Source organism: Talaromyces proteolyticus (genome assembly GCF_021365285.1).
Source record: "Talaromyces proteolyticus strain PMI_201 chromosome Unknown BGW36scaffold_7, whole genome shotgun sequence".
Taxonomy (NCBI): domain Eukaryota; kingdom Fungi; phylum Ascomycota; class Eurotiomycetes; order Eurotiales; family Trichocomaceae; genus Talaromyces; species Talaromyces proteolyticus.
Window position 1 is genome coordinate 1,708,603 of NW_025764283.1, and position 60,948 is coordinate 1,769,550.

A 60,948-nucleotide genomic window follows, 5' to 3' on the forward strand; every position below is an offset into this window, starting at 1 on the left:
AGCGACCCGTCTTCTTCGTCCAGGAGGCCTTATCATTGCTGATAATGTCCTCCGATGCGGCTTTGCGGCCGACGATAGTGAGGACAACCCATGGCGAAACTATGACTTTGGGCCGCATAGAAAGGAGTATTGGAAGTCTGCAGACGTGCAGTCTGTCAAGGCATACAATCAAACGATTCTAGAAAGCCAACGAGTGGAGAGCTGGCTGTGTCCTCTTTGGGACGGGGTTAATATGAGTCGATTACTGGACTGATAGCGCTAAGAGATGCCGAGGCATTCATTATGTATTATCTTTATAATGAAACCTCGGTGCGTGGATCAATATTGTGTTATTGTTGTTGTGGGTTCGGCTAACGAACGCCAGAAACTAATCAATCTACTACGGCGGTTACACCGTTGAGGCCTGAGGCACGAAACATACCTCCTCTCAGACGCAGACGCAGATGCAGACACAGCAAGGAAACTCCATGGATTACCTGATTAGGAAGTTAGGATACATATCATGTTGTTGAAAAATCACAAATCCTTCACTTGTATGACTATCATTTTTAGGAGTTCTTTGAATCTCGAAAATTCGACCTTGTCAAGCACTTTAGTAAAGCCGTCGGCCGGATTATCGTCAGTAGAGATGCGTTTGAGAGTAATATTGCCTTGGTCATCCTGATGCTTCACAACATGATATCTTGTACTCAACCACCATGTAGCGGTAACGAGGCCGTTCTCTTGAACTTCTTTCATACTGTTATTGGAGTTAGTAAAGATCATAATTGAGTCAGATTCCTTGACTAGGTTGAACGCAGTTAGTAAAAGACTGGCGTACAAGGCCGATTTTGTAATATCGCTTAGGTATATATATTCGGGGGCAGCACTAGATGGCGCCACGACAGATTGCTTGGATGAGCCCCAAATTATTAGAGTTCCGGCATAAAATATGATCCAGCACTATGTAGATTTACCGTCAAGGTGATCTCCAAGCACTGCGTCGATGAATGCTTGAAGTCCTCTCTCCGGATCTTGATTCAATGTCAATCCATGGTTTTTAGTACCTTCGAGATATCTCAACACCTCTTTGGCGGCCATGTAGTCGGCCTTTGTAGACGTAGATTGCTTGTGTTGGAGACGCCTGACTGAGAACGTGACATCTAGTCTTGTCTTGTATTCCAATCAATTGAGGCATCTAGTAATGTTGACATGGTTATTTTGCAAATCGTCATTGTTCGGATCAATTGGCGAATCCAATTTATATCCCGAAGCTAAAGGTGTTTGGCGAACGTTAGTGGCTTCAAGATTGAAGCGATTGAGATCCTCATTGACGTACTCTTCCTGGCTTAGAGAGATCGTTTTCTTATTGAGATCACGGTATATTGAAGATCCAAGAAACTTCTTCTGAATGCCGATGCGCTTGCATCATCCTCCAAACTATGCATCTAGAACGTTAATAAGTTGGTCAATTGAAGCCATATCATTTGCTGCAATGAGTGTGTCATCGACGTAGAGAAGCATTATGGTTCCGTAAGAATATCTTGTATAGATGCAAGGTTCTTCCTTCGAAGAGTTGAAACCTAACTCGATAAGTTTGTTATCAAAAACGCCGGTACAAAAATTGGTGGATTCTCTGGGGTCATATAACGCTTTGCGCAATAAACAAACCAAATCTTTGCCTTTCGATAGGTCGGTTGGTTAGGCGACGAGTATTCTCCGGTGTTGCAACAATGCATGCAGATAGGCGCCAATAGTATCGTCATGATACATAACAAGTCCGTTTTTAGCGCAGTAAGTGAGAAGATTTGAGGCCTATTTCTCCTACCACGGGAGACCAGGTGTCCTCTCCAGATTTAACTTGAAAATTTCCACAAGCAACCCATCTGGCGCGGAATTCGGCGACCGTGCCCTCCGAATGAGATTTGAGGTTATAGACCCATTTTCCGGGTAATATTTGTGAACCATCTTTGGATGAGAAATCAAGGTCCAGGTGTCTTTTATTTTCTAACTTCTCATACTGACTTTCCATGGCTTTGAACCATAAATCGCTTTGCGGTGATTTCATGGCTTTGTCGAGGGTTAGTAGGGATATGGATCTCCCGCTTTGTGTATTGTTTGTCAGGTAAAGCCGCTAAAGCTGTTCTAATAAAGATTTCGCTGGAATCAGGGGCAGATGGGGTTGACGATTGAGATGTTGATTCGTCAATTTAACTTGCTTCAGGTGCCGATAGATATTCGGATTCGTGATCGGATTCAAGAAGGCGTTCGCGCTCCGGTGTTGGGGATAGCGTTTGGACACAGTCAACAGCGAGTTCGTTTGTATCGAAGTCATATTCCCAGATGGTATTCTCCAGGTCGTTAATAACTTCAGAAATCGATTGCAAATTATCTGTATTAGTCAGTAGTTGACGTGGCTTCTTCTTCTTCTTACTTCCGTCAGAATTTTGACACATAATGCTTCTCCAACTTGGGGTCTTGGGATAGCCTGTATCTTATTACCGCCCGCTAGGGAGTGTAGAGGCATCTTCGCCGTCCCAAAAGGTAAACATCGCGAGATATTGCGATCGTCCCTGTGTTAAGGTGCCAAATTTTGAAGGCATGCCCATAATCGCCAACATAACCGATTAATCTGCCAATTTTGCACGTGGCTCCATTTTCAACACTTTTTGGCGGTCTTCCTTTGGGGTACGAACGTATATACGACATCCCCAAACCCTTATGTGATGTAACGAGGGGACCGGATTTGGCACCTTCAAGGCTTCTCGATATTTCTGGATGGATGGCGAATCAGCGCCTTGCTGGTTCAAACGCGACATAATATAGACTGCACATTCCACAGCAAAGGGTCACAAATAGTGAGACGTCCAGGTCGGACGAGAGCTGCATCCAATTGTTCAATGTGATTGGTAGTCATTATCAACACCCGATCTTCCGGTAGAGAGACTCTGTCTATAGCATTCAATAATCTAGAGAGAGTCAATCAATGATAGGTTTCTGCCAGCCAGCGTAGCCTTGCGGTCAGTCTTGCCAGCGCTGAAACACCTCAGTCAATTGGTTGCAACACCTCAGAAACTGTTTCATCGTGGGCCAAGTTCCTGTCAGTCCCCACTCTCATCGAATAGTTCTGTTTCTAGTTGCGTGCCCAGGTATAAAAACAACCCATCGCATTCTCTTACATAATTTTATTACCATTAGCAATGCAATATTTTGTCTTCCTTGCTGTACTATTGTGCGAAATGATTGGTTCATACAGTCCACGATAGCCTTGCACTCGGCCTTTGCACTCAGCCTTGCACTCAGCCTAGCCTCGCGACTGCCGCCTCCCTAAGGACGACTTGGGTCTGAAATTCTTCTCATCTACCGGATGACTGAGAATTTAACTTTTACATAATACTGGAAAACTGGTACTAGAGCTTCAGTATATCGTTTGTTATGTCACATTACAATGGCACCTCCAACGCGTCGCACGATGAGTGTACCGTGGCATGGATCTGCGCGTTGCCGTTGGAAATGGCCGCTGCAAAGGCAATGTTGGACGACATTCACGGTCGTCTTCCACAGCCGTCAACCGATCACAACGCACACACACTGGGTAAGGTGCATGGGCACAATGTCGTGATTGCCTACTTGTCGTCAGGCATTTACGGGACCATGTCGGCCACCACGGCGATTAGCCTGATGGTTGGTATCGGAGGCGGAGTACCTCAGAAAACCGACGTTCATCTTTGAGACGTGGTAGTCAGCAAGCCATACATATAGTTGCGACTCCATACGTCATTACCAGCGTGTTTCTAGAATGATAGGTTATTGAGAGCAAGGCTATTGTAAGTGCTCATCCTTGCTAAGTGTTAGATCATGGCTATCCGCTTGGTCGACACTTGCGCGGCGGAGTTGGTATAACCTCGTCCATATAATTACGAATATAAGCTTTCTAGAGGCATTTGTTTTCATTTGTAGGCTATCGTGAGGCTGAAGCGACTATTGGCGTGGCATGCATGAACGATTTCAGTAAAATACGATCGGATGGTCAGCTTTTGCATATCTCATACATCCAACAAGTGGTAGCTTATTGATCAAAGGTTTTGGCGATTGGTAAGTTGCTGATGAAAAAAAGTGGAAGTTTCTCGCACAAATGCCTTCTCTAGTCTATAGAGTAGATTGGTATTGATACAAAGAAGAATGTTCTGGAAGAATACATTTCTTGAGTTACGTTTGAACCAGCTGAGAGATTATTGAGGCTCAATAATAGCAAGTAAGGACAAAAGAATGGATAGAGAACCTACTAGTCAGTAGAACGAATACGGAGGCAGCAAAGCAAGCCATGTCGGGTATCCATGCATCCATGCGAACACGTAATAGTCGGGTGATTAATCCCCGCATGATCAGTGTAACAGAAAAAGATAAGCGCAATGACTGCTAGTTTCTATTTTGATGAGGATATCAAAATATTTGACAGAATCGCAAATTTCATTCTATTTGCTCCACTAGAAAATATGTATAGTGCAGTTTGTCCTTGTCCTAGATTCATGATTTATTTTATCTGAATTGACTAGTTATCAGCCTTGTTCGGACATTGGAAATAAATAGGTACATGTAAGACTAATGCTCAACAGCAGTCTTAGCGTAGAAAAAACGCACCTAATTAAGAAAGTGAAATGCATAGCCTTCTCCTCAAAAAAGGTCCTTCTAAGGCTAATCGGGATTTATCCAAGGACTAGAAAAAGAAAACAGAAAGAGGAGAAATGGAGTTATTTTACGATATGAATAAATACTGTGGAGGAACAATCAAAATTAAGTGCGAAGGATACTAACCGCATTATTACCATACTTGAATTTTTTTCCTACCATGGAAGTAGTAGGAGCCGTTTCTGCTCTGGCGAGCTTGTCTGGCCAAATGACCAAATGTGGAAAGGAATTGAATACGTTTTGTTACAACCTCCGGTACGCCAGACGAGAGATCGGAATGTTGAAAAATGAGGTTAACACCTGTCGGAGCCTCACTTTGATGTTTGATGATACCACTGAACAGATAAAAGGCAAAGTCATGGAAATGGCTCTTCAACACGGAGTAGACAAGATGATTCGAGAGCAGGCTAGTATGGCTTTCAAACAGATCGATCGCCTACTAGATCGACTCACACCATTACATGAAGGAAGCAATTCAAGACCTATAGAGCAGCTTGTGGCCAAGGTGAAGTGGCATTTTGGAAAAGACTCCATCCAACTTCCAATAACGACGTTGATGAGTGTCAAAATCAGTCTTATTTTACTGGCTGCCATCTTGACACTGGAGAAGAATGTCGCTGAAGTGTTGAGGAACACCGCGCTGAGTGATGGTGAAAGGGCGAATCTTCTTCGAAAAATGTATGGATAAGCGCCTAGACTTCATACCTATTACATATTACAGTATCTATACTAATAACCTAAAAATCACTAGAAAAAAGCTGCGAAAAGAAATTCGGCGAAATCAGAACGAGTTTCAATCTGTTACTAAAAAGCTCGCACAGCAGCTTGACAAAAAAGACATATTTTATCATACTTGTATGGTGAATATGAAGGAAATTACCGAGATGATTCAACAGATTAAACAGGCACCAGTTGCAGAGGCAAAGTTGCTGATATCTAGCCTTCCATCGCCTACATCCACATCAAGACATACAACGAATGGATCGTTTGAACAATCCCAGGGACAGAACTCACATACGTCGAATTCGATCATTACACCAATGTCGTCTAGGTCGAGCCATGGACGTGGGCCGCATGACACCGGACACAACCACGTTAGGCGTGTACGACCGTCTACTCGGGGAAAGCTCCCGATTATTGAGCGACCATGTCCAGAATCACCGAGTACCGTGACTGTTCAATCTCAGATGTTAGTACTACGAGGTCGGCCAAAAACTCAGGAGAAATGCTCTTCGCTATTTGACTCTGAAATACTCGAAGAAAGCCACGATACAACAGGCAATCAGTTGCAGGATCTTCGACAAATTTCTTTATCTCGTCATCAAAATGAGCTCCAGGTGGCCGATACCCAAAATTCAGGTTCGGGGTACGTCGTCTACCATGATTATGGGGATGGTATCCGAGAAGAGTATGTACTAGAACGCGATCTAGGTCCGCGGGAAGTAGAGGAGAATGAGGATGAACCAAATTCTGCATCAAACGAAAGGTTTATTTCACCACAGAGATATGCCCCTATGCCACCCTTTGACAATAGCGACTTTGACAAAATTAGGAGAAGGAGAAGAAGAAGGAAAGGCACGGGTAATAAGTAGATATGAAGTGTTCAGATTACGACATCAAGAAGGTCACCTCAACGCACCCAAAATATGTTTAAACGGATCTCCGATACTTCTTTAACCATCAACGTTCGTCCATGAGTGTCCGGTATGGAAAATACTACCAGAACCCAGCATAGAAAAAGCACCACATAATGAAGATAGCACAAATGGCTATCCAGAAATCAGCTTCAAAATATGACTGACAGAGAGCAGAAAAGACAATGCTTTGGCCCCATCAAGAACGATTTCCATTCATCTTCATTATTATGGGATTGAACTCAAGAGTTGACCTCTTCAGGTCCTATCGTATATTTTTCGCGCGGACCCTCCAATGCCAATTCATCCTCTAGGCCGACCTCGACCATATCGAGCCCATTGCTGTGGAGGTAACGAGGCCAGTCATATCGTTCCCATTGTGTCTTCTTAGCCAGCATCGACTTATCGGCGTTCTTGCTGGCGAACCATTTAGAAGCGACCTTGCGATATCGTACAGCGCCTAATCTGTCGCCCTGAGCCATGAATAACCTCTGTTGATGGTCTGAATATCCGGCGGTACCGGCCAAGCCCGGGTCCACTAGGCTGGCGAGTGGTACGACTATCCATAGACACCCACAAATCCCTTAATTGTTGGAGCGTAATGATAAGCGATTTGCAGCGAAAAGCTGACTTGCTCATAAGTTATCATTTCTCTGCTGCGGTCAATCCTGCGGATACTGGCATCACTAGCTTCCCACCCAACACGACCTGTACTCCTCCGCGTGCTTCCACATGAGCGTCTGTTATCGTACGATAGCCAATCACGAAGTAAATATCATCATCTCCTTTCACTTTTCGCTCAATCCACCTCCTCATGTCCTCCGATTGTACGGCGTTCCGAAAGCATTCCCGTTATTGTCAAGATAATAGGTCTTGACTTAGTTCGTGGTGATCCGAATTAAGGTTTTGTGACGCTTCGAGAAGGGTGAAGACAGCAAGGTGGTTAAGTCAGAGGCAAAGCTTTGATGAGCTGCTCCCGCGTCGAGGCCGCTGTATTAGGTTTCTACCTTCTCAACGACCTTGAAGTTTGAGCCGATATCTGGATCGCGGTAATCTTGGTAAGGTTCGTCGACATTAGTGACGAAACGCCCAATTTTAATGCCTAATGAAAGTAATATTCTTGCTACATAGATTTTGCTAACATTTTCAGAGTTTGCCGCGTACTCGTGCGTGCTTATTTGATCTCGATGGCCTGCTTCTCAACACTGACGACAACTACGCGAGAAGTATTGACATATTCTTGAAAGAATATGGCAAGCCAAAGTTACCATCCTCGATTAAAGCTAGAATGCGAGGTCGCCCCGGCGATGTAGCCAACAGCATCCTGTACGAATGGGTTCAGCTTCCTATACCTGACGACAATTTTGCCAAGCTTTCAGCTTTACAGCACAAGCTCCTGCCTACAGCAGAGCCACTTCCGGGCGCCTGACAGCTCCTCAAGCATCTGCAGCATTATGGCTTACATCTTGCGTGGGTATTGACCAGCCAAGAAAAGACTTTCAGACTCGAGACTAATCACTTTTCCCAACTGATCTCTTTCTTCCCTGAAGAGAATCGCGTTCTTGGAGATGATAGTCGTCTTGGCCCGAACAGGGGACAGCCTTTACCAAACATATTCTTACCAGCACTACAGTCAATTAACAGCGCTTTAACCCCAAGTGAAAAATTCAAGTCAATTCAGCCTGAAGAGTGCCTCGTTTTCGAAGACTCTCTTGCTGGCGTAGAGGCGGCTCATCGAGAAGGAATGTGAGTTATATACTGTCGTCATTTCCAGTTGAATAAGGCGTTCGAAGGACGTAAAGCAGAAGTTCCTGCTGGTCGGACAGGGGAGGCGAGTGACATAGATATGCATCAATTAGGCCAATTGGGTGATGGTTGGGGTGAATGTCTCCCCACGCTGGAGAGCTTTCTGTATGAAAAGTATAGTTTTGTGATATCAAACATAACTCATCAAGCACTCTAACTCTGAATGCATTTTCATATTGTTCATTACTAAAGCCCAGATCAACTCCTTCTGATATGCAGCTTTGACGACGTTTTTATACCTACTTTGAAAACATCTTAGCAATGCTTTTCATAATATAGATTCTGACTTATTCACAACTTTAGTTTCATCCCGAACATGATGAAGTGCGAGCTAAATAGGTTGGGGCGAGTAGGAATTGAACAGGCTGTACTCTCTGTAGATAATCATTGACTGACTAAAAACCTTGAACTATTCTAGGAGCTTTGTAATAGCACGATAATCTATCTTACCAAATGGGGATACCGGCATCACTTCGAGAAAGCGAATCAGTTTCGGGACACTCTGTGGCGGTAGTACAGTTTCTGCTGCTGCTTTTACTTGCTCTTCGCTCAAATTGTGCCCATCCGATATTGCGCAAGCTAAAGCATCCCCAACTACGACAACAGCAACGCGAACCTTTGGCGAAATGGCATTCTCTAGTCTTGCTTGTACATCGTTGAGATCAATACGAAACCCAACAAGCTTTACCTGTCTGTCCGTTCGGCCTATAAATGCCACTTGACCATCAAGTGTCCAGTAGCCCCAATCACCAGTTCTGTACATGCGTCCGTCGTCAGTGGGCCAAATAGTATCCAGAATGAACCGCTGCTTTGTTTCTTCGTCAAGACCGATATAGCCTTGGGACACTTGCACTCCCGCAATGTGGATTTCGCCGGCGACTAGAGGAGGTGATAATGCCCCCTGCTTATCGAGTATGTAAATGCGCGTTGACAAGAACGGTGTCCCAATGGTGACAAATTGTCCTGGCTTGACTTTTTGAGCAGAAGACACCATGTGGCATTCGGTTGGTCCGTAGATGTTGTACGTGTTGGCCTGTCCGGCTGACCATCTATCCGCAGTGTGTTGTGGCAGAACTTCAGAGCATAGGTATATATACTTGAGGTTGGGATAGTCCTCTGGATTCAATTCCGCAGCGAGCGAGGGAGTGGTGAGTAGTGAGTCTGCCACTCGCAAATGTTCAAAAGGCTCCGTAGGATCTTTTAAAATCAGCATGCCGCCATAACAGAGAGCGGAAAACACCTCTAGTAAAGCGCCGTCGAAAGCGGGCGCTAGTGTTTGAGCTACGCGGTGGCCTGGCCCAACATGTAGACGAGCAACAGGGTCCCTAAGAACACTAACGACACCTGAATGAGTGCATTGTATGGCCTTTGGTTTACCAGTCGATCCAGATGAAAAACATATATAGGCTGCCGATAGCGGTTTCGGCTGTCTTATAGCCGGTTCATGATGCCCACTCTGTTGTGGCTCCTTAGCCTCTCGCAGAATTGTTTCGACGCATAACTTTAACTTGCAACCATTGGGGGCTAACATATCAGTATCTTCTTGAGGAACTAAAAACGCTTGAGCCTCAACTATTGCGTAATGATGCGATCGAAGCTGATGTGGTAAGCTAACGCCTTGAGGCGAGAAGATGCAATTTGCCCAGAGAACCGCAAACATAGCAATGACCCAGTTGACAGATCCATCTGCATGGATCAGAACAACGCTCCTAGGCTCCAACATTTTCCGAAGTCGTTGCCCTACAGCTTGAACCATTTCTTTCACTTTATTATAACTGATTTTCTGGTTAGCAAGTTGTAAAGCTACTTCAACGCCTCTATCTAGAGCTTGTTTCTGGAATAACGATGTAATGTCGTCATCTATGCTTTCCAACGATGTTTGGTTTGAGAAGCAGTTTCCCCAATTGAGAATGCACAATTTTTGAGAATTGGGAAGCATGCTTCTAAGACATTCTCCGACGCGTAATGTTCCCGACGCAAGGCTGACCAATGCCCTCTTGAAGAGATCTGTCATGACATGCATTTCGGATGGGGAGCGCCATTCGCTATTGTAGGTAAATCGTAGCCTGCCGGTTGGTGATACATAGAGAGTTGGCAATGTCTCTTTGGGGGCCATGACTTCAGTTTGGTGGCCACCAGCGTACCAAGGGCAGTGCGGTTGGAGATCACTGGATACCACGACAAGTCCACCTAATGAGAATCCGTCCGAAGGATCAGAGTAGGACATGTCGTCCAATTCAAGCACCTTTTCGAATACTTGCTCCAAGAAGCCATGAGCAGTATCATTTTCATTAACGTCCATGGTAAGGATCATGGATGTTGCAATACAGCCGACTGCATGTTCGATCCCCTTGATTGGTAGTGATCGTCGAGAATTGACTGACATGAGAGAAACTGTTGATGTGCTTTGGAGTTTTGAGAGGACCAGTCCCAGCGCCACTCGGACGAGAATCTCAAAGGTGAATCCCGTACGCGATGAAAACACCTTCAAGTCTTCAGGATAAAATACATCGATAGACCTCATTCGCACTTGAGACGATGATCTATCCCCTAAAGCGTGCAGCAGCGGATGAGTTCTTGCTCCTCTATGTACTTCGCGTGTTGCCCAGAAAGCCTTGGCGGCAGCTTCGCGTGGTCCGTGATAGTCCTTTAAGCCTCGTATCACATCGAAAATGGCGTCATTGACCTCCACACATAAAGATGGGTTACTCAAAAACGCGTCAACTTGCTGCAGCAATATATCCAATGACCTGCCATCCAATAAGGAGTGATGATAGAACCAATGCACAACACTCAGCTTCCGTTCGCCTAATGCCTTGCAAGGTGTCACAACTCGAAATACAGGCTCGGTAGATGCCTCTAAACTCCACACGCGGAACGATTCCTCGAGGTCTGCTTCTTCCAGAGACTCGACTTGTTGTTCTGTCCAGTTCAACTTGAATGTTTCCTTTAGCGTTGCTTTAACCAACAATGGGCTGGTCTCCACCTCATACTTGAGTCTAAAAACCCGGTATTGTGACATTGCTTTTTCAAAGGCGCTCTTGAGCTGGGGCAGAGCATCAGTATAGCAGTATTGAGTTACATGCTGAACAGCTGCGCCCGGAACATGATGCGTATAGACAGCAACTCCAGCTTGAATAAAGGTGAGAGGGAGGCCAGTGGTTGGGATCGTCGTTGGTATACGCTGAATAGGATCAAGCGTTTTGTCATCATGATGATTCTGATTTGAGGCGGTCAATAGAAGGCTGTCACTTTGTGATGGCTTGAAAGAATGCCCGGTAGCCAGCTTTCTCAGCTGAGTTTTGTCGAGGAGGCTGCAAAGATTCTTCGCCCGTAAAATAGTGCCAGCGCCAACGCGAACATGCTCTGAAACTTGAATCAAATTGCTAAATTTGATGGCAAGCAAAGAGTCACCACCATTGCGAATGAAGGTCTCGTTTAACTTGATGTGCTTTGGTTCAAGATGCAGCAATGAGCACAGGCGCTCGAGTAGACACTCATCTATCTCCAGCTGTTGTTCCATAGTTGCATTACTTTAATCTGGTGTTTGAGAAATGAATTTCATAGACGACAAAGGAATAGAATGCCTTCGATATAATTTTTTTTTTTTGGAAAAACCAATGAAAAAAAGAAATTTATACTTAAAGGATGTTGTAAATTCGTAGTATACCACCCGGCTAATTGATGGCTTATCAAATGTGGAGACAATGAAATGATTTGTTTGCTTGTACGGTCCCACCCTGACGCCGGGAGCCTTCCGGGCAAACGAAATCCTGCCCCGGTGTGTGATTAAAATACATGCATCCATTGCACGCTGACACTATTGTCAGCCATAGTGCTGGCGATATTCTCATTGCCAGCTTTTCTGGCTAGCCCCATAGAGCTAGCAAATGAAATCCCATGACGTTGTATTCAAAAGGAAGTCTGCCTCCCGCCGAACATGCGGTCAACGCAGACCCCAAGCGAGAGCAAAAGTGCCAGCGACATTCGTGGCGGAAGACGGATCTATCATTTCCGGCTTTTCTTGCTAGCCTCATAGAGCTGGTAAATGGAATCCCATGACGTCGTATTCAACAGGAATTGTGCCACCCGCCGAACATTCGGTCAACGCAGCCCATGCGAGAGCAAAGAACGCTTCACAAGACCTTTCTATCAGTTTTCCGATTGCCTCATATCTTACATTGCCTGTTGATAAATGGTGCAGACCGGCATGTATAATTCAGAGTAAACATTTTCGGAAATCGCTAATGAATCTTGCTTACAAGGCTGACAACTTCATTAAGCAAGCGGGCTAGATACGTAAATAGCGAAAAAGGTTTAGCCTATGATAATTCCAATCCTTAGAATCTTGTTGGATTGGCAATGAGGGTAATCTTGCCCAATTGGTGTAGACTACACACTAAATGTATATGGCAGTCCAAAAAATTTTCAATTCTCTCTCTCTATATCCTTATTACCCCGCTCAGTTCAGTGCTTTTATGCTGTCGGAATATTTGGCACTAAGCAAATTGGGAAAAGATTCGAAACGCCAAAACAACAGCCAAAAATTCCACATTTCTCAATTTTCAATACCTAACCCAGATGACAAATATTAGTGTAAACTCGCATATAAATACGTCTAGGTAGATGAGTCCTTTGTAACTCAGGTTTGTATCTCAATCCAATCGAATTTACCACTAAACCCAATTTGTTCTAACGCGTAAAAAGTCCGAAACTCGCTGCTCGAAAGCCCCTCTGACCTTACGGCCCTGGCCACATGGTCAGCTCAGACAACTGACAACCAACGGGTATCACTACGGGCCAGGCCATTCAGCCGCATAAGACCTGGCTCCGCGCCAGCGTGAATGTGCTGGTCAAGATCATTCATGACGATTAGATTTTTCGGCTTCATTAAAATGAGGCTGCGAGCTTCATATAGTTTGGCTACGTCTAGCATGCACTATTTTTGGCAGACGCGTCATCCGGCAGTAGTCTAAAGCGAACCCTTGTAGCCAGTCAATGCAATAGACTAAACACCCCCCATTTGGTTATAATTCTGAGGACGAAATAGGACCTCGTGCAAATAAACTGTTAAATGCAGATACACTGGCATACTTGACAATGTTACAGTACTGACTAGAAATAGGAAGCCAGATCACATCTCATTACAAACCATGATGAAAATTACTTGTTGCTTCAAAAATGTTAGATTTTCTCTATTGTACAGATTATGACGATCGCCCTGGATTCGCGAATAGCATATTAGCGACATCGGATTTTTCTGATCATATCGCCAATGGATTGGCCAAAAAGCAAGAAGAGGGATTACCAGAGGAGGGAGCTGATAGCCAAATGAATTCACCGGATACTCTTCAATCGTAATGGAAGCGTTCGCAAATCAATCCCCAAGTCTACGTCATCGCTGATAAATATAGAATTAGTGAACTGAAGAAATCTCTAAGAATCAGAGTTATCTGGAATTGTATTAGGCTTCGCCACCCATCACCTATCTACCCTCAAACAATTTCAAAAATCTTCAATCTCATAAAATTGCACATCTATATGGCAAGGCCATATCACAATCATTTTCGGTTCCCGTATGCAACTATCCTCCAAATGGATTGCCTTTCCAGGTAGCTTGTGTCCGTATGTAATGTTCTATGCATAGCGATTAGTTCCATTTGGGGATTTCCAGGTAGAAGAATGTCTGGCACCGAAGATTGACCAATCATATATAGCAAAAAGTATTACAAACTGTAGATTTACATTTTCTTAAGCTTCTGATAATTCATCCCTTATAATGTGAAAGCCTTCGCATTCGCGATGAAATATGGGGAAACCTGTTCTAGACAGGGGAAACCCCATATCAAGGCAAGGATAAAAAAATAATATACATCTCCCAGACATACTCGCATGGACTGAGAGCGACAAATATAATTACCCCACTCAAATTCATATTCGCAGCCGTCAAATACCATGCAAGTTGATGGAAGTTACTAGTAGGTTTTGTCGGTACTATATCGTCAGAATCACTGCTTTCAGAGCAGAAACGGCCATAACTTACCCCTATTCATCACCATCACTGTCAGTACTATGTAAGGGGCACAAGTAATACTCAACTACCGCAGGCAAAAGCAACTGGGAGCCCATGAACAAAGTGAATTCGCTAAAGAACTAAACTATGGACTGACAGACGGACTATAATAACTAGCTTGGGAATTCCACACATAACAGCTACGCGTCACAGGTGTAGCGCGTGTTGCGTGCTCAGCCCGTAACAACTATCATCATAGTCACTGCTTTTAGAACATAGAAGACGGCTATTGCACAAGTTCTCTCTTTTTCTAATTGCAGCATACAGGACATACCCTGATTGCCATTGAGAGTGTGGTTACCATTAAAAGTATATTATTTTGATTAGTTGCCCTAAACCATCATCATTCTTATGAGTAAATAATGTCAAAAGCTTGGCTTCTTATGATGATTTCCAATTATTCATTTAATTGTTTCAATTCCTCTGTCATCCGGATTTTAACGATTTCTGTTTCTGTCTTAAAGGCGTGTTGCTCTACTTTCATCTTTTTAATCTCGACTCTAAGATTTTCAATGATATTGCTCTACTGCGTTATGATCGCCTTTAGGTTTGCGATAAGCAACGCGGCTTCATCCAGAGTGGTGCCTCGTCCTTCGCCTCCGCCAGAGAATTCGATGCCAGGAGTGCCCAATAGTTCCATTGAAAGTGGTTGTGTCAGCTTGTTGCTTCTTGCTTGGCCGTGTGACTCTTTTGTATGGTGATGACGACGTCGGTATTGCGTCGTCAAAGACATCTCCTATTGACGCGTTTTCGCGCGTTGCCATCCAAGCCAGATTTTACGCTTCAACTCCGAGTTTCAGAAAAATAATTGCAAATAGAATGAAGAATCTAACAATCCCAGTGATTCTATGTTCTCCCAACCATATTGATATACAGTGCTCAGGTACGACAGGTATACACATTAGCGTACATTTCGGATAATACAATATTACCAATACATTTAAAATCCCGTTCGTAGTTTGGTATAGCGTCTCGTCCAAATAACTGTCAGATTTGGTTCGGTAATTTTACCACAAAATTACGATTTGAATTTGTTGAACAAATTGGCATAAATCTCAATATAACTAGTGATTTCTTGTAGTAGACAAACTTGCTCTCAAATTACTAGGGGGAATGTCCTCAGATCTGAAGATATCAAGCCCCCATTTATGGGATGTGTTTTTGTCTAATTGGTCAAATCTTCACCCCGTCGACTCGGCACCTCAAAAATCGCCCATATTTTCTAAGAATAACTAGTATCTCGTCCTAATAACAATTCCCTTCGGATAAGACGAAAGCAATTAAAGGACCACAAAATGGAATTTTCAGCGATGCTCTGCTTTCAAATTTGGGATTGCAAATGAATCAACGACATACCCGTTCGTGGATCTATGGTCGCCAGACTTTTTGAGGTCTAATATCAGTGTTGTTTGTGCCCAGACCCTGAAATTGGAGGATCGTTCACCCAGAAACTCAAGCTTTAGGGGTACGTCTTCGCTACCGGCAAAAAGAAAGTAGTGATTCTCTGTGTCCCTGACTTTTCTCCTGGGAATATACAGGCTACCACTAGTTTAGCTATGCCTACCTGGCTATGTAAATATATATTTAATTTAAATAATTATCCAATTTAAATATCCAGTTATAAAGGGATATACTTCTATGGGATCTCTTATGCAATATTCTCCATATATATATTTACAGCCATTTCAATGCACATGGTGATATGCAAAACCACCCTGCTCTACACAAACCTTCTAGCACTCCTCCCAATTCTTCGCTTGCATGGCGATATCTCCAAGTCTACATATGACTTCCTTATTCCCACTATAGAATGTAAAGACAGTATATGGGATCTGTACGTCCTCGCAAAACCTTTTCACAAGCTTCTGCGTTTTGCGGAGGTTGTGGCGAGGAATGCGTGGGTATAAGTGATGAATTGCCTGGAACTGAAGACCACCATGGAAAAAGTCAAACCAGGCCGGGCAGTTCACGTCCATTGTCGTTCGTAACATTTTTTGTGGGAAGCATTCATGCGGCCCAAGATCAGCGGTGGACATAGCGTAGTGAGAAAGCGTGATTTGGACATGAAGGGGCGCAGTGACCATATGAGAGACGAGGACAAATAATATACGATTCCACCAGCCAGGAATACTAAGATAGCAGACGCCATAGCCGAACCAGACCCAAAAGAATACTTGGCCGGCCAATTCAAACCACCGGTGCCACCACCCAGCCCCATGTCTTGGACCGAGGCCGAGATAAATATGTTCCCAGCTTAGGAAATAGAGGTTGAAGCGACCAAAGAGTAGAATCGGGTAGTACGTGTAGTGCTGGTATTTGACTGTAAATCTGGCCACGGCATCATACGCCATGACCCTATCATAGTATGTACTCCGAAGGTTTCCAAAAAAGCGGTGCGACAAGGCAAAAAATGGCATCAGCTCGATATCAGGGTCGTGCTCTGGAGCGTTGGTGACGATATGATGGACATTATGGCTTCGCTTCCACCAGCCCAAACTAAGGCCTCCTAGATAGTCTGCAACGATCATGCCAATAACCGTGTCAGTTTGGAAGTCGTGTGTGATACCCATATGACCTGCATCATGGGCGGTAAAGACAAGTTGATGCCAAAAGCAGCCGAGGAAGATGGCTGCTAAACAGAAGTAAGACCGGTTCAAAAAGAAGATGAAGAGGCCGAAAAGGACAGAGTATCGAAATGCCTCGGTTGCATATGCAAAATAGTTGCAATTGTATAGCCCCGCAGCATGAATGCGCTCATTGAGGGCACGGTATTTCTGGACGATATTGTCTTGGTGTTTCGCATCAAGAGGAGGATATTTGGTCTGATCCAAAACAATCTCCTCCTGAGTTCTGGCATCGATAACATACGCTCGTGGTTTAGTTCCTACTATCAGATGGCTGGCACTGACAGATATGGCCATCGTGGAAGTTTTTCTCCTCCATTTCAAGCCAAATAAATCTTCATCGGATTCAAAAAGGGGAGATGGCGGGTGTGAACTCTCGCCGCTGGATATTTCAAGGTCTGACTGGTTCTCACCATCCGTGCTATCTTCATTGCATGGACGGAAATGACCACCCTGAATGGGAGGAAGGAAGTTTATCCATCTTTCCCGGATGAGGCCTATCTGGAATGCATTCATACGCTGACGTGCTTCGTGCGAGTGAAGTCTTTCGACTATGTCAGTAAACGTCGGGATTCTTAGAAACATATGAGGAAGGAACGGACTTACGCGGTCACTTCATCCGTCGCATCTTTTCCCACCATATGCTTGATGACCTTGTCCCCTCCCGGATGGAACTTGATCCAGGCATCAAGCCTTAGCACTTTGTGGTCGAGAATTATGATGTGGTTGTTGTCAGCAATCATGCCCTCAATCTCTCTCCTTGACAGGATATTGTCTTGGCCTTGAGATGGTTGGTCATATTTCATCATTGAAAGCTCAAAATATGCAAAAATTACATTTATGCAAAGATTTCAGGAAAAGCAGAACGACAAGGCACGGAGATAAATACATTATGAGCACGCTAGGCACGCTGGGACAGCTCATCAACGGGAGTATATCTATTCTGCTACCTAGAATTAGCGTAATCCATTCTATTAATTTTAATCCAGGAACGAGAGGTCAGTGGGTAAAACACGCTATCACAGGGGCGCAGCCTCCATGAGTACAGTGGCGAGAGACTTGTGTGGAGCAAGCCGAATAGGGCGTTGTTACAGTAGCGGGGCACGGATTACGCGCGTATCCAAAGCCAGTAAAGCTAATCGAAATTCGAGAGAGAGGTAATGATAAAGATAATAATATTGTGAAGAACACGAAGGTCACTGCCAATTCAAATTTACAATTAATTTTAACTCCTTTTTTCTTACCAAAATGCTGCCATTTCTTTGCGAATCTATATATTCTTTCATCTTTACTATGTCATTCCTAAGCAATTGGATTTCTCCTTGAAGGTTCCGTGTGCATGCAAGAGCATCTGCCGAAGATTTCTGAGACATTGGGCTTGGTGAAGTCTTTATTTTCGTTGTTGATTGCATGCTGAGTCTAGAATCTAATGTAGAAGTGGATTTCTCTATAACATGACCTAGTACATCGGAACTAGTTTTTCCAATATTTCAGCTTTTGCAGCGTTTTAATCCGTCAGTTGCATGAGTAGTTGAGAAGGGGTGATAACAGGTTAATGAATTTGATGACTGAGGGTCGCATTCTGTCAATTAAATGGAAAATGTAAGCAAAATGAATTTATTTGTCTATAATTGGGCTATTTATCTACCGGGTGTAGGGACAGGCAAACATACCCGCCGTTTATAGTTAATTTATATCAGAAATATGCTCAGGAACATCTTTTCGAAGAATTATATATGCTTCTAGATACAACTATGCGCTCCTGATACGTTAAATCTTCGAGTATACATATTACATACATGGTCTTCTACAAGTATATCGCAGGGTTAAAAATCAAGGTATTGCATGAGAGTGCCTGGCTCTAGGAGGTTATGTTATAAATCAGCAGAGTCCAAGAAACTCGATTTCTGAGTAGGTAAGGAGGACGTTTCGGAAAGTTCTCATTCTAGTCAGCCTGCGACAATCTCAATTAGGTCTTCAGTCCAATGCAGAGCACTACAAGCTTTCTCTGTGAATCTACGGTAAATTTTATAGATTCGAATGACTTAGTATCGTAGATTTGAGAGATTGTGGGAGCGATTCAATATCACCGAGTGTGTAATGGACTTAAGCTTCAATCACAAAAAATATCATCCTTTTTTTCTCACCTCTAAAAATATACCGTGGTGAAGTTTTATTTTAGTTAAAGTTCTTCTTTGCATGCTGATCTATGTCGTGCAAGCTACTGACTAACGAGCTGCAACATCTCTGCCTGCAACAGAAGAAGGGGTGTTTCTCGAGCAAACACAGACATTCTATTCAATACTGGTTCCACTATCTCCATCACTTCGATACTAATTTAACGATGAAAGACTAAATAGAATGTTAGACATTTCCAAATCTTTTGATTTGGCTAATGCTTTGGTTAATCACATTCTCATTGGTGGACATAATTTCCGATCCTTGTCATCCCCACAAATCCGCCAGCCCTTCTAATATTAGACCAATTAGGACTAAAGAAATATGTTAATTATCCCGGCGATTTTATCCGCCACTGATAGGGTCGTATATTTTTTTTAGAAAAAAAAATTACAAGCAGCCACACCAGATGATAAATTGAAGCAGGGTACCTGGACTTCAGTACAGACAGATTCGAAACTTCGCCTATTTACACACCTCTCTCTTTGTTTCTGCCCCACAGCCAGGCTGCCGCCTACGCCTAGTCCAAAACACGATTAGACTGGTATTTTATAATACCACTTCTACACATAATATTTGCCTGAGGCTAATAATTACCACCTCATTAAAATTCAATAAAAGGTTCATTTTAATGAGCAAGATCTTAGTCTCTTTGAGGTGCTGTTGGATTGGCAATGATGGCAATCTTGCCCAATTGTTTTAGACTACACACTATATTTATATGGCAGTCCAGAATAATTGTTGATTATTTCTTTTAACCTAATTACCCGCTCAGTTCAGTGCTTTTATGCTCGTATGCACGTGACCTTTATTGGGTGTCGTACTTTTTACGCGTAAGAACAAATTGAATTTAGTGGTAAATTCGATTGGATTGAGATACAAGCCTGAGCTGCAAAGAACTCGTCTATCTAGACATATTTATATGCGAATTTACACTAATATTTGTCATCTGGGATAAGGTATTGAAAATTGAGTATGTCGATTTTTAGCATGGCGTTTTAGCGCTATTGATCGTAATTTTAGGTGTTTCTAATCCTTTCCCATTTTGCTTAGTGCCAAATATTCCGACATTGAGCATTGGGCATCGGCACCGAGTCGACCTCTACTGGGCTTCGACTAACCTGACACACCTCCTCAGCTTCGCTGCCAAGCTGAAGCTGATGCTGTTTAGAAAGGAAGCAATCTAATGAAGCAATCCCTCCTTAACTCATAGTTGGATTGCTTCAATCAATTCGACTTCCTCCTGCTTGTAGTGTTCAACTGCCAGTTTCTTGGAGATATCAATAAGCAGTAGTAGTAGTAGTAGTAGTAGTATTCATACGCGCATCTAAGCCTAATGTGGCTGGCGGCGAGGCTAATGGACAGTGGGCCTCTCTGCCAATAAAAAAGGAAAGAGAGTGCAGGGCTGTCGGCCCTAGGCCTTGACTACGGGGCGCCTAAGGCACCCCTAACGCAGCCTTAGCCGAAAACTCTGCACGCGTTCCCGCGTCGCCAAACAATAACAAATCAACAGAACGCTCAAACGCTAACAAATGAGATGTGTCACAGACCTATATGCTCAAGGGAGTGGTGGAACGCTGAAAAGCTATGGAGACTAATGAAATATTGTACAACGAGCGCACGCGGCGCGGGGAGAAGGGGGGAAAGGAGTCAAATAAGGGGGGCCCGGGGGCATCAATCGTGTGGTTCGGGTGGCCTGTGTGTCCGAAGGCATTCAAGCAGGGGGGAACTATTTGTATGACAGTCGCGCTCATAGCGGACGTGATACTGGGGGGACGACATGCCTGAATTGGGTTAGGAGACCCGTTCGCAGCATGAAGTCGATACTCTTTTTGACCCAAGCGGGCTGGCTAAGCAGTCGCTTGTAGTCGGTTTCACGTGCTTCGCTCCAAAGTGTCTGTGTACGCAGTCGGGTGAATAGGGGGCATTTGGTGAGAACATGGTTGGCATCTTGCCGGCCGAAGCCGCAGTCGCACATGGGTGAGTCGGCGATCTTGACGTCTGCTAAGAAAGTGCGCAGGGCCGATTTGCCTGACTGTAGTTGGATTAAGGCTGAGCTCCATGCCTTATGAAGCCCCGCATGCAGCAATAGAAGCGCTTTCGTCGGCGCAGTGAATATCTGATAAAGATCCCGACCGTGCTCGGCGATCTCCCACTCTTGCTTCCACCGTTCGGCGAAACCCGCGCGCAGGCGTTGACGGCAGACCGTCACTAAGATTATATTCTGATGCTGAAGCATTGGATCAAAGGTCATACGTGCGGCATGTGGCGTTGCCTGGCTGGGTGCATTGATCCGGGCACGTCTCTCCTCAACGCGAGTGCGGCGAATTGCTTCCATTGCGGCGAGCTTTGCCAGTCGGTCAGCTTCCTCGTTGCCAGGCACGCCCTCGTGGCCTGGCACCCACTGTATCCGTATACGCCAGTGGGCCTTGTGTAGACGATCTAATCGATTGACGATTCGCTGCACGATATGCTGGCCTGACGAGCGCTTAGGGGCTCCACAGGCGGTTATGGCGGCCTGGTTATCGGTGTAGATCGTGGCCTCTCGGGGCCCTGCGTAGTCTGATTGCTTTGAAAGAAGTGTTAGCGCCTCGTGAATGCCTTCCAATTCCCCTGCGTAAACGGTGTGTGTGTCGGCGGAGCCCACAGGCGTGCTGACGCTCCCCAGTGTAGAGTGCGCTGCAGCCCCAATTCCATTGTCAAATCCACTGCTATCGGTAAATATTTGTATCGGGGGGGTCTGTTTTCTCAATTCAGCGAGTGCCGCCTCACGGTCCTTACTGATCAATGTCTCTGGCGGCTGCCACCAGGGGGATGTCGTGAACGGCTGGATCAGCTCTATTCGTTGGCACACCCCCCGTCCCAGTTTGGCGTCAACAGCTGCTTCCAAGCGGTGTAGGGGGGACGTGTATGCGTTGTTCCGGTGCGCATCGCCTCGGATTTGGTGCAGCTTTGGGCGGATCGGCGAAGTCATGATGCGCAGGCAGGCCTCTTCGGCAAGCCGTGCGAGGGTGATCTCGGGCGGGGGGACGTTCAGGCAGACCTCAAGGGCCTGCCGGCTTGTGCGGCGGAACGCCCCGGAGATGCGCTGCAGCGCCTGGTATTGAATCGATCGAGCGGCCTTCTCGGCAGCGTGTTTGGCGGCGTGGAAGCCATAGCCCCCGCGTACGTACCATGTCGAGCATGCGTACATGATCTGAGGCAGCAGCACGGCTGTGTAGATCTTCCGTAAATGGAGTAGTGGAGTCCCCCAGGTGGATCCTGCGATTGAGGCTATTCCAGCGACGAGGCCTGCGGCTCGCTTCCTCATTTGACGCACCTGTGCCATACCAGTGAGATTGGAGTCAAGTTGCACCCCGAGATATTTGATGGCGCCAGTTGGCACGATCTCGACGCCTCGTAGGACGAGGGGGGTGTCGAGGGGGGTGTCCGGCTTGGGCACGCTACGGTGCCGCCGCCAGAAGTGCGTCAACTGGTATTTGGCCGGTGCGAATTTGGAGGCATGTGTTCGCTCCCAGCGCTCTGCGACCTGGTGCGCGTGGGAGAGTGTGCGGCAGTTGTCAGCGGCCGAGTCCCCGTATGCCATGATTAGGACGTCGTCAATGTAGCCCATGGCGAGGGTGCCAGGGCACTGGCTTTGGATATCGTCAATAAGGTCGGCGTTAAAGAATAGGAATAGGATTGGTGACAGGGGGACCCCTGTGGGATGCCAGTGTTAACCGGAAATTCGCCCATGTCGCCCTCGAGAAGGATGATTGATGTGCGGCGTTCGCTCAGAAAGCTTTCAATCCAGCGTACCAGGGCCTCCGGCACCCGCCGCTTGCGTAGATCATGAAGAAGTCGCTTATGATTGACGTTGTCGAAAGCCCCTGAGACGTCTAGGGCTAGCCCAGACGCTACCAGAGCCCCCTCGCGCCACTCCGCATGGGTGCGTTCGAGTAGGAGGTGCAGGGCATGCTCACACGAGCGGCCTCGGCGTCCTCCCATATGGTTCCTTGGTAGCAAATCATAATATTCTACAAGATAGCTCAGCCGTGTGGCGAGAACGGCCTCAAGGGCCTTCCCAATCGTGCTCAATAGCGCGATTGGCCGGTAAGCTTTGGGGTCGGTGTAATCTGGCTTGCCTGGTTTACGGATCACTACCGTGTTGGACTGCCTAAAGTGGGCTGGACAATAATGGCAGATGATACACGCATTAAACAGGTTAGTGAGGTAGTCATCGATGATTGGAAGGAGCTTCTGGAGCACAAGATTAGGGATGCCATCCGGCCCCGGGGCCTTCTTCGGTCTCACGTGACTAATCGCGGCGTGCACTTCATGGATTGTGATTGGTGGCATCTCTAGCTGCTTTGAATAACGGTATTGATGCCCTATATCAGATAAGTCAGCTTCGGGGGGTTAGGGTGCAGCACCGCACGGAGCAGGGCCGCCTTGTCTTGGGGGGCGCTGTATTGACGGCCTTCATAGTATAGCGTTGGGGTGAACGTTGCACGAGGGGACCCGCGCATGCGCACCCATCTGGCCACCTTCCAGAAGCCCTCAATGGACTGCGTGGCTTCCTCAATGCGGCTTCGGTGTAGTTCACGTGCGAGGCGTGACGATTCCTGTTTCATATGTTGCTTGGCCGTCTTATATGACTCCCATGCACGCTCTGTGTTGGCTTGCTTTGCAAAGCGTCTGCGTCGGGTCACTTCCTGTTTGAGTGCGGCCATCTCGGGGGTATAGCCAGGCCGGGAGTATAGTGAGATCTGCTTCCATGGCGTAGCCTGTTCGGCTGCGTCAGTGATGGCTTTAATTAAGGTTGAAATAGCGCTGTCGATCGCTTCCTTATCAGGTAAGTCCTGCGGGCGCCAGCTGCGGCTCTCTATCAGCTTGATGAAAAACTCCCAGTCTGTGGCATCCCACTGTCTGCGGCGGGCCGGGGCGGCTCGGGCAGGCGAGAGGTCAAACTCGGTGTGGATTGGCACATGATCTGCACCGTACCACCACTCCCGGCGGTCCTGACAACCAATGAGGCGATCTGCCAGGGCGTGCGAGGCCCAGACGAGGTCAATGGTGGTCTTGGCGTCGGCTCTCTCGTACGTCACAGTGCCTCGAGGCAGCAGTTGCTGCAGGCCGTGCGCGTCCGCGATGTCGATGAGTTTGGTGGCGTCGTCGTCGATAGCTTCGTAGTCGGGGGCCGCCCAGAGCGGGTGGTGCAGATTGAAGTCGCCTAGGGCGACGTGCAGGCCAGGGCGCGTTGATATCGCGGCTGCGAGGGCCTCAAGGTTTGACTCGCCAGTCGCTCCGGCGCCTGGGTTATAAATATTGTGCACATTCACCACGCCCAAGTTGGTATGGAGCGTCAATGTTGTGAGATCTCTGTTATGGTGGTGCACCTCCCACTTCGTGGCGTCGAGGCGCTTATTGATGTAGAGGCACACCCGGGGACGGTCATCGTAGTTGGCTTTTGGTGTAGGGCGCAGTGCCACGTGAAAGCGGCCCTGCAGGGCGAGTGAATAGGTGGTCAATGGGTCTGTAAGTTTGTTGATATAAGGTTCTTGGATCGCCAAGATGTCGTACTCCTGAAGCTCCTCCTCCCCGAACAGGTGCATCTGCACCTCGTCACGTGATTTCCAGCAATTCGCCTGTAAAATATATAACCGATTTGGGTCTTTATACATTAAGATAGGTTGATTAGGCCCACGAACTGTCTTCGAGGTTAGTGGTCATTGCTTCGTCAGTGGGGCCATAGTCGGGGTCTCTGCGGGTGAGGCTCAATTCGTCGTCGGACGACTCGTCAGCGGCAGGGCGTGCGCTTTGGCGGCGTCGCACCTTCTTGACTGCGTCGACATTGGCCGACTCCAGCGAGGGGGGGGTCCGCGGAGACAGTTGAGGTAGAGGTTCGTGCGTGATCAGTGAGTTCACGTTGGCGTCACTCTGTCTCTCGTCCATGGGATCCTCTCGGAGATATCAATAAGCCTAATTTGTTCCATAAATTCATGGAATTTGCCACTCCTAACTGCTTTTATTAATCCATTTGCAATCGTCTTCTTCGTTGACATATACCGGTGGGGTGCTGAGCGTGTTAGAGCTCTCTGGGCCTCAGCATTACTCTTCGCCATAGATACAACAAGCTTTTAGTGGCTTCAGGGGTTATCTTACTATGCCGCCGACATTTTATGTCCTTACTTTCTGGTCATAATTGAACAGCTTTCACTTACGCTATATAAGCATATTCAAATCTTCCTAGTAGAGCCAGATTGGATATGACTTCCATTTAGAAATGTTCAGAAAATAAGAATGGGGTTTCTTTATAAAATGGAAGAGTGATCTTGTCAAAAATTAATCAATGATCCTTCTGAGGTCGAGGGTCACTCAGGATATTCTGCTAACAAGAGAAGAAGGGCTGTAGGCAATAGACGATAAAGGGTTATTTATCGCAGTGATAATAGTAATATAGTAAGTCGTTGAGATACGAAAGAGTAGTATGCTATTTGATTATGAAGAGAGAACAGGATCAACTAAATACATGATGGTAAACGAGTGTCTATATATACTAAAGTAGAATCATAGCTATCATAGCCTTGCTATGGTGTATGGCTCTGATGGATATGTCTCGTCCATCATATCCATTCTCCCCATATGGCTATGTTGACTGTGCTGGTCACGTGTTGTGGAACGAGGGCTGAAATCGCCGTCGATTCCTCAATAGCCAATTATACCATATAAAAGAACTGAAAAATAACAGTAAATCCTGTTTTTAAACTATTTTGAAATTATACTTAGTAAGTTATATCTCTAAATAAAGAGATGCAGTTTAAATCAACTTCTATCATCATACTAGGCATTAAAATAGCAGAATATCAATAGAAAGACCCTTATTCAAAAACCTTTTCAGTTATTGAATCTGTCACAGAAAGTCAAGTACGACTGTGAGAAATCGGGTTGTTACAGCCAATAAGTTGAGATGATGACACCGCTATAGGACTAGTGGATAACGGCAACAAAGAGAAGTGCTTTACAGCGGGATCTATTGATGATAATGCTGTAAAGCAATGAAGTGGGGCACCGAGCAAATAGAAATTGTTATTGAGAACTTTTTATGGGTATGATTAGACTTTAGTGGAGTATACTTAGTAATTAGGATGATATCTTAGAAGAAAATCTGGTTATGGTGGAAGAAACTGTTTATTTAATTCTGTAGATAGTATCATGTCTCTCACAGTATTTTGAGGGTATTTTAGCTTTGAAGGCATCTTTTTAGACTATAGTGAGCTATTTTGAGTTTTAAACATTGGAGCAAGATCTAATGATTAGATAGATAGCTAATATAAGAATATTTCTAATATTAGCTTCTATATAATAGTTTATAGACTTTTCTTATATGAATCTTTACATGATATAACTTGTGCGAGATTCTTTTAAGAGAGACTTCTCTTATACTTTAAAATATTTGTAATAAAATCCAAGAATATGATTTTTGAATGAAGATCTATCAATCTGGTACTGATTGTTTTACGCTGTAGATAAAGTGTGTCTAAATGAGCATGTCACTTAAATGAATTAAGTTGACTAAAGAGTCTACCTAGGAACCAATCTCTGCCCAGGAAAATATCTTTGCCTAAGGGAAAACTTCTGCCTAGGAAATAATCTTTTCCCAGGATTTTCAGTAGCTTAGATCTGAGGATAATTAGGTATGATATCCATGGATCATTTCTCTAAAACTACTTTCTCTAATCCTGTAAGAAATCCATGATGTATTTTTTAGAGTTATGAAGATATTATGAATATCATTACTGTAATAATTAGCTCTAGACTGCTGCTATCTATTTTGCTAGTCCTAAGACTTTAGGTGGGCTTGAATGTAATAAAATTCAAACAATTTATAATTATTTGATCTAACATAATTTAGTTATTATCTTACTGCTGATTTCTACAAATATAATCTGTTATGATTTTATTCTAGTTTAAAGTCTTATTCTGGTCTTTAGAGTCTATTTTGAGCCCAAAATAGTTTAGTTAAGAAGAAGCGAATTTATGCTCTACTTAATGCCTTTGTGCTTCATTTTAATAAGTATGATGAAACTATTATTAATCAGTATCAAGAAAAAGAGTTATTCTCAGTTATATTTAGAATGATCTAAAAATATGACCTTGCATCTCTAGCCACTTACAAGTGAGCAAAGGCAAAAAAGATAGAGAAGGTAGAGATGAGATTGAGGGGGACAAACTCTTATTAAGAAGGCATATGAATTCAGTGTCCTATGCAATGCCAATGTGTGTTTTGGTATTAAAATGAGATACACTGCCAATAACACAGGGATCTGGTTGTCATTTGTCAAGGTTATTTTGACACCACCAGTCCTGGTTCGTAACCGGTTTGTAGGAACCATATACTGGTAATAAGTAACATACAAGAACTACTATATTGATATTAGACTTATTGCTAATAGTCTTCACAATGGGGCGAAATTAATCGAAGAGTCTGTAAAGAAAAGTGAAGGAGGTTTCGAATCCATCTGTAAGTCATTCAGGTTCAGGCAAGAACTCTATCTTAAGCCTGCTGTTGCGGTTCTATGATCCTATAGCTAGCCGAATTTTCTTAGGCAGCAAAGGAACTTGTCAGCTATCAGCTTCACTGGCTTCGACAACAGATGGTTATCGTCAAACAAGAATCTTTCATGTTTAATCGGTGGGTATATGAGAATATTGAATTTGGTGTCACGAATGTCGAATGGAAGAATGTGCCTAAGAGTGTCATGCACAATTTTACATCACATTAATTGATCAAAGATTACTCGTCATGTAGACTATAGGCGTGGATGATGGCAGATCTCACGCCAACTCCGGCCAAACCTCCGCAACTGTTTTTGCGGGTGTAGTAATTTTGCAGGTCGAACAGTTTTGCGTGGTGCAGCGTTTTAGCAGACGCCACATTTTCGAAGACGATGCCTTAGGGGTCCATGATCTAGCCGCCGCCCAGAATGGACTTCTTTGTTACCTATTCCAGCATATCCTCTGCCTGGGCGTATCTTGGCAATTCTATAAAATGATCGTCTATGGCCACCGCTGCCTGCTTCTCCCGCCTTTCCCCGAGGAACACATATCGGGTTCCCAGCTTATCTACTCGAGTTTCTGGAGCGCGACTGCTAATTCCCCGAACCTTTAGCATTGGAATATTCGGGACCATACCCAAGCCAGCGAACATGGTAAAAAACATCACCATCCTCCACCCTCTGATCAAGCAGTTTCTCAATTTCATATACCGCGTATCCTCTCTTGTCTCAGTCGGGCCCGGGATGAATCGACCGAGACGTTCCGACTGAGCCCCAGTCCACCGGCTGCAGGCCTGTAAACCGATCTCTTGCGCAAACTTCCATGATCAATCCGTTGGAGATTGGAATGTTACTCAGCTAGAAAATTGGTACAACGACCGAGATGAATGATGGTGCCTTTTACTCAAACTCAGCGATACCAACCTTCAGAATGACCCAGGTTCTTGTCTGTAGGAGACACAACCAGTTACCTCGCTATAGCGTCAAGTGGAGGCGCCTTCGTTGGCGTACGGATGGGAAGGAATGCGTTGATTTTCTCTATATCGATTATATGCAATGTGCTTTGGCAATACCACTGTTATTAAGCCAATACGGTTTTTTAATATTGTAGAAACTATAGAAACTGATATTACAACTTGTTTTAATTTTGGGAGCCTTCTCTTGCGCATTTACCCCTACATGCAGATATCATTCACTGTTGATTTGATCCACTATGACTTAGATCTTTTTGGCATCCATCGCGACACCTGAGTGTCCACAAACCCCTTTCTCATACCCATTTCGCCACTGACAGATTCAGACTGCTGGTTGGAGACATCATTGTGACTTCCATTATGTTGAAGCCCCCGCGCCAGTCTATCGACTGCCCACTGCAGTTGTGATTCCGTAGCATAACTGATCGGAGATTTTTTATCTTTGGCCTTGAGGGACGGGTCAGCTCCTGCCGATAAGAGAATATCGAGAAGTCGTTCCCGCGATACCTGGCCATCAAGTTCCGACGGCAGCTGTGGCTGATTTTTTGCTTGCAGCACCGCGGCTGTCAAGAATACAAGCAAGGGCGTCTTACCATCCATATCCTGCGCGTTCAAGTCAGCCTTATATTCGATCAGTAGCTTTGTGATGGCCTCGGCATCAGTCCTCGCCACTGCAACGTGGAGTGGAGTCCGCCCAGCGCTGTCTCGACAGTTTGGATCCGCTCCGCCTTGTTTGAGGAGAACCTCGACAGTGCGCTCTGCGTCCTTCACCTTCGCCGCAATATGTAGCGCGCTCTGCGAGGTGTTGACTTCATAATAGGTTTGCCACAAAGCCCGAGAAGTCTTCAGACTTGTCAATGCCCGAGCTGCGGACAATGTACCAATGCTGGTCTTCTTGTTGGGATCTGCACCGCCTTTGAGCAGTGCCTCCACGACCTCCTCCAGTCCAGGAATAGCGACTGCTTTGTGAAGAGGGGTGATGCCAGAGCCGTTTGTGGCATTTGCATCGGCATGGGAGTCCAACAACGCCAGCACTGTTGCAACGGAGTGACTGTCGACGGCATAGTGAAGGGGTGTATTTCCACCTTGTCTCGTTTGGGCTGTCGCTTTTGCACGACCATTAAGCAGTGTTTGAACTATCTGGGACCCAGTTTCGGACCGTTTAGAAGCTGCAAAATGTAGGGCTGTACGACCCGGATGTGGGTATCCCATAGTTTCGGCGTCCACGTACGCATTGTTCTCGAGGAGCCACACTACCATTTCCGCTGCCTCTGAGTCCGCAGCAAGATGTATAGCGCTCCAGCCGGACATGTCCGGCGTACGCACATCGACAGGGAGAGATCCAATAGATTTCCATGTTGTTGCCCGGTCAGCCAGCCAAGGAAGATTGAGTCGTGCTGCCACAAAGAGCAAACTGGTGCTGCTGGAGAACCCCGAATCTATAATTTGATGGAGGGAAGGTCAGCACGTGACGCTCAAGAGATCGACTGCAGAACTCACATTTTCCAGTTGTCCATCGCTTCAAGAGATCGTACGAGCGGACCCAGCTCAACAGCGCTGCCGAGTCGGCGCTGAAGAATTCTTTCATACCCTTGACGTCTGTTTCGTCTCTGATTTGAGACTCTCGAAGATGATGACCCAAAGCTTCGACCCCGTACTGCAAGAAGGGGTAGCCTTCAAGGTATTGCTTTCTTACCTTCGTAAGCTGCGTCTCATCTATCATACCGTCGCTGTTGACGGGGGGCTTGGGCACTTCACGTTTACGGACGTCGTCAATCCGGAGATACGTCAAGCAAGCAGCCGCCATTTGTCGATGTGCATCCGACGTGGACATTCCGTATCCTCGGTATTCTTTCTCCCCCTCATCATTGAAGACTTCTGACAAGAAGTCCTTCGCCGATTGGTGGCTCAAGTGAACTGTGCCGTCGTGGACAAGGAGTAGTGCACTCCAATTGGTTTCGATGCTGCGCTGCAATGTGCCAATATCTTCATCCGTGCTCTCACCACCAGTATATCCCTTCTCCTCTTTCAGAGTCAATACCGTATTCAATTCTTGCAGCGTCAGGGGTCGGTATGCAAAGTACACCCACATCAACAATGTACGTAATCTGCTGGCAGAATCTCGCTGCTGTCGTTCTAGCATCGCTTTGTAATACATCGCTACATCTGAAGGGATGCTGTGTAGTCTCTCTTTGACATTTATCTCGGTCCAGACACCGTCCCAAGTGCTTAAGTCCTCCAATACCAGTGAAAGCCACATGAACATACCTCTAGAGCTTTCTTTCAACAAGTCTATAGTGTACTTGAGAACGGAATCAGAGAATTCGCTATACTCCCGGATAGCTTTAATCTTCTTTTCCGTGACCTCCTCGATATCACGCTTGTTGTCCTTAGACATGTCGATGCTGTACTGGGGAAGCATTTTGTCGCGGGTGATCTTACTACCTCGATCAGAGATGATGCAGCGCAGGCTAAAATTTGCTCCCTGCGAAGTGGCTTTTTTGTTGACTCTTATAGAAAGGTCACCGATCAGACGAACAACTGCGGGTAGATGAGGCCCGCACTGGTCTAAACCATCGATGATGAAGTAGAGAACTTCTACTTCCGGATCTAGAATTATCTCATCCAGAATCTTTTGCAAGATATCGAGAGAATGGAATTCATCCGGATCGGATCCCGCATTGTCAAGATCCTCGACGCTCTGCAAATGTTTCAGTGCATACTTTGCCAGATTCCGATTCTGCTGGCACATTTTGTAGAAGAGAGTCCTCAGAATCCATATCGGCTTCCGCCTTTTTTCATTCTTGTCGTCGCAGAAACATACAGCCGCAATGGTCTTCCCCGGTACACCCAGCTCCACCGGCGGTGCCTTCTCGACCGGAGATGATCCAGACGGTGTCCTTACGCGCATCCATTTCTCCAGCTGTTTGGCGATGAACTTTAGCAAGACACTTTTCCCACTTCCAGGAGTCCCTTGGATGTATAGGGGCGTGTGTATTGAAGTATCCGTCGCAATCCAGCCACGAAAGGTGTCGTGTTGGAAGATCCATTCGCACGTTCCTGGCTCGGCTCGGCCGATATCGCATCTGTCTTTGCCATCGCCCGCAATAAGAGCATCGAGGAGCTTGTCTTCAACACTCCTCCTCTCACCTAAGAAGGGATTCATCGAGTCTGTTAGCCACCAGTTGCTCAATTTTCTTAGAAAGAGGAAGAAGATCTGTCTCGTCTCACACACCCATATACACGGAGGCTCCTGCAGCAATGTTAATGCCTTGGATAGATTCGCTGTAGAATGAGGCCTCCATATTGCCATAATTTTGACCAATCTGGAGTCCTTTGTTCTCGGACTTGGAGAAGTCCGCAGAAGGCGCCGGCGCCTACTCGAGTCAGTGAGCCACAACGTATCTGTTTAGTTCTCTAGTATTTGAATCACTTCTTACTGACATCTTCCTTTGAACTTAGCAATCTCATTGTGATAAATGGATTTCACAATCGCAGGTACTCGACTGTCTGTGTATGGTGAACGTTTGAGTGAACTGAAGACTCTCGTAAAACTAATCGATTCCTTTCGTAATTATTAACGTCTTCCAAGGGGCTGAAGAAGGAGTATCCATAATGTAATAACGAAAAACGAAGCAACCGCTACGTGTGTAATGATATTCGCTGGACCGTATCCTCAGCTCAGCCTCCGTGTGAGACTCGTCTCCCTATGGGACTACCTCCGCAGTTCAACTTGCGAAAGCGACGCCTCATATGAGGTGCAGATCAAGCGTCGTCCAATCAAGCGTGGTATGCTCACTTGGTTATTTTAACCGAGGGTTGTCTGGAAGGTTATTTTGATTCTTTCTGAATTAGCGCCTTTTACAGTACGTAGGCTCGACCCGGGTCTTCGTCTAACAAACGCTCAGTTGGCCCTCTCACAGCCTGTTGCATATGCAGGCTCTTATCATTTGCCTTCTCTGGGCTGAAGATCCACTGGATGCATTTGACGGACTCGGATTAAGAAGACGTTCATTCCATTTCTCGGGAATCCTGCATTAGTGTACAAGGCCATCATTAATCAGATGATCCTTGGAATAGAACATATGAGTAGGGTAGTATGGTTAGGTACTGTAACGAGGTGGCTCCGATCGGGAAGAGCTGCCAGAAGAGAATGATTTGAAGTCAATAGCATTACGCGATTAGAGATAGGCGCACATCCTGCATTGTTTGTTTTCGATCTATTTTTTAGTGCAGATCCTAGTTGGTAGTTCACTCAGTCGGCCCACCCTCGGAAAATATTGGCAATTAGGGCTTAGCTGCTATAAATGTCTTATAGTATGAATTCGTCGTGTATTAACCTTACAAGAATCTCAGACCTCACATTCAAACATAGCATCCAAAGACTTCTCCAGTACTTCAAAATGTCCATCAATATCGTTAAGGACGCTGCAGACGCCAGACTAGAGTATGATTGTCTTCTGTCTTTCACAGAGCATATATCCCAGCCTTGACTAACAGTCGAGCAATACAGTCTCGTCTTTGTCCCTGGCTTGAAGGTTGACCAAGAATACTGGACATCCGCTGAGAACTCTATCTTTTGGCCAGAAAAGCTTCTCGCTGCACATATTCCCAAGGCACGCATCTTGGCCTTTGAATATGACGAAGCTCCAACCATCGATGCATTTTGGAACAAGCGTGACTTGATTTCTAGTAACTCAGATGACCTGGTGAATTCGCTTTTGGATGAGCGACGTGCCGAAAAGGTTAGCATGATCAATGCCAATCTACCATTGTTAAAATATTGACCTTGGGGTGTCTAAACACAGGCAGAGCGACCGGTGATTTTTGTCGCACACTGTCTTGGAGGCTTGGTCGTCGAAAATGTATATTATTCCTTGACTAAACATCCATATTGGGAACACAAGCTGATTCAGAGCCACATCATGACAAATTTTTAGGCTCTTATGCGGGCGAGCAAGAACGAGAAGAAGAGACAGCTCGTCAATTGTGCCGCGGGTCTTTTGCTGCTTGGAACACCCCATTATCAGCCTGGAACATTGTCCAAAGCGAAGAATTATTTCCAACTGGCTCAGAAGGATGTTCCAAGCGATTCTGAGCTGCAATCTCTATCAAAGCATGTTTTGACAATTCCCCAGGCATTTGCCGAATTCAGACAAGCAAACCCAATCAATGTGGAGAGCTTTTATGAGGGATCTCCTGTGAATATTAATGACCAGGAGATCGAGATCGTGGAAGAATCCGTGGCGAAGTTTCCTGGAGATTCTCCCGATCCTATCATGCTTAAAGGTAACCACCACCAGATGAGCCGGTTTGAGAGCGAGAAGAATAAGGACTTCAAGAATGTGTCCAGAGTTCTTGTGGACTGGGTGGAGGATCTCCCAGAGCCCGAGGAAAAGGGAACCACGAACAATATCTCCAATGCATCTTTTGCTGGATCAACCAACTACGGTTACCAGCTTGGACAGAACACGGGTAACCAGACTGGATTTACGTTCGGTGGGAGATAAATAGGATTTGAATGGGGTAGCCTTAGGCACATTATTCAGCTCCAGGGTGCTTGTATTGGCGCTTCGCTACAGTATCTCTTATGTGGCCATGTCAAGGAGTGATTGCTCGAGATTGCTTCAACTATCTTTCGATCTCTCCTTTTATATCCTTTTAAGTCAATAAATAGTATGACTAGAGATTATACAAGGGTTCTCAAAATCGCCTTCACCAGTAAAAAGTCACATTTATAATTGGTGCCCGCTTTCGCGGTGCTAGAGTAATGAAAGTATTCAACTTCTCGGCGTCCTCGGTCAACATGAATAATAATACCCTTAACCGAAAATTTCCCGGCTTCCAAAAAGAGAAACGACAGCCGTGCAACATTAAGTACACGCCGTGTCCAGTCATTAGAGCAGAAGAGGTCGGGGAAGTGGGGGCAAGTAGCAAGATACAAACATCCAGACACGAAAATAACATATTCCAATTCAGGCGACTTGCATGCTCCGGAGGACTTGCTATGACTCTCCAACGAAGCTCATGCATATCGGGCGCGACGTGGGTTCTCCCATTACATGTCCTTACATTGCTGGAGGGTTGTAGGCCACTTGAGAATAGGGTGTAAAAACAAAATACTTGAATGATCGTGAGACAATATGCGCTCTTATCATGTACGTGGAAGTTGTTCATTGGATTTGATTTTGTGGCGCCGTGATTCAGACCGGATAGAGCTGAATCTAAGATAAAAAAACTGATAATACAAGGGTGTTTTAGCTAGTGGATAACGGTGGACTCTTTCAGCTACGCCACGGTTTAGCCGAGCTGTTTGGATGCAAGCGTGAAAGCCAAATTACGGATCAAAGCTATGACTAACGAGAATGAATGAATAAATAAATCCAAAAGTGCAAGGGTCACCTAGCCAACCTATAGGGACTGTGGAGCACTTAGAAAACAGTACACCAAGCCGTACGAGGGTAGTTCTGAGAGAGATCCCCGGGTTCGAATTATTTCTCTTGCACCAAACGCCCAAACTGAGGCCAATCGTTTGGCTCGTTTTATTTCCTCTCGACGTCTCTATCCCAAATCAATATATGCCTGTTGCAACTATGGCTACTCCAGCGATATACGACCTAGCCCAGTTATGGCAGGCAGCGGTGCAAGACTACGAGAAGACGACGGGGAAAAGTCTTCGACTGGTGCAGTTTAGGAGCATGGAAGAAGTAATGGGCGGCACCGAAGACCTTTCCAACAAATTTAAAGGCTTTCGTGATGACAAAGACAAAGTAGCCAAAGTGCGGACCGCATTCAAAAACAATATGTGGTTGATCCAAACCATTGTCAACACCATACAGACTGTTGGAAATGCGGCCTCGGTAAGTTTTGAGATAATAGCCACCCGAAAAAACACAGATGGTCCTAATCGCCTTCGCTCTCCAGGCCTTCCCGCCTGCCATGCCAGCAAGTTTGATATTTTCAGCCTTCGGGCAGGTCATGCAGGTACGAGATACCGAAGAATACTTTGAATTCTTTCTTTCTGTTGACGCATTTAGTCATTCGCCGATGTCTCTGCCGACTACGACAAAATCATGGGATTTTTCGAATTCACCCATCGATTCCTCGACAGAATGTCTATCATTGACCAGAAAATGCCAAATCTGCCTCAGTTTCAACGGTGCGTCTCGCGTGTGTTCTCAAGCATTCTGAAGATTTGCGCAATTGCACAAAAGTATAGTGCAGAGAAACGAATGAGTAAGCTGCCCATGGTCGCATGCATATTGTCGTGTGTCTTATGTTGTGGCCTGAGCGATGGCTGATAATTGACTAGAGAAATGGTTTGATAGCTTGATGAACGGCACTGACGGGGAACTGGCCGGGGCTACCGCGAATCTGGAGGAGGCCGTTAACGAGCTGAGCCAGGCCGTCGGTCTGACTACTCTGAGGACCGTCGAGATCCTTAACGAGGTCATCCAAAGCATGAACGGCAGTATCGAGTTTCTGGTCTCAAACGCGAATCTCATAGACGAGCGGACAAGAGCTATTGAATCCAACACAAACATCATCATTCAACAGAATCAGGATCTTGCATCCAAGCAGGACCATATAACAGACATGCAACAAGAGACGTTGCAAAAATTGGCTGAACAATCTAAGATGCTCAACGGCGTTGTTGCATATTTCGGATCCATCCAAATGGGCCAGAACTTTGGCAAGAGCTTTCAGAACAGCTTATTGAAGCTGGGTGTGGTCAGGCTACGACTGACTCGTTGGAGTCAGTCAGTGGGACTGGGAAATCTGGACAATGTAAAATCCCTCGAAAATGTCAAGATTTCTGAGGAAGATATTCCAATGGTCAAAGAGCTTCTAAATAGAATTATAGAGAGTTTCAGTGACGCCGAGAGGACTTCAGACCGGATTAAGAAGCGCAATCCTTCCGTCAGTGTACTGGATCCTACAAAGGAATTAGATGAAGTTGCCGCATCACTTCATCAAAAAATAGATGCGCTTGTCAAGACAAGACAAGGCGAGGTGGAACCCGAGGAGCAGACCGAACTGACCCTATACGAAGAAAAGAACTTCACGCGACTTATCGAGGATATCAGTGACTCGGTCAATGACTTGGTCAATCTCTTTCCGGCGGTCCAAGAAGCCCAGCAGAAGCTTTGCGATGAAGAAGTTTCGGAGATGAACAAGAACGAAACTTCCCTCTCGCTACTGAAAGATGCAGCTGATGATCAAGACAATATGCTCAGCCAGACGGTTACAAAGATCATTCAATCAAACACAAGCTACAACAACAGTGTTATATTCCAAGGAACCAACTCAGGCTTTCAAATTGGGAACAATAAAGGCAAAATTAGCAATATACGCTTTCACTAACGTAAAATGCCAAACACGGAGGACACGCTGGCTGTCTGAATTGCGGGCGTATCAACATTTAGTTAATTTATATTCTTTGTCTTTCTTGATTATATCATTTTGATTGATGGACTTATATAGCTATGTATTGCATTTAGTCTTATAAAATATCGCAAGCAGGGACATATTTATTGGTAAATCTACACAGTATCAATTATAAAACGTGAAGCACCGCCTGAATTACGTGACTCCTAAAATAACGGCAAGGACGACAGGCAAAAGTGCGACGCCGAGAGAGGGCACAAACGTGGTAATATTCATTGGGCTCTATCATCAATAGCTTATTTGACTCTTTGCTGCATAGAACTCACGATAATGTCGACTAGATAAGCTTATAACATTGAACCGAAAATCTGACCACATGTTTGGCCTTCCTGACAGTTTCCCCGGCAGACAATTCCAGGCACGACAGTGACTACTTCTACTCCATACAGTCTAAAGAACAATAACAAAGAACCAGATCCTAGCCTTCTTTCAGTATGGGTTTTGCTGGAGAAAGCTTTCTCGATTGGGTTTTTGCAGGTCCTCTCGAATTTACTAGCTAAAATTTCTCCGGCATTATCGAAACTATCTTCACCAAGCGTTCTTTTGACTTCTATAGGTGGTTCAGTAGAAGAGCTATCACTCCAGGTGCGTTGTCGCTTTCTGGAGCTTATGGCATTAGCTTAGATCTGTTGATGTACTTTATTAGAACCCGCCATCATGCACGGTGACACACAATGAAAGAAGACAGAAAGTAAATTAAGGAATTAAAAGATACAGATTGGGTATACTGGCAGGTTAATTTAACACTTTAAGTATGTTGCTGCCGCCATACGATTTCACCATCGGGTTGACTTGTTCAGCCCGCTCTAGAACATATGTAGGTCATAACACCAATTGGGGATATCGTATTGGTAGCCACGATTTACATTCGGCAGCTACACCACGCTCTTCGGCGAAACTCATCTAACTCGTTGACTGGCTTTGTTCGTGATAAATTTAGACTTTCTAAGAGAGCTTTTGTCACTGAAGCTGCGCCTGGGTAGGTTGTTTTGCGTCAACAACCGGGCTGAGGTCTCGTTGGAGATCTCCGAGGGGACGTCGAACAAAGATAGTCAATTTAATTTGCATTGTACCTACAGGGTGCAGAGCAGGCACTCTTGGTTGCGATGGAGGGAACCCTTGGACGGTCCAGCCTCTTCATGCAGCTGAAGAGATTGACAGGGTCCGTGAACATTGCCATGCCATTTCACTAACTGTAGTGGAGCCAAGCCGGTATAAAGCCGATGTAGAATCACATATACCGCGGTGCAAGATATTCCATTGTGCCGGCCATGGGTACACGCATCCATCTAACCCGTCCATGGTTCTGGAGGACGGCGAGAACCAGCCACCGACCGTCGGCAGACTTTTTGAATTTGCATCGGTGGAAATCGTCCCTGTTACTTGCGTACCTCTCGGCGTGTGGGACTAGCGGGATCCGGGATGAGAGATTCATCGATGAAAGTATCCATCTGATCAGCGGATGCCAGTTAGCTGGCTTTCGCCATGTGATCGGGACACTGTGGAATGTGATCGATGAAACATGCGTGGACATGGCAAGAATGACATACGAGGAAATGAGAGACAGCAATGTAACTGATGAGTCTGTCTGTGGCAGGCTACAGACGACAAGCCGACGCGAACAAGGCAGAGATATTGAGCCTGAGGGCGGAGAGATCGGCTCCCTGGACTAGGTTCCATATGTTGATTTCGGGGTGAGATTGCTGCAGCGGACAGTCAAGGTTAGCAACACTTCTATGGGACGTTTCTCATGATATGTAGGCATTTTGGATGTTGACATTTTCAAAGCAGGAATTTAAATTAAGGGACTTAGAGACAGTCTGAAATCACAGATCCTCTAAATTTCTTATGTTTCAGTAACACAGTACATAACTTGAGATTATCACGTGTTTTGTGCTCACCGCCGTCAGCTTCTGTAGCCTGGCACAGTCGCAGAAAATTTCTCAACTTCCGAAAGCAGTGCCCACAATGCCATGAAACGACCAAAGGGAGTGAAAGGGGGTAGAACCCTACCCGCGACCCCTGCCTATGTACCACGATCGCTGGCCGTGATTATTGCGCGTCAACGGTCCTACATTTTCCAGCATCCTGCCGCCGATTCGAAGATCCGACCCCCTGGGAAAAACTGGCTGCAGACTTTTTACAACCGGCATCTCGAACTATGATCATGACGACTCAAGCCAATCGATTGGAAGCGGGATGGTCGTCACACCGAAGAGAAGGGTCATCAATGGTTCACCGTCATCGGGCGAGAGCTGGCGGATCCTGTGCTTCTCCTCGGGAATGTCTACAATATGGACGAGACGGGGGTCCCCCTCAGCGTGCTGGATTCTTTGAAAGTCCTCGTCAGCAAGCATGATCTGAGGGATCATCGCGGAGCGGCAGTAAAACGCACGCTGGTCACTGGAGTCGAATGTATCTCCGTAAACGGACGGTTCTTGTCTCCTCTCATCTGGCCGGCCGCCACGCACCGCGGTACGTGGACCACTCACCCAACACTGGGGTGGCACGTTCAAAACAGGCTCTGCCAATACGGGAATCAGCCTATACTGGATGCAACATGTGTTTGATCCGCAGACACGAGATCGGGCGAAGGGAAGGCTGCGACTTTTGATCAGCGACGGGCGACGGGTTCGGACCTTATGAGTCTCTAGAGGTCCTGAAGTTTTGCTATGCGAACCAGACTATTCTGTGCCAGCTCCCTCCGCACATATCTCACTAGCTGCAACCATATGGTGTCGGTGTCTTTGTTCCGTTGAAAGCTGCTTATCGAGCGTAGGTGGAGTAACTCTACCGGGCAGGGGCGAATGCCATCGGTAAGCCGCATTTCACTTATCTATAGAACGAGCACGACATGCGGCGTTCACGCGCCGCAACATCCGATCCGGTTGGGCTAAGACGGGGCTCGTTCCTTTCGACCCTAATCAAGCGATTCGTGGGATACAGAAATCGCGACCTGATATTCGGATGGGAACTGAGATCGCAGTCACTCAAGGCAGCCCTGTTTCGGAGGGAGATACTTTGATCACAGCACCAGTGACAGATGATGGTTTCATAGTCCTGCGGAACCAGGTTGAGGCAGATGCTAGATCTCTCGACAGGGTATTCCAAAACCAACTGGAGAAGCTCAACCAGGCCGCGAAAAGAGCGATCGCAGAGCAGGCACTTCTACTGGATGAAGATCGACTATTGTTCGAACAGAACACTAAGAAGATGACTACACAGTCGACTAGATCGAGGATCGTGGGACATGCGAAGGCGATGAACTATGAGACATTCTCGAAGCACAACGAAACCGGAACGCCAAGGCGGTTTCGCCGCCTCGTTCCAATTGTCGCAAGAAGCGATCCCAGTCCGTAGACGAGACATCGACGCGACGAGAGGAGAAAGAGAAGGCTGAGCATGAGATACAACAGTGGAATTTAAGTTCGTATTGTGCTGTTCTAGATTTATAAACTTAGGATACCAGTATTCCTTTTCTTCGACACCGATACACCTGTAATTTGGTGTTGTATTCAGATGTATACTTTATATATGATAGTAATCAACGCAATTATTCCGTATAGCACTGTAATATCTAGTCACATCTATTACTATAACGATCTAAGGCATGTGTGAATTCTGAATATGTAGGGACGATTATTCTACTAGTACATGAGAGAGACATGGCTTGGTTCTCTGCTGGGGTTTACTAGGAGCGAGCCAGGTATTTACTGGGGCTCGATGCTGTTTAACTGAAGCTATAGGGCGAATATTGCCATCGATCTTGGTTAAACAGTCGACTAAATCGTCATATTCATTAGGGATTAAGACCTGGCTAGCTAATACAGTGATCAATTCATCAGAAATTCCTCAAAGCAAATAGTCTTTCTTTACTAAGTTATCATAACTACAATAAGTGATAATGCGTTGAAATTCAGCTTAATCTACCCACAAATTCCCGATTCTCTTGAAATAGGTTAATCAGCTTATTCAAAGCTTCTTAATGTTTGTTTGTAACACTGTAAAATATTCTAAAAGCTCATAAAAGTCAATATCAGTAAGAATTTTAAGCGATCTACTCTCCTTAATAAAGGAGTAAATTGGATCAAAGTATCTTTTTCTAGATATAAAAAGATATACAAAGTCTTATATAACCTAGTTAAAAAGCATTGATTATCAGAAATAAACTTAACCTTTAGTTAGATAATAAAGGGTTCAACTTTGCTCTTATCTTCAGTGAATATCTCTAGATCAGAGAGATCTTAATATATTCCTTAGATGGTCCTTTAATAAACAGTAGATCAGATAACTGTTTAGCTAGATCATTTATTGGTTAATTCTCTAAGTTGATATTTGTAAGCTGGGCGATCCCATCATCCAAGGTTAAACCCAGGCGACCGTATAACCCTCAGGGCGAAGTATTCTCGTGTAGGTGGTCATAGTTGTCTACCTCAGTAACCATCATTATTCCCCATCATAGTATTTAAGGTAGTGAGACATAGTTCTCAAGGGTAGAGTATGCTTGCACACGTGGATGTCGTGATTTGAAAATGAAGAAGCAATTCTGCCCCGCACTGTGGAAGCCAAATTAGAAATCCCGTTCCTGAATTCGCGCCTAGAAATTAATCAGTATCCTAATGCACTACCTATCGAATCAAACTACCCATATTGCTATTTTACCTGAATCTATTATGCATCATGGAAGGGCCATGGTCTGGCTCAAGCCAGTTGATCACAACATATGTAGACATAAATATACTCGATTGCAAACGGTGCACGCATTTGCACCCTCAAGACTCTTTCAAAGAAGGTTACGATCAAGATAGTACGACTGCAACTGAGCTGACTAAAGTTTTGTATGGTGGATATATGCGTATTAATGAAATATATGGGTACATGCAAATGAGTATGGCAATTGTATGCATAGTATGGTGTTTCGACTTTCAATAAGGAGGCATCCCGCACAAAGAACACAAGAGAGATCATAGGGCGGAAAATTATTGCCTATTTCAATTTTTATTTGAAATAATCAATCAAGGCGAATCGCCCACTTCGAATATGTTTGTGAATCCAGCGAATGGGCCATTGTTGAAATTCGGACGAAGGCAGCGAATATTGTTTTTCGGCGACATCTGGAATATACTGGCCAGCCAAAACATTTAACGTCATGAGGTTTATTATCAGTATAAAATAGCAGTTACATAAAGGAATAGCATCATGGTATTTGGTGGGAATAGGGATATTATGAAGCCATGACCTGTGAGACGAGAAAATTAAGATGAGCGACGCATCAACAGTATTAATATGATTGAATTATTAATAGATTATATTTTCACGTGACTCGAAGATTGGTCTCTTACCGCCTTGTCACATAGGGGTAATTGATTGGTCAGGATCATTTAGCGGCAGTATGAGTCAGCCTTGCTCTTGGTCGTCTCTCAAATCCCATAAACATCCTAAACTGCCCATTCTTCAACCTCCATCTCTCTCGTCGACGTCGCCAAAGATGAGCTCTCAGGCTTATTACGAGCTCTATCGCGGTAGCAGGTATATTCAGATGCCGCTTCCTTGGCTTGACAGGCAGTTTGTTAAACTAGATTTGTTTCGTGGCTGACTAACGTTTTGAATTTCGCTCTCTGCAGTCTCGGGCTTTCGCTCACAGATACGCTCGATGATCTCATCAACGATGGCCGTATCGAGCCTCAACTGGCTATGAAGATTCTTTCCAACTACGACCGTGTTGTGACAGAGGTCCTTGCGGAGAAAGTGCGGGCTAGACTGACCTTCAAGGTAACCTCACTTTTGCCTTCTAGCCCTTGCCCTTTGATGCAGGCTATGAAACTTTGGCTTACATGATGCTATATTTCTCTATTTAATAGGGTCACTTGGATACTTATCGTTTCTGCGACGAAGTCTGGACCTTCCTGATCAAAGACGTCACCTTCAAACTTGACAATCAGCAGACCGTGCAGGCCGAAAAGGTCAAGATCGTCAGCTGCAACAGCAAGCGTCCGGGCGAGGCCTAAATATATTCGTGAATCTTATCGAGATTGAAGAAGATTGGTACAAATCGCGACAAACTTCCTATCATTTATTGTACTTTTTATGACGACCACGTTACGGAAGGCGTTTGGGAATTGGTGATGCTACATTAAAGAATGCTTAAATACTCACTTTTTTGGCGGGATCAGATACCTTACAATATGAATACAAAATTCTGGACAATATTTGGAACAAAATGACCGTAGTTTTGTAGGGCACCTTGTGCCATATGACGCTTTGGAAGAAGATCCGGTATAAAGCGCGTGGGGCATTTCCTCACTACCTGCACCGCCTTCACCCGTCATTACTATCATATTATATTATCCACGAGCGTCGGCAATCATGTATCGCATAACGTCTTTATTATTATAGCGTTATTCATTAGAAGCTCAAAGCTTCTTCTTTCGCTACTATGCCCCGCTCGCTTCCCTGGCTCGCCAACGATAACAGGCAAGATACTCGTCAACGCGACGGCACGCCGACTCCTCGCGCGCGACGACGCAGCCCTCATACACCAACCAGGAACACTGAAATTAACGGAAACCAAGTATCGGCTCCATGGGAAACCCCAAGGCATCTGGATGTTTTGAGATCCTGTAGGTGTTTTGCTACGATCTATATTCGAATGCGCGGACTAATAATGATTTCCAGCGCGAAGTCCCCCGACATCCCCAGTCTATGCACCTCCGATTGAAGAGTTAGTTTTCTGCGGGACCCAAGATTTTTAACATGGCACTAATCATAGTGAGGGGAAAGGTATATACGAGAAGGATTTGACAATGATGATATGTATATTATGGTCGAGGACGAATTCTACGCCGTCGCGCAGCTATTTACCAGACATCTGCACCAAGCCGAATACGTACGACGAAGGAAAGAGGCAAAAGAACAAAATGCGTCTGTAATCAGGAACTTGTCGCGTCCAACGGATGGAAAAACCGCCATGAGCAAGGAGGCACTGAAGCGGAAGGAATCAGAGAATATCCACGAACTACAAAGACAAGCCTTGGCTACCCCAAGACGGCCGCGCACAGATTCCGACGACGTTGAAGAAACCGGGGGTAGTGACCTTGAGGAGGATCGTGATGATGATCCGTGGTACGGAACTTCGCTACATACGCTGATGACTAGTCCGCGAAAGAACAGGTCGCTTGTTGGGCTGGATGGTATCAGGTCGCATACCAGAGCAGCAGCTGGATATCGCCCCGAAGTTGCCAGGCAAAGGAGTGACACATATCGACCTACTCAAACCACTTCTAGGGAGGAACCTGCTGTTGACCCTGTGGCGATGTCATCGTCAGATGAGGACGATGATTTGGAAATAATTGAGTCAAGATCGTCGAGACCGAATCATTTACCACAATCTTCATTGCGTACTAGGCCGTCTATTATCAAAGGATGGTCTCAGGAGGCGAGTATAGATCCATCAATTCGTCAACACACTGCTATGAATAAAGATCACATGAGACCTTCCCTTTCCGAGTCGGCACGGTCCGCTACAAGTGATCAGCCGCCCACACTCTCGAAAAAGTCACATATACAGGAGGTATACAGTAGCAATGATTCAACATCCACTAGTCCTCGCACAAGTTGCGGCATGAACTTTACCAAACCCAGAAAGAGAATCTTACTCGATGACATAGACGGTTCGATTGAAGTAAAGGAAGAAGTTAGGGAACAAAAGTTCTCAATTCATAATATAATACAGGGCCAGCCTAGAAGGTCATTATCAAATGCATCCTCTCATTCGAGGCACCGTGCTGAGGATAATAGCGGAAAGAAATCGCGTCTCAATAACGTTCCGACATTCTTGGTGTGACAAAGGAGATTCCGGTTCCATCGTGCGTGATTGTATGGTGGTTTGAATTATACGTGTAGTCTCTGAGACTCCAATTGTTTGATCAAAGCGTGCTCCATTTGATCCATGAAGCTTGAATATCCACGCCCGGCAGTTGTAGATCATACGGTCAATTTGGCACCGATTCCGATGAGTTTGGCTCTCAACTGATCTCGTCTTGACGGCTTTTGAGAAATGATCGATTGTCGCGCCGCTTCTTTCTCTGCGAGGACGCCATGACTGTCCTGGCGATACAGGGTGGCACTGCTATAAAGTCAGAAGAAATATTCAATTTCCACATAATCAGGCATTTCTCACTCGTCGTCTGATAACGGCAAGGTAAACTCTTCCTTTCGAAAATTGGTCGGAGGTCCCTAGAAAACACCACAAGTCAATCGACACTCATTCATTAACCCGATCAAAGACGTACGATTTCGATGATTCTCTGCGGCTCTTTCTCACGCTGGAATAACGACTTCAGCCATTGGAGTACTGGCGAAAAACATTCGCATCTCTTCATAGTGATGGTCGTATGATATTATTTTCCAACAGAACTTATTCTGACAGTTGCAGAGGACATGGAATGGATATGCGAAGTCTGGACGACAGTGGAAATGGGTATCTAAATTTGGATGGGTCTATGCAATAACTGAATATAAAGAAATGACGATGATGTATGCGACGCAAAACGAGTGGCAAATACTACACGCTCGAAATCCACGCAAAAGCAAAAATTAACCTGAAGAATGGAGGGTGAAGGTGAATAACAGAAAAGAAAGATCGTCTTAACCCTTATGTCATCGAAGGGGAAGAGTGTGATTTGAGTGAAGGAAGAGGAAGAGAGTCAAGTTCGGTCGTGTGGAACAATGGTTATATACATACGTGCATCAAAGGAGCCCTGCCGTACCTTCTCATCGGTGCGACGTGGAGCGAAAGAAAGCTGTTTCCTCGGCGCCGCCTGACGTGCATGCTAGGAAAATTCTTCGGGTCTTATTCGAACGAAATGTTTTACATGCAACTGCCGATTATGTGCGATAACACACCACGCCTCACGTCGCAAGAACGCCATAAATCCTCCAGTAGAAAAGCAGCGTTCTGCAAGGGCTGTCGTGTCGTGTATGGAAAGGGCACAATTATCGCTGTTATTCAGCAACGCCTCCATCGACCGTTGACTCAGAGATTATCATGAGGTACGGTCTTGTTCTGGGCGGCGCGAATCGCATGAATCCAGGCGCCAGTATCCAGCCATTCATTGGTGCTAACATTTAGACCCCTGGCGATTTTCTTCATGTCCACATAACAATCGATGCACTGTACTGTGAGCGGCCAATCGGACGCATTTATTCATGAGACTAGGCTCCATTATTTGGTGATGATATTTTCCTGGTAATGAAGGGAGACAGGTTTGATGCGTCGCACCACATTCCACGTACCCCTCTCTGCCGCCAAGGGGCACGCCACCTCCCTCGTTCCAAGGCCGCGTGTATCAAGTAGATTATGGTTCTAGCCTGGGCCTTGATTACAGTTACAGTAAGGAATTATGGTCTCTGGGCCAGTCCGTCACTAGATATTGCTACTTGGAAGATTATAATGAGAAATTTGAAGTTTACCCTAATATTTTTTAGAAAGCTATTTACTCCTTGCAAGATGAAATGAAATTGCACCCCCGTTGCGAGTTTTAGCATTCATGCGTACACGTTTAATCCAATCTTCTAAGCTACAAATTGATGTCCATCTGTGGCTGGATTGATAGATGTAACCAACAGTTAAGTGGCATTTTTCATAGACCTTGCTAGGCTTTTCTAGGAGCATCCAAAGTGTAGGGGAAGAAAAGTAATAGACCACAATGAAAAAAATGAAAGATAAATGTCAAATTATTTTGAACTATTTACCCAATGTATCCTAACAAGTGCCAAAAACCGTGACTCGCTTTCCTCCTCCAGTTTTATTAACCCTACTCATCCCCCTTCGATGCATAAGACATCCGTTAGTCCTCTCCCTGTTGCACTCAACACCTGAGTTCTCAGCTGTCAAAGTCACCATCGCGCCGTTTAGCACCAAATTCCTAACACTAATTCCCAATATTCTCTAAGCGCAACAGATTGAGGATGAACCCAAGAGAATGCTGATCGCCAGTCACGAAACACCCGGCGCGCGGGATGACGCCGGCAGTCTCGAGTCATAAACCAACGCACCAAGTACATCCGAATTAATGTCACAGAATTCATACAAACATATCAGCACTGGTACGAATACCAGATCGGTTTGTCGATAAGCCCTCTGCGAGTCTCCCTACGTGTTAAGCGCTGTGGTATTCGATGGCGGTAGTGATCCTGTGCCAGTGCTGATCCATTCCGGCAGGAGAGGCGAACGCAACTGATCATCGAACAACTTCACGATGGTTTCTACGGTCGTCAACAGAACAATAGCAGATATCTGCAGTTAGGTCACCTGCTTTCAACAGACACGGGTACTGGGCCGTACTCGGGGGGGGGGGGGGAGTTCCAATTGACAACTCTGAAGGAAAAATAGATTGTCAATTTTCAAGAAATTGCTAACATAAGAAACAAAGTGACTAGATATTCCGCGTGGCATTTAGGTATTTGGGTTATATCACCTGATGAATTTGAGAAATTCCAAGAAATCCAGAGAGTCTTTGGAGTTATATATGAAATCTCAGTTTCCTTTGACTAGACTTATAAACGGTGTGAAACCTAATTTCAACATCTAGTCTGTATTTGAATATCATTTTTAGGATGCTTGCGTTATATTGACAGCAATGCGGCACTTCTCATGGTTTGCAAGACGTGTCTATAATAGAGTACTCCCCAAAAGAGAGGTCGCAAATAAAACACACCTAGACATGTATATTATTTCATTATTGTGTTTATTTTCCACACTTTCGATGTTTCTGTGCTATCCGTGTTATCATCTGGGTTGTGTACGTAGTGAGCAGGGCTTAATCAGAGGTGGACCTTGAGCTTTGGCATTTTGTTTGTACCTTTTATTTCGTGTCGGTCATTTAGAGGAAATACTAGATCCCCTGAACGTATATTAATTGATGTATCTATGAGGAAATATGTTTCTATCTAATGTTAAATCTAACCCCACGGTTCATAGATTCGTCTCTGTCCTACGCCAACTCTAAATTCTTTGCGTACCCGCTGCAAATTCAAGCAAGGGGGAAATAGAGATATAAAGCAAGGAACCCGTCAGTCTGGGTTGTCAAAGAATTCGTCCATTTGCTTCCATACGTATTCCATTCCAGTAGCATAGCATTACTTTACGCAGCTATCTTAGAAGTAATCCCAATTGGAATGCTTGGATTTTCAGCGTGAATAGTAACTGGGTGGTGATAGGCCGGAATCAAGTAGAGTCTGGACCATTGAAGAACGTGGGAAATTTAAAAAAATCAGCCGAGATATTCTGTATTAGTGTGCGTAGTACCGCAATTCATAAGGAGCTATTTATGGCTTTGTTACCCTATACTAAAGCTTTGCGACCGCTTATGTAGATAGTGTCTATATCTGCAGGGCTAACAGCAACAATAGTCTATGCAACATTGAAATTCGATTATAAGATAGTGATAAATAACTGACCAAATAATCAATGTATACTTGACAGTAGTGAAAGTGGGTTGTACATGTCATTCACAATGCTTCAAAATTCACCAGTGGAGAATGTCTCATTTTCACACCTATCATCGCTGAATAAACTTTGAACCTTGCTTGAAAATGAAGAATGTGGCCCGGGCAATTGGAAACTGCTGCATTCCTATTGATAAAAAAGAGACCGAAAAATACATGTAACCACTAGCTTCGCAATTCGAGTCCGATGTCTGGAGTACGTACACATTGAGGTTAATAGCTAGGTCTAGAAAAGAAATAGGGATTATTGCTAGAAGTTTAAAAGTAATGCAGGCAAGGTTATGCACATTAAATAAAAAAAGTTTTTTGTTTCTTGATTTATTCAATGTTGGATTTAGTTTTCCTGTTGCTGACATCTGGAGCCTAACATTTAGATATGAAATTTCATTAATAGGTATAGACTATGCTAAATGCGCTTCGTTTAGAAGGACAACGTTAGTTTAGATACAAGAATCCGTAGAACAGGAAATAGAGAACAAGAAGACAAGCCGTGACAACCCCGATTGACGTGAACAGAACTAGGAAAACATGGAGTAGTCTTTCCACTTGTCCTCGTTCTAGAGGAGCGGTTCGTCGAGCATTGCCACTATGCTGGGTGGAATTGAGAGATGGAGCTAGTGAGCGAAGAAATGGTAAATATAAGTCCTAGCATGTAACTCGGTAAATTTTATGCTTGACGCTCTTGGGGTGGGAGGGAAGGACACTAGGTGGATGTCTGAGGCGGTTTCGACTTTTCAGTCAGTCCTAACCTTAACCCTAACCTTCCTCGTTCAACCTTTCATGTCGTTATGAACGCAAGCCCAACAACCTTGACTTCTGGCATTGTGATATTAATGTCAGCCTCCAACTGGTTCGTTCTACAATCAATGATCGGCCTGCACCCATCATCTGTGTGGTTGAAGGAGTCTCATTTGTTGGCGCTAAGGAAATAAGTAGACGCCGATGTAATCCTCACGGTGTTCAAATGATTCTTAGCCTACCCACGAAATCACCAAGCCTTCTTGTGTTGTCGCTTTTTTTGCTTCACAACAGCATTCCACGACCCCGTCGTCGTCCCCAGTCCGAATGCCAGAGTAAGAAAGAGAGAGCCACTCCGCTCTATGCTGGCTAACATGGCGTGGCCTTCGTGGATCACAACTGCCCTACTTGGCTTACTCGTCATTGTGATCTTTAAAAAGCTCTTCGCTTGGGCCAACTTCACCGTGAAATGTCACCGCCATGGTTGCCGAAAACCCCCACGGTATCCACACAAAGATCCAATTTTCGGCCTTGACTATGTCATGGGAGAACTCAAAGAGCGAGAGGACGGGAATTCCTGGGCTGGGAAGCGCAACCGTTTTGCATATCTCGGTCTCACGTACGAGGTGAATTCGTGGGGCAGGAGAACGATTATGACGATGGATTCACAGAATATCCGTGAGGTTCTAGGTACATCTTTTAATAAATTCGGTGTGCAAGAGATGCGCATGGCGGTTTCCGGCTCCTTTATGGGCCCCGGGGTGTTCACCACAGACGGAGAGTAGTGGGAGTACTCACGCAAACTGATTGGGCCCATGTTTTCACGGTCTCAGGTATCCGACCTGAGTGCGCTTGACGTCCATCTCGATAGGATGTTTAAGCGGCTTCCTCGAGATGGCTCCACAGTCGAGCTGCAAGGTCTGCTCAAGCTTATGGTATGCTATTTTGGGGTCGTGTCTTAGATTAGATATGAATATTAACTTAGTTTGCTGTTAGTATCTTGACCTCGCTACAGGAATGGTGTTCGGAAAATCAACAGATACTCTTCTTAAAGAGACTCCAGATGACACTGCTCATGAGCTTCTTGATACCTTTGCCGCAGTGTTGAAAAGGACCGGTCTTCGAATTATTTTTGGTCGTCTATGGATTTTTACTGTCTGGGACACAACTTTTGAAAAGCTTTCATCTGATGTCCGTGCCGTAGTCATGAAATACATTGATGAGGCCATCGAAAGACAGCGAGAGCATACGAGGTCCTCCAGCGTAATGAACAAAAAACAATACATCATTGTCGATGAGCTTGTCAAGTCCATCGATGATCGTGAGAAGATTTGTAGCCAGCTTCTCAACATCTTTCTACCCGCTCGTGATGCGGCAGCAGTTGGCCTCAGCGCCTGTTTATTTCATCTAGCACGGCATCCCGATGTATGGAATAAATCGAGAACCGAAGTACTCGCAATTAAAGAGCCCGTTACCCGTGACGGCCTTCGTTCTATGCCTTATATGCAAGCGGTGCTAAATGAAAGTAAGTATCGTCACCCAGTGGAATGGAAATTATTTATTGATCTCTTTTCGCCTTCTGGTCAGGCCTCCGACTTCACGCGCCTGCGGCTGGCAATCGACGTCGATGCACTGAAGACTGCATCCTGCCAACTGGCGGCGGGCCAGATGGAAAATCTCCAATCTTCATATCAAAAGGAGATAACGTCAACGTTGACTTTGCGGCGATGCACTACCACAAGGAAATCTGGGGCGATGACGCTGAAGAATTCCGGCCTGAGCGCTGGATAGGGGATAATGGACATGAAAGACACAGCTGGACATATATGCCGTTTTCTGCCGGTCGACGTATTTGCCCAGACATGGATATCGCACTGACAGAGAATGCCTATGTCCTCGTGCAGTTGATGCGGGAATTCCAGAAGCTCGAGAACCGAGATCCTGTGAGAGAATATGTCGAGTGCACTAGACTTACTACAGAGAGTCGGAATGGAGTCAAGGTCGGCCTCATACCCGCAAATATTTAGCCGGTAGTCGATAGATTGATATACGGAAATAACCTCGAATTTCCACACAGGCTGTGGAATACTTCCTTGTGACTAACCTGAAAAATCTGTGAATTGATTCTTTATTTCCTTTTACCATTGACTATCTCAGAGGTGTAAAAACACCCCTACTTATATTATTACCTGTGATTGCTCGCCGGACGTCAAGTTTGAATTATAGTATCGTCTCCACGCTGGATTCGATAAATGACGTAGCTAATTTCAAAGCCAAAGTTTTGAAGTAACTACCTCCTTCTGTAGAGCCCTAAGCTCCTTAGTGGTGTTTAAGCCAAAAGTAGTAATTTCACCCCAGACGAGCGACCGTTTGGTCTTGTACCACTTGATTATTATGGGTAAAGTAAATGAGGGTTGGGAATCAATGATGCAAGATTCATCCGACCCCGCATCTGTCTCCGATCCGACCCGGCCCGCTTCTATCATCAGGCATAGTCCTTGAGATCGATCCGACGTATAGTATTTCCATCTGCCACTTGTGATAAAAGTGATTTACCCGGTCATCTTAACAAGATCACTCTAACCCTCAATAGTTACAGTCTGTATCAATTACGTCAAGTTACGTCATCTTCAATCTAGCCCTGCGACAAATATTAAGACATTTCGTATAGGTCACTTGTTCACACCGAATCCGACAGAAAACCTTGAATATATTCCTCATCAACGTATACTACATGATGCGAGCAATCGGTAAGTGAGTGGAGAAAATTGTGCCACCGCGTTTAGTCCTTGACAATGCCATCAATCACCTAAACTACCCAGCGTTGAACTGGTGTACTAGCTACTATTGTCCAAGCAGCAAGCTGCATACTGATTAATTTTGCTCAAACCTGACTTTTTTCGTTAGGGATACGCGGTGGAAAAGGTCCTGCCACCTCCCTCTTCGTGGACCAGATCGCCAAGCCCATTCCTGGAGCTGGCCAGGCTCTAGTCAAAGTCCGCGCATTTGGACTGAACCGCATGGATCTGCTGCAGCGAGAGGGTTTATATCCACTTCCACCGCAGGCGCCTGAGAATATGGGCGTGGAATTCTCCGGTGTAGTTGAGAGCTTTGGGCCTGAAGGGCATGAGGATTTCAAGATCGGGGATGAGGTTTTTGGACTTGCATATGGAGGTTGGTTCTATATATTGGGGATTCATATTTCCTTCGGGTACTGTGCTTATACTTGTGGGCTGTGACGTTTTCAGGTGCCTACGCGGAGTACATTGCTGTCTCTACGAAGATGCTGGTTCATAAGCCGGCGCAGTTGTCATGGGAAGAGGCTGCGGGTGTGCCGGAGGTAATGTTGAAATTCCTGTATGATGAAATAGGGCATTGCCCCACTAATAGTCTCTAGACATGGATCACAGCGTCGCAGGCGCTCTTTCTGATCGGCGACTTCCAACCCGGTCAGTCTGTCCTCTGGCATGCAGGTGCATCTTCAGTCTCCATCTCCGGCATTCAACTAGCAAAGGCTGCAGGGGCAAAAGCCATATATGCTACGGCAGGCTCAAAGGAAAAGATTGAATTCCTCGAAAAGGAACTCGGGGTGACAGCAGCCTTCAATTATCACACCCAAGACTGGTCTGCTGAAATCCAGAAAGCAACCGGTGGAGCTGGTGTCAACCTCACCATCGACTTTATCGGGGCGACCTACTTCCAGGGCAATCTGGACGTGGCCGCTCGTGATGGCCGCGTCGTACTGCTGGGCCTGATGGGTGGTGGCAAGCTGCCGGACGGAGTGAATATTGCACCCCTGCTATTCAAGCGTATTCGAGTTGAAGGTAGTACCCTGCGCAGCCGGGATGAGGAGTATCAAAGAAAATTGCGTGACACCCTAGTGTCGCATGCATTGCCAAAATTTTGCGACAAGACCTTTCGGGTATTTGTTGAGAAGGTTTTTCGCTTCGAGGAAATTGAGCAGGCGCATAAGTTGCTCGAGAGTAATACAACCAAGGGAAAAATTGTTTGTGTGGTTGAGTAGAACCAATCCTATGACTAAGGAACCGATGTTGAACTTGGAATTTGTTGGATTGTCGATTCGACAATTAAAACCCCCCAGCCTCTTTGCCTCAGAGCCAATGTTCAAGCCTATCAAAATATTTTGCCACTGCTGGAACAAAATCGTAAACAGATGGGACTCGTCTGTTCCGTATCAAGTGTGTTTGATCATTTAGTATATGTGTCATGTTTAAAGTTAAAAAACTCGGGAATTCTTCACAATTTCCGACATAACTCCGACGGTTCGGGTCTAACAGCTCAGAAAACAATCATCTAGCTGTTATTATTTAATTTAAATTCTGTTTTTATGTTTAGCTTTTTAATGATTAATTTTATAATTAATTTTCATATAAAAGTTAAAACCAGTTGTCAGACATGTATACTGAGATGGGTTACGAGATTTCTTTACGAAATTCCGTGCCAATATATCAATTGATGTACTGAGAACAGTAGTACGGATTTAGTAGTCTAGAGTCTAGCACTAATGACAAGCCAGACAATGCTAGATCTTCCTGTTACACGGATATTTCCGTTTAACCATGGCATGGGAAAGTGACACATTCAAAGAACCCTCTGAATGTACCAAAAAAAAAAAAAAACACCGCCGGCGGCTGGGGCATGCACTTCTAGATCTGAGGTATCTAAACATTTTTATACAGGGGCATGGTAGCCTCAGTCTCTCTGCTAATATACTAAGTTTTTGTTGAGTCGTGCTTTAGTCGAATCCTATTCGAGGTTCCAGTTGGTCAGTGGTGCAACCATGAAGCTCTTGTACCGGATTGCATATGCTCTGGTAAGCATTGAGGTGGTAGGTGCTTTCTTGGTGACAACACCGGGGACTGCTGCGCCGGGGACAACAGCATCCTGCTCAGAATGGGAGCAGATGTCATATTCTCTGACATGCGACATCATTGAGTCGTACTTTGGGGTTGATAGGTACCATGGAGTCTAAGGTTGTGGGATAGTAAGATCGTCCTAAGTTAACTGCCACTGAATATTATGGCCAATAAAGATTTTTAGGTCTCTCTTTTCCCCTTCAGTTTGATCTCAGTTGATATGCATAGCTCAGTCGGCTACCAATACCGCTACTGACCTAAGTTGAGCTGTGATTTCGTGATGTGCTGCTCTGGGTATCATTTTGCAGTGGTGATGTTGCCAAACTGGCTGAGCAAGATCAATTTCTGCACCGTAACCGAGCAAGAGCTGAATCACGTCTAGATGTCCTAGTTCCATTGCCAACTGTATTGGTCTTCCACAACGCATATTTAAATGATCAGATATAATAAAGCTGTCTGGTAGGGAGCCAACCAAGTTATGATAGCCGATATTGGCATCTGCGCCATAAGAAAGTAATAGCTGAACAAGGTGCACATCACCTAAAAGGACGGCCCTAACTAGTGGTGGGATATACTGGTCTGGCTCGGATTTGGCTTCAATTAATGTATTTAGATTCCAATCCCAATCAGGCACGCAAGGTCCAGGTTCTGGCGGTTGGTCTGAATCTTCAAAATCGCACTTCACACCGTTCGCAAGCAATATATTGACAATCGGGATATCCTTTTTGCTCACAGCATGGCCCAACGCTCTAGTGCAAGGTATGCGATCTGTCCTTTGCACAAGAATTTCTGTAAGCTCTTGATTTCCTTTTTTTACTGCTGTCAGTAAAGGCTGGCCTCCCATAGTATAGCCATGTTCCAGATTAGCGTCGGCACCATTTTCAAGAAATAGTCGTACTGTCTCAACGTCTTCCAGTCCTGTAACATAATTTATTGGTGTTGTATGAGCATACTCAAGTTTGACATTTAGATTAATGGTATATTTCTTCAGCAGTGCGGGGATCAGATGCATATATTGATTTACCAGCACTGCTTCGAGCGCCTCCTGGCATTGCGCCGCATCTGGCAAAAAAGTATCGACGTTGGTATTAGGAACATCGTGGATACAAGCAACACCACCTTGGATCGTCCTAGACCTAGCTTGAAAATATCGCTTTTGAGACTGTTTCTCTCGATTTGAGAATATGCATTTTTTAGTCTTTGTGGAGTGATTATAGAAATAGAATTTTTGGTCCTCATGTTGCCACACCAGCTCCCAGTCATCTTTCTTTTCGCTTGCACTTTCATGAGATTCAAAAACAGGTTGTGCTTTCATTTCGCTTGCACTTTCATGAGATTCAACAACAACTGGTTGTCCTTTCTTTTCGCTTGCACTTTCATAAGATTCAACAACAACTGTTTGTCCTTTGACAGCCGGCGGCGTGTTCCAGCTCCAGCCCGAGAATTGATTCTCTAGCCAATTTTTATCTCTTGGGTGTTTTTTTTCTTGTCGAAAGGTCGTTTCATGTTCATGAGGCTTGAAAACTGGTTCATATTCCTGCCGTGCAACTTTTCCCCAATCCAAGCCATCGAAAAAGTGATGAGCTTTGATTTCAGATGCTCCATTCGCTCCTAATCGGTCTCCTGGGTTGCGAGAAAGCAGCTTGTTTAGGATATCTTGTGCAGACGCTGATAAATATCTGGAATATCCAAGAGGTTCTCTGAGGATATTGTGACGTCTTTGCTCTGCGTTCTTGTCGTAAAATGGAGGCAAACCCGTCAACATCTCGAATAGGAAAGATCCAAACGCCCACCACTTTGATGCTGTGGTGACAGTGCTTGTCAATATGTGGCCGGATAATAATTCGGGAGCTAGGTAATCCATCGTAAAATCTGTCGTTTTTTCTATGTTCCTTGTTTCTAGATGCAGAAAACCTAGATCGCACAGAACGATATGCCCCACGGAATCAAGGAGAATATTCTTGGGCTTTAACTCGTAATAACAAGGATCTACTTCATGTAACCTTTCCAGTGCGATAAGGATTTCTGCAGCATACAACTTTGCTCTTTCAGTCTGAAATCGTAGCGGCTGTTGTAGATGGTAGAAGAGATGTCCACCTGGAATGAACGGCCAATATAAACAGAAATGTGAGCGCGTTTGTGCGATGAATTTGAGTGGTGCGATAAAGAGGCTATTGTTGATTGGTGAAAGGAATGACTGTACTACGTCGCAGTGTGGTAATATGTCGGCTTTCTGGATATTAAGGGACATATAGAAGCGATTAGTTGAAAGTTTTCGAAGTTTACGCATAACGCCAAGGCGACAGCATTCACTTCTATATAATTTTTTCGAAGTCTCGATCTGCAGCGTCCTTTTCTTTTCGTATTCGACCTCAACAAGTAATTTTCCAGTACCATTCTCGATTGGCAGCCATTCCATTTGATGAGAGTTTCCGTCTCCAAAAACAGTATTCATTTTCGCATAACCAAGAAATGTATCCTGGCTTCCTCTGCAATGACTGTTCGGGTTGCCCGCATACAGACGTATTGTCAACTTCGCGGATCTGAAAATGTCAAACTTCTTCCTTCCCATTGGCATCCAATCCGGGTTTTCTCTGGTCCCCTGACAGGCGTCGATAAAGATTTCAGATTTTTCGCACTCCAGGATGGCATAAGGCAGCAGCAGGCTTTGATGATTGGTGATTGGAAGAGCTACACGTGGAGTTTTTGATGCGACGTTGGAGAAACCAGTTTCAGGCTGCTTCGAAACCGCTCCATATTGTGGGGCTGAGAGGCCAAAACCCTTGAGAATATGTACTGTCAGTACCCCAGGTCCAGGAAAGTTCTGTAACTCAATCGGAATGATTTCAGGCTCTATCACTCTTCATCGTTAGCCAGTGTCCATGAGATTAACATGTTCACATACTGCGCAGATCATCATCCACAGGAATGGGGCTTTGTGGCCTGATTTCCGGGAAATTAATTACTTCCCCTCCAAGATCTGTCATCTTGCCAAAATGCGTTTCGTTTTAGAATTGGGTTGAAATAGCTATTGACTTCGTGTTGTGGAGAACAAAGAGCGAGAGTATTGCTGTTTATACTCCAGCAATGTCTATTAAAGGAGTGATACCATAGGGAAAATGGGAGTTTCTTGTTAAGGTGTGGGTGGTGCTACGGGAGAGGTACGAGTCCTTGTCATGCTATCGTGATTTTCACTAAAGTTATGTCGTCGTATTATTAATGAATTACCATTACATATACAGAAGGAGTATGCTTTTATTGGTCATTAGAGCTAGCGTTACACACTGGACACCTTTTTGTATTAAATAGAGCTTTAGTCTAAACGAACGGACCGCGTCATCACTCACTGGTGGTGGCGCGGTTTTATCAGTACCCTTCTCGCACGATGGTCATACAGAAACATCTACGTAAAAGGAAGATCCGGCATTGTCTTGCTTATTCATCTCGCTTGTTCACGCGTGCCTAGGTCTAAGAAATTTTCTGTCAATGTAAAAGAAAGCACCACCTAGCAGCCTTTCTAGCGCATTTATTTAGCGTCGCACGCAGTGCAGTATGATTTTCTTTGTTTCTAAAGTACTCTAGGTTATTGAAGGCTAATGCGCTTCCAGCCCCTGCATTGATACCCAAGTCATGCGGCACAGTCCCTGCGCCGCCGGAGGTCCACTTTCCGGTGCCCGTGCCTTTACGTATGAAAGTTTGGACTTTCTGTTTAGATTATTACAGTTTCAAACCAACATGCATTGCATTGCATTAGGTGACACTAACTCCGGAGAGAAGGCGTCTTACAGTGGCACTGAAGTAGTTTTAATGAAGCACTAAGGATTTGTGCTTACACCAACCCATAATAATATATCACTAGGCCTAAATTATTGTAAGATAATCAAAATACTTGTAATATAACCGTTATAGCAAGATATTTTTCAGTTTTTAGCTTAGTCTTATTTATTAGTCTTGGCGCTAAGGCGCGCCTTTTTAGCGCCTCAGTAAAACTATGTATGACAGCAGTGGTATAGATCTCGGCTGTGACAGCCGGCTCAGCATGTGGATGCCTAAGGCGGTTAGGGTTCGGGTTATCATGCCACATGCCCCACACATGTTATCTAACCGCAAAGCGCGGCTGTACATAGTCAGGGTCGCTCAACTAATTTAGCAGGTCGACTCATCTGGAACTTCCAATTTCTCTCCTCATGCTTCGTATTCTAGTTGAATGATACCACATGCTTAGCCTTGTACCGATCGTACCAATCAAGAGCTACAGCTAGTTAATAGAGGTATTAATGCTAATCTTTATATTATTATGAGTGATGCCGTTGCTGTTGGCGACCTTTTGGCAGATGTCGCCGGTCTTCACTTTGTAATATTTGTTGCCTATTTTTGGCGAATCATTTAGCAAATGGGTTCCGTGACGGGAAAAAGTGGGAATCCCGTAACGGAATGCTCCCAGTTTTTCGCAATACCAGTCTACTCCGGGCCAGTAGATGTAGACGATGTAGTTGTGGTTACAAGTCTGTGTCATGATTTTACAGGTTCATTATCAAGTATTTCTATACATTTGCAGAGAAATCCCTGTGCTATAACACTCTTGCTTACAAATAGCATGGAATCATGGACAAGTATGAGACCAGACTAAATTGATTGCTAACTTGTAATTGAAAACCTTTCAAGTTCGAAGCAGATCTTCCACGCCGTACAGTTCACGTCCAATCTCGCCTAGTGCACGGTATTTTGGATTTAAAGAGCTTCCTGGTGGTGAATCCTCAGTCCAGTACTGGGCGTCACGAATTTTTCCATTATTTATCATATCTCCTCGCGTATAAAGATCATCAGCTGGAAGTTGGATTCTTGACTCACGCACATAGTTCCCTTTACGGTCAAGGTAGAGGATAAGAAGCTCGTCCGTGGTAAAAGTCTTCTCATCAGCAACGAGAAGATACGAATGGACTGCCGAGTATTGTACACAATTATCGCTGCATTCAACTGCCATGACTCTGTCTTCTAGTCTCGGCAAGGAAGCCACTTCTTCCCGGGCTCCCTGAGAATCTTCTCACGGTAATTCTGACCCCAACCATCTGTCCTAGGCATGAAACGTCGCGACAATCCACTCTTTGGACCGGTGAGCTCAGGAATAATCTCAAATACTCGTTCCCAGGCACTTTTAAAGTTAAATACAGACTCATCATCTAAAATTTGCCAGCGCATCATCGTATCGACTGTGTCGGGGTCCATATAGGGATTGCCTTCAAATGATGACTTAAACCATTCTACCAATTTGATATTATCTCGAGCTGTTTCCTCTGCTTCTTCTGCGTAATGCGTCCGTAGCCAGATGTTGAGACCTTCATCATCCCATTTGGGGCATCTTATCTGATTCCAAATCTCCCATGCTACCGAGCGCCACTGGAGGGGGCGCCAAGGGGCCAAAATCTCTCGGATTTGGGATGCCGAGGGGGTAATAGCCATTATCTCAGACGTGGGTGAGGGTCGTATCCATTCCTCTGGAATATCGTCTAAGGCGTGGATAAAATCATTTATCAGTCTGCGGTGCTGGTTTTGGTTCTGTTCAGAGGGCTCCCAATGATGCTAAGGAATTGGTGTCAATAGATTGTAATACTCTTTTTGTTCGCTTGAAACTCGATAAGAAATACAAAATAAAGACAAAAATGGTGAGCTCATGCTTGGCTAACTTACCAGCAAATACTGCTCTGCTGGGAATGCCCCCCATGGTGGGAACACTTCGAGCATATCTGAGTTGGTGTTAGGGTCTGTTGTGTTTGTCGAAAGTGTTAGTCGAGAGATATTTGGGAGTATTTGCTCCATTTTGAGAAGTTGAAGGTGCAAAATGAAATGAAGTCGATAAAATTTTCAAAAGATGAAAGGGAGGAGGAGGAGGAGGCGCAGGGAAGGCAGTGAGGAGGCCAAGGTATTTGGTGACTAACTAGTTAGAGCTGTGTTGGATTGATTAACGAATTTCCCATGATTTGAGATGTAAGTACACTTTTTAGTCATGTGGTTATGTCAGATTTAGTGGGGCGATGTTACCCGGTAAAAACCGCCAAAATTATTAGAATAAATTGAGATAATTGCAACTTTCTTAATTGCTTGTCTTGGACAAACTTGCTCCTAAATTACTAGGGGAATTGTCCTCAGTTTTGAAGAATTCAAGCCTCTCACTATAAAACGTGTTTATACCTAATTGGCCTCATTCTCGCCCAGTTGAAGTTGACTCTGCAGCCAATCGGAGCCTTGCAAAATTGCCTATATTAATCTGACATACCCCCTCAGCTTCAAATATCAAATTTGGAGCTGTATTAATTCTTGTCAGAATATAAGATATCAATAGAGTTAATCTCGTGTTCTGGAATCTCGTTATCTTGCAATTAACGTGTTATATCAACAAGGTTGATTTGCTTTATAAATTGGCAGAAATCTGCCTCACCCAACGCCTTAATAAGGCTATTTGTACTCATTTGCTTGGTCAGTATATATTGAACCTTTATTCGCTCTTATTAAATCTCTTGCTTTATTTAATGGTTATGAATATTGATATACCAAAGCTTTATCTGAAGATATGCTATCTCAGAATTCACTAATTGAATGGTTTGCATATTATTGCAGTCAATATGAAGCTGATATTGATCTAATTGAATGGTTTGCATATTATTGCAGTCAATATGAAGCTGATATTGATCTAATTGAACATTCAACTCTTTAAGTAATCTAGACACGTATAAACCTTCCTTAACTGTTTAAGATAGTGCTAATAATTTTATTTCAATAGTTGATATTATAATAGTATTTTATTTATTCATTCACTATCTAATTATATTTCTAAATAGTGTCATTATATAGGCCTAAGAGCTTTTCTAATTAAGGCTATTATCAG

The 60,948-nt window shown here is 45.0% G+C and overlaps 19 protein-coding genes across 19 annotated transcripts in view; 12 read left to right on the forward strand and 7 right to left on the reverse strand.

Annotated features, from left to right (window-relative positions):
• Nucleotides 1-253, forward strand: part of BGW36DRAFT_452113 (S-adenosyl-L-methionine-dependent methyltransferase) — a gene marked incomplete at its 3' end in the record, with an annotated part of 1,367 nt that extends 1,114 nt beyond the window's left edge. The window contains exon 3 of the mRNA XM_046221837.1: nt 1-253. This exon is cut by the window's left edge and continues 111 nt beyond it. Coding sequence (XP_046071436.1) covers nt 1-253 — 253 coding nt within the window.
• A 3,130-nt stretch (nt 254-3,383) lies between these two features.
• BGW36DRAFT_381126 (uncharacterized protein) lies at nt 3,384-3,991 on the forward strand. Its single transcript, XM_046216395.1, has one exon. The coding sequence runs from the start codon at nt 3,415-3,417 to the stop codon at nt 3,709-3,711; it is 297 nt and encodes a 98-aa protein (XP_046071437.1). The 5' UTR covers nt 3,384-3,414; the 3' UTR covers nt 3,712-3,991.
• Nucleotides 3,992-4,828: 837 nt separating this feature from the next.
• Nucleotides 4,829-6,466, forward strand: BGW36DRAFT_462352 (uncharacterized protein; the record flags this gene model as incomplete). Its single annotated transcript, XM_046222165.1, has 2 exons — nt 4,829-5,346; nt 5,420-6,466. The coding sequence occupies 2 exons, from the start codon at nt 4,829-4,831 to the stop codon at nt 6,258-6,260; spliced, it is 1,359 nt and encodes a 452-aa protein (XP_046071438.1). The 3' UTR covers nt 6,261-6,466.
• Nucleotides 6,467-6,926: 460 nt separating this feature from the next.
• Nucleotides 6,927-7,282, reverse strand: BGW36DRAFT_381128 (uncharacterized protein). The gene has a single exon (XM_046216396.1). It carries the CDS (start codon nt 7,116-7,118, stop codon nt 6,948-6,950), a length of 171 nt encoding a protein of 56 aa, XP_046071439.1. The 5' UTR covers nt 7,119-7,282; the 3' UTR covers nt 6,927-6,947.
• Nucleotides 7,283-8,781: 1,499 nt separating this feature from the next.
• Nucleotides 8,782-9,528, reverse strand: BGW36DRAFT_274500 (uncharacterized protein; the record flags this gene model as incomplete). The annotated part of the gene is made up of 1 exon (XM_046210176.1): nt 8,782-9,528. A coding segment is annotated over one exon (747 nt), but the record flags the coding sequence as incomplete, so codon positions are not given.
• Nucleotides 9,529-15,780: 6,252 nt separating this feature from the next.
• BGW36DRAFT_462354 (fatty acid desaturase-domain-containing protein) lies at nt 15,781-17,749 on the reverse strand. Its single transcript, XM_046222166.1, has 2 exons — nt 17,412-17,749; nt 15,781-17,349 (listed from the first exon to the last, which is right to left on the reverse strand). The coding sequence occupies exons 1-2, from the start codon at nt 17,612-17,614 to the stop codon at nt 15,915-15,917; spliced, it is 1,638 nt and encodes a 545-aa protein (XP_046071441.1). The 5' UTR covers nt 17,615-17,749; the 3' UTR covers nt 15,781-15,914.
• Nucleotides 17,750-27,260: 9,511 nt separating this feature from the next.
• BGW36DRAFT_360334 (uncharacterized protein) lies at nt 27,261-27,748 on the forward strand (the record flags this gene model as incomplete). The annotated part of the gene is made up of 3 exons (XM_046214168.1): nt 27,261-27,343; nt 27,404-27,486; nt 27,576-27,748. The coding sequence occupies 3 exons, from the start codon at nt 27,261-27,263 to the stop codon at nt 27,746-27,748; spliced, it is 339 nt and encodes a 112-aa protein (XP_046071442.1).
• Nucleotides 27,749-28,673: 925 nt separating this feature from the next.
• On the reverse strand, nt 28,674-31,965 carry BGW36DRAFT_462355 (putative skeletrophin; the record flags this gene model as incomplete). Its single annotated transcript, XM_046222167.1, has 4 exons — nt 28,674-29,933; nt 29,995-31,644; nt 31,730-31,871; nt 31,939-31,965. 4 exons carry the CDS (start codon nt 31,963-31,965, stop codon nt 28,732-28,734), a joined length of 3,021 nt encoding a protein of 1,006 aa, XP_046071443.1. The 3' UTR covers nt 28,674-28,731.
• Nucleotides 31,966-32,897: 932 nt separating this feature from the next.
• On the forward strand, nt 32,898-33,995 carry BGW36DRAFT_276552 (uncharacterized protein; the record flags this gene model as incomplete). The annotated part of the gene is made up of 4 exons (XM_046210192.1): nt 32,898-32,941; nt 33,008-33,239; nt 33,303-33,359; nt 33,435-33,995. Coding segments are annotated over 4 exons (894 nt in total), but the record flags the coding sequence as incomplete, so codon positions are not given.
• A 1,092-nt stretch (nt 33,996-35,087) lies between these two features.
• On the forward strand, nt 35,088-36,858 carry BGW36DRAFT_360337 (prion-inhibition and propagation-domain-containing protein; the record flags this gene model as incomplete). Its single annotated transcript, XM_046214169.1, has 4 exons — nt 35,088-35,354; nt 35,392-35,478; nt 35,532-35,730; nt 35,807-36,858. The coding sequence occupies 4 exons, from the start codon at nt 35,088-35,090 to the stop codon at nt 36,856-36,858; spliced, it is 1,605 nt and encodes a 534-aa protein (XP_046071445.1).
• A 1,330-nt stretch (nt 36,859-38,188) lies between these two features.
• On the forward strand, nt 38,189-38,900 carry BGW36DRAFT_381141 (uncharacterized protein). The gene is made up of 2 exons (XM_046216397.1): nt 38,189-38,393; nt 38,493-38,900. Exons 1-2 carry the CDS (start codon nt 38,214-38,216, stop codon nt 38,613-38,615), a joined length of 303 nt encoding a protein of 100 aa, XP_046071446.1. The 5' UTR covers nt 38,189-38,213; the 3' UTR covers nt 38,616-38,900.
• A 336-nt stretch (nt 38,901-39,236) lies between these two features.
• BGW36DRAFT_360338 (uncharacterized protein) lies at nt 39,237-40,302 on the forward strand (the record flags this gene model as incomplete). Its single annotated transcript, XM_046214170.1, has 3 exons — nt 39,237-39,417; nt 39,744-39,758; nt 39,785-40,302. The coding sequence occupies 3 exons, from the start codon at nt 39,237-39,239 to the stop codon at nt 40,300-40,302; spliced, it is 714 nt and encodes a 237-aa protein (XP_046071447.1).
• A 2,079-nt stretch (nt 40,303-42,381) lies between these two features.
• Nucleotides 42,382-43,149, forward strand: BGW36DRAFT_381146 (transcription initiation factor IIA, gamma subunit-domain-containing protein). The gene is made up of 3 exons (XM_046216398.1): nt 42,382-42,471; nt 42,567-42,714; nt 42,804-43,149. Exons 1-3 carry the CDS (start codon nt 42,431-42,433, stop codon nt 42,948-42,950), a joined length of 336 nt encoding a protein of 111 aa, XP_046071448.1. The 5' UTR covers nt 42,382-42,430; the 3' UTR covers nt 42,951-43,149.
• A 229-nt stretch (nt 43,150-43,378) lies between these two features.
• BGW36DRAFT_428518 (uncharacterized protein) lies at nt 43,379-44,785 on the forward strand (the record flags this gene model as incomplete). Its single annotated transcript, XM_046220561.1, has 3 exons — nt 43,379-43,562; nt 43,618-43,663; nt 43,723-44,785. The coding sequence occupies 3 exons, from the start codon at nt 43,379-43,381 to the stop codon at nt 44,783-44,785; spliced, it is 1,293 nt and encodes a 430-aa protein (XP_046071449.1).
• A 140-nt stretch (nt 44,786-44,925) lies between these two features.
• Nucleotides 44,926-45,323, reverse strand: BGW36DRAFT_428519 (uncharacterized protein; the record flags this gene model as incomplete). The annotated part of the gene is made up of 3 exons (XM_046220562.1): nt 44,926-45,067; nt 45,122-45,177; nt 45,234-45,323. The coding sequence occupies 3 exons, from the start codon at nt 45,321-45,323 to the stop codon at nt 44,926-44,928; spliced, it is 288 nt and encodes a 95-aa protein (XP_046071450.1).
• Nucleotides 45,324-49,562: 4,239 nt separating this feature from the next.
• BGW36DRAFT_398048 (putative cytochrome P450) lies at nt 49,563-51,215 on the forward strand (the record flags this gene model as incomplete). The annotated part of the gene is made up of 4 exons (XM_046218357.1): nt 49,563-49,949; nt 49,974-50,123; nt 50,185-50,713; nt 50,776-51,215. 4 exons carry the CDS (start codon nt 49,563-49,565, stop codon nt 51,213-51,215), a joined length of 1,506 nt encoding a protein of 501 aa, XP_046071451.1.
• A 403-nt stretch (nt 51,216-51,618) lies between these two features.
• Nucleotides 51,619-53,552, forward strand: BGW36DRAFT_381153 (quinone oxidoreductase). The gene is made up of 5 exons (XM_046216399.1): nt 51,619-51,786; nt 51,860-51,938; nt 52,096-52,362; nt 52,437-52,528; nt 52,586-53,552. Exons 2-5 carry the CDS (start codon nt 51,923-51,925, stop codon nt 53,210-53,212), a joined length of 1,002 nt encoding a protein of 333 aa, XP_046071452.1. The 5' UTR covers nt 51,619-51,786; nt 51,860-51,922; the 3' UTR covers nt 53,213-53,552.
• A 403-nt stretch (nt 53,553-53,955) lies between these two features.
• On the reverse strand, nt 53,956-57,052 carry BGW36DRAFT_428522 (uncharacterized protein; the record flags this gene model as incomplete). The annotated part of the gene is made up of 3 exons (XM_046220563.1): nt 53,956-54,177; nt 54,313-56,918; nt 56,971-57,052. The coding sequence occupies 3 exons, from the start codon at nt 57,050-57,052 to the stop codon at nt 53,956-53,958; spliced, it is 2,910 nt and encodes a 969-aa protein (XP_046071453.1).
• Nucleotides 57,053-58,226: 1,174 nt separating this feature from the next.
• Nucleotides 58,227-60,170, reverse strand: BGW36DRAFT_381163 (uncharacterized protein). The gene is made up of 3 exons (XM_046216400.1): nt 59,754-60,170; nt 59,114-59,645; nt 58,227-59,093 (listed from the first exon to the last, which is right to left on the reverse strand). Exons 1-3 carry the CDS (start codon nt 59,880-59,882, stop codon nt 58,726-58,728), a joined length of 1,029 nt encoding a protein of 342 aa, XP_046071454.1. The 5' UTR covers nt 59,883-60,170; the 3' UTR covers nt 58,227-58,725.
• Nucleotides 60,171-60,948: the final 778 nt, after the last annotated feature.

What these genes read in the sequence shown, in the direction of transcription:
- BGW36DRAFT_381126 (XM_046216395.1), top strand. Translation starts at nt 3,415, where the DNA reads ATGTCACATTACAATGGCACCTCCAACGCGTCGCACGATGAGTGTACC.
- BGW36DRAFT_381128 (XM_046216396.1), bottom strand. Translation starts at nt 7,118, where the DNA reads ATGAGGAGGTGGATTGAGCGAAAAGTGAAAGGAGATGATGATATTTAC.
- BGW36DRAFT_462354 (XM_046222166.1), bottom strand. Translation starts at nt 17,614, where the DNA reads ATGATGAAATATGACCAACCATCTCAAGGCCAAGACAATATCCTGTCA. An exon ending in GCGACGGATGAAGTGACCGC is followed by an intron (nt 17,350 to 17,411) that starts GTAAGTCCGTTC and finishes CATAGTCGAAAG; the next exon opens with ACTTCACTCGCACGAAGCAC.
- BGW36DRAFT_381141 (XM_046216397.1), top strand. Translation starts at nt 38,214, where the DNA reads ATGGGTACACGCATCCATCTAACCCGTCCATGGTTCTGGAGGACGGCG. An exon ending in TCATCGATGAAAGTATCCAT is followed by an intron (nt 38,394 to 38,492) that starts CTGATCAGCGGA and finishes AGAATGACATAC; the next exon opens with GAGGAAATGAGAGACAGCAA.
- BGW36DRAFT_381146 (XM_046216398.1), top strand. Translation starts at nt 42,431, where the DNA reads ATGAGCTCTCAGGCTTATTACGAGCTCTATCGCGGTAGCAG. An exon ending in GAGCTCTATCGCGGTAGCAG is followed by an intron (nt 42,472 to 42,566) that starts GTATATTCAGAT and finishes CGCTCTCTGCAG; the next exon opens with TCTCGGGCTTTCGCTCACAG. An exon ending in GGGCTAGACTGACCTTCAAG is followed by an intron (nt 42,715 to 42,803) that starts GTAACCTCACTT and finishes TCTATTTAATAG; the next exon opens with GGTCACTTGGATACTTATCG.
- BGW36DRAFT_381153 (XM_046216399.1), top strand. An exon ending in TTTTGGACTTGCATATGGAG is followed by an intron (nt 52,363 to 52,436) that starts GTTGGTTCTATA and finishes TGACGTTTTCAG; the next exon opens with GTGCCTACGCGGAGTACATT. An exon ending in AGGCTGCGGGTGTGCCGGAG is followed by an intron (nt 52,529 to 52,585) that starts GTAATGTTGAAA and finishes AATAGTCTCTAG; the next exon opens with ACATGGATCACAGCGTCGCA.
- BGW36DRAFT_381163 (XM_046216400.1), bottom strand. Translation starts at nt 59,882, where the DNA reads ATGGAGCAAATACTCCCAAATATCTCTCGACTAACACTTTCGACAAAC. An exon ending in CAGCAGAGCAGTATTTGCTG is followed by an intron (nt 59,646 to 59,753) that starts GTAAGTTAGCCA and finishes CCAATTCCTTAG; the next exon opens with CATCATTGGGAGCCCTCTGA.